Consider the following 72,089-nt stretch of genomic DNA (forward strand, 5'->3'; position numbering starts at 1 on the left):
GAAGAGAAAGAAAACAATTTTCTACAGACCTAACTCATCGGAATTTACCAGTCGCCCCATCAATACCGGAATTAAGGACAAAATCCGCACATCGAGGAAAAGTTAATCCACAGTTCCAAGTACGGGTTCATTTAATGTGACGAGTAGATTCCCATATATATCTCCCTGCTCAACCTATCCAAACGTCGTATTGTCAGGCTAAACGGATTTCACTAGGTCAAAATTTGTCAAGTCTATGAATTCCTTAAGTTCATTAATGCCTAGTCAAGTCCATTTATAATCTTTCGTGCCTACCAGCGCATCAAACCCAGAGCATAGACCCTTCAACTTTGGGTACGTTACGCAGACTCAGATTGCCTGTTATCACTAGATAATATCACTTCCCAAAACATCTCACTCAAACTCATTTCATCAACCAACATATTTTTGGATTTTTTTTTGATTTTCTAATGTTTTTGGATTTTGTTTAAAACTTTCTAATTTTTTGTTTTGTTTTTATTTCTCCCCCTAAATTTGTGCATAGGAGAGAAACGAAAGTAAATGCGCAAATTTAAACTATCCTAAAACAAAAATTAGTCTTTAAAGCGAATCAGCTTAAGAAAAAACTCAGGAGTATAGAGAGGAAAACTCAAACCGTAAGTCACCGATTGAATTTGCATCCAGAAGATCTGAGAACAGCACGCATAATCTCAGAACAGATCCGAAAATTCTTCATGTCATTAAGCACTAACCCCATGTGTGATCCCTTCTTTTCTTCCTTTCCCGCAAAGGACACATACTCCCAGACAATGTTCTGAGTGTTGTACAGTTGAGAGATGTCTCCTATCATGTGCCAGGAACAGCCACTACCAACAAACCGAAGTCTGATGATATGCCTCCATAGCTACTCCGACACAGAGCGGGATCAGTTGGTCTTTGGAACCCAGTCCATTTTGAAACTGGGTCGACCTTTGTCATCCTTGCACGGTACTCTCTCCCATGACATATCCTGTTTATCACAAACAGAAGATGAAGAAATATTATAGTCATTAGTTGATTTGGGAGAGTGAGCCTTTGGAACCCATTTGTAGTTGGGTTTAACCCATTTCTTTTTCGATCTGATGGGTGGCTCAGTACTTGCTTTTGATCTTGATGTCGGCCGTTGAGATGACTTTGATTTTGGCTTCACGGGAGCATCTCTTGGATTTGGCTTCTTGGCCGGCATTCCCTTCTTGTCCTTGTGGGTTTGATTCTTGACCTTCTGCGCGTTCCAGTCATCATGGTCTGAACGTGACCTTGAGGGGTTTCTTTTGAAGTATCTCCCTCTTGGCGCGTTCTGCCAGCCTTGTGCATAGTAGGGAACGTATGCGCGATTTGGACAATGTCTGGCAATGTGTCCAGGTGTTCCACAGTGAAAGCAAGTCCTTTTCTTCACTGGGAAATTGTTTCTTCCTGCCCCTGGTGGCGTATCCTTGCCTTGTCTCTTGTTTTTCGCACAGTTACAACAGGCACTCTGTTTCACTGGAATTGGTGGCCTGTATTTCTGAACAGCAAGTTGATCAGAAGCAACTGAGTTTGAAGCAACCGATTCAGAGTTCAAGGAGATGTTGGTTTGTTCAATGGTGTTCTCCTTGTTCTCATCCTCTACTACTTTACCTGCACATGTAACAGAAACATCAGGAGCATCAGGATTATCAACATTAATAATGCCTCCTGATACAAAACCAGCTGGTTTGCCATATTGAAGATGTGCCTCATTGTCAATTTCTTCCTGTGTCGAAGGGATGGATGTGTAGTTATGATTGAAAGGTGGATGAACACTATCATACCCTAGACCCTTGTTTTGATTATCTTTGAATTTTAATTGGGTTTCAAATAAGGAGTCGACTGTCTTACTTGACGCAGTATAATTTTTGAAACTAACATCAGTTTTTCCACACTTAATTTTCAAGGCGTCAAGTTCTTCGGTTACAGCATCAAGTTGTCTCTTAATATAGTCATAATTTTCACACTTGTTGCTGAATTCTTCCTGAAGCTTCCTAAAGTCCTTTATTTTTGTTTCTAACTGGGCCTTTAGGGGTTTCTGTCCTTTCCTGAGTTGATAACCTTCATATCTCAGGTCCTCAACTTCTCTTTTTAATAAATCATTATGTTCACGAAGAAGTTTAATCGTGGCTTCACATGATTGAGAACATGAAACTTCACATGATTGAGAACAAGAAACTTCATTGACCGGAAGGTTTGTGGAACTCATTGTTTTTCGACAATTCAAAGCGTCAAGTTCTTCAATTACAGCAGCAAGACTAAGACGATTGAGATCTTCTGTCTTCTTGATGTCAGCCACGTTCATATCCCATGATTTCGGAAGTGCATTCAATAGCTTTTTGTTTATCTCAGATTTGGTCAAGAAGATCCCAGCTGTATTCATCTCAAAAGTGAGTGTGGTAAAACGCTGCAACTGAGCTTCCAGGGTTTCTCCAGGGATATAATCGAACATGTTGAAATTTTGTCTTAACATCTCCTGACTACTCTTTTTCATGTCTTCAATTCCCTCGAAAACTTCAAAAACTATTAAAAGCACAACTAGAACTTAAAAGTCAAACTTAAATTTAAAAAAAAAAAGCCCTTTGACTATAAACTTCAAAAGTCAACCTTAAAAGTCAAATTTAAAAAGTCAAACTCAAAAGTCAAACTTGAAAAGTCAAACTTAAAAGTCAAACCGAAAAGCTAAATTTGAAAATTTAAAAGTCAAACAAGAAGGTCAAAGTTTAAAGTCAAAGGTTAAACTTTAAAGTCAAAGTCAAAACTTTAAGTAAAAAGTCAAAAATAAAAGTCAAAATTTAAAAACTAAAATTTTTGGTTGAAAATGGATTTTAAAAATAAAATTTTTGAATTTTTGGGTTAAAAATGACAAAATGCGAAATCTGGAAGCGACAGGGAGAGGTTAAGATTAAAATTTCGATGGATTGAAACAAATGATCGGTTGGTCGAGTTGGCTAAGAACGCTGTGGTAATCACCTGGACGTCCCGGGTTCGATCCCCGGCACCCCAAACCTCGCGTCCCTTTTTATTGAAGCCGTATTCCGAGTTGGCTAAGCCTGAATCCCACTGATGCTGCCGAGCCGAGCCGAGCCGATCAGTCCTCCAAGCCGCGATCCACCAAGCCGTATTCCGAGCCGAGCCGCAGACGATTCGAGCCGTAAACCGCCGAGCCGAGCCGCAACCGCCGACCCTAAACTCCGAGCCGCAAGCCGCCGACCGTAAACTCCGGCGACCGTAAACTCTTCAAGAACCGTAAACTCTCCAGAAATCGTTGTTCTTGACGAAAAACAGCGTTTTTTCACCCTTTTTGCTCCAAAACTCGATCAAAAACTCGTTTTTACGAAAAACGCGAAGAACAAACCCCCCTTATTTTTCCACGATCTATCCAAAAACGCAAGAATCCTTCAAAAATAAGATCAAATAAGCTCCAGATCTGACAAAAATGAGTGATACAAACCAGGCTCTAATACCAATTGTAAGTCCCAAAATGCTTGAGTATCAATCAGATCCGTTTGATGGTGCGGAATCCCAATCAAACGGATGATGTCAGATCAAATAGAAGAGAAATAGAAGAAGAATATGATGAATCTTGTATGTATTGATATGAATGAAGATCCGGATACAAGATTCACACACACTAACACATACTCTCTTTTCTCTCTCTCTAGAACACCTTCAAATACACACACTTAAGCTCCTCTAGTGTTCATCCATCATCAATCTATTCCTCACACCCCTCACCCCTATATAAACTCGACTGGGCCGCAAAATGGGTTTACGGCCGTAAACGTGTTTACGGCCGTAAACTCAGTTTACGGTCGTAAACTCACAACACATTACAGAAAAATACAATTTCTTAGAAAAGCAAAGTATAAACCATATTTTTGACCCAACAATTTTTTTTTTTTTTTTTTAAGGTCGAATGATCACTCAATTTATTGAATTATGAGGAATAAATTACACTTTAAGGAATAAGAATCTAACTCTACCGAAACCTCACAACGTGGCGGCTACATTTTGTCTCACTCTTAACCCTAATAATGAATAATACATGACTATTTATACGGAAAAGACAAGTCTTGTGCTTTTAACCTACACTTCATCAAGGGGCCCATTGCCATCATCCATGGAGTGCTTTGAAACCCTACAATCTCCCCCTCAAAGTATGGAATGGATGACAATGCTTTAACTTCCAAAAGAAGCATCTAGCAAATAAAAAGATCTTGCAACGAGGAATAGATGAAGCAATCCACGAATCTTGATTCTTCAATAGTCTTCAAACACTGGCTCTAGGATATATAAATCAAGCACTGAAGTAATGTCATTAAACTTCATTTTCGAATGTAATCCCAAAAAATCTTCATGAAAACCAAACCCGCCATAAAAACCCATTTCAGAACAAAGAAATCAAATCACTTCTTGTCATTGAAGAGCTCCCCTCCAAGTCACAATGATCTTCAAATAAGCTATTGATATAAGCCACCAAAAATTATCATGTAACAACCCAAATTTTAAGATTCGTAACGACACTTGATCGAGAAAATACTAGAAGTCGGAGATATAACAAGTCCTTAGATGAGCTCGATGAAGAACTTCTACTGTAAAGGATACTTCTCTGTAAAAGCTTTAGCAGAGCTCGATAAAGAACTTCTACTGTAAAAGCTACCTTCATAATTCTACCACAAGCTTTATCAAAAATCTTCAACTTTGAAAAGTCACAAATCCAATTTCGAATGGCCATACCAAATTCTCCCCCGATTTATAATCAAAAACATGATTATAAAGCCTTCAAATGGTCATGAGAATGATCTTGAATTGATAAAAATTTACTAAGCTCCCCCGCGACAAAATGATATACACAATGAAGTATAAAATCTGAAAAAGTCGTGAAAAATTTGTCGTTATCACGAAAAACGACTTTCCGAACCGCCAAGACTTGATGGAATCTTTATTTTTCTATTCAAGGAAAAAAATATGTGCGTTAAAAAATCCAAAACTGTTCACCGGCAGTAAACTTTTCTGAATATTGGGCAGAAACTGTCACTTGCTGAAAGACAGGGGCTGGAATGGTAATTCAGCATCAATATACCCCTTTATTTGTAACAAAATCTGGAAATGGTCCTAAACTGCCAAGGCATGAAAACAATATGGACTAAAAGTGTCAATTCGCTGAAGTTGCAGGGATCAAAAATAAAACTTTACTATCTTCTTCCCAATATAGCGTCTGTTTAAAAGAACGAACGGCGAATCGGCAAATTAAAACACGTGAACTGCGAATCCAATCAACACAATAACTCCGATCAAAGCACAAATACTAGTTGGTCGTTCGTCCCGTGTTCACCCCGAATCTTAGTCAATTTTGACTTTACATACTTTGACCAACAGTTCGTCCATCCCGATTAAGTTTCAATTTCAAATTCATTCATTCCGATCATTACACTTCTGATTGCGAATCCAATTTTATTGGTTCCGATTGATTTAAGCCCCTATTGCAAAACCCATTACACTGCGAACCAAGAGTATGTGAAGCACCAAATTGCGAGACTATTCAATTGAAACTCCTAGAAGCCAATTTAAGCCTCAACGTCGTTTGTCATTTATTTGAACAAACCTGATAGCCTTTCGATAACATTCATAGATGAGAGCATCATTCTCAGATTCCAATTTTGACTTTTTTGTTTGACCAATGTTCATCCGTTCGTTAACAATTTATCACATGACTTCAAAGATTTTCATTCAACAAACATACAATCGCAACTTCCAAAGATTGATCACAACAATATCATCGAAAATTTCATGTTCAATACGAATTATTCAAATCGACTTTAAGAATATGAAAAAGAAATTTGATGAAAAATATAGTCTTGGATTAAAACAAACTCAAATCGATTCATCAATATTGATGAAGACATATCAATATCCTTAGCCGATAGTGATATAAGCAGCGATTATAAATTTTGATTGGCATTGAGAGAACGTAATCGATACGCGAAGCAATTGACGCCCACAATAACTCGAGTATAATATTAGGGCAAAAAAATGAACAGTGACGGAATAATTGGGCCAAAACAAACGTGAATTCGAGACAGATCCAATTGGCTTAAAACAAAGAAATAAAATCAATTGATTCGGGATTAAGCAAACGATGAACACAAAAACGAATTCATATTAAAAAGAATACCAGATGAACAGTGGAAGAACACCGTAAATCTCCATGAACAGTAGGAAAAAAAACTTTGATTCCAAACCGCCAAAACACCAATAATCTTCAATAACTTGTGCAGAAAATCACCAAATCAAGAACCGATACTTCAAAAATCAATAGATCTTCAAAGACCCGCTCTGATACCACTTGTTAGGATTAAAACCCTAATTGAGATTTGATGAACAAGATGCGGAAAATAAGAACAAACACAAATATGAAGATTAGGTCGACTCCTTATTTGAAACCCAATTAAAATTCAAAGATAATCAAAACAAGGGTCTAGGGTATGATAGTGTTCCTCCACCTTTCAATCATAACTACACATCCATCCCTTCGACACAGGAAGAAATTGACAGTGAGACACATCTTCAATATGGCAAACCAGCTGGTTTTGTATCAGGAGGCATTATTAATGTTGATAATCCTGATGCTCCTGATGTTTCTGTTACATGTGCAGGTAAAGTAGTAGAGGATGAGAACAAGGAGAACACCATTGAACAAACCAACATCTCCTTGAACTCTGAATCGGTTGCTTCAAACTCAGTTGCTTCTGATCAACTTGCTGTTCAGAAATACAGGCCACCAATTCCAGTGAAACAGAGTGCCTGTTGTAACTGTGCGAAAAACAAGAGACAAGGCAAGGATACGCCACCAGGGGCAGGAAGAAACAATTTCCCAGTGAAGAAAAGGACTTGCTTTCACTGTGGAACACCTGGACACATTGCCAGACATTGTCCAAATCGCGCATACGTTCCCTACTATGCACAAGGCTGGCAGAACGCGCCAAGAGGGAGATACTTCAAAAGAAACCCCTCAAGGTCACGTTCAGACCATGATGACTGGAACGCGCAGAAGGTCAAGAATCAAACCCACAAGGACAAGAAGGGAATGCCGGCCAAGAAGCCAAATCCAAGAGATGCTCCCGTGAAGCCAAAATCAAAGTCATCTCAACGGCCGACATCAAGATCAAAAGCAAGTACTGAGCCACCCATCAGATCGAAAAAGAAATGGGTTAAACCCAACTACAAATGGGTTCCAAAGGCTCACTCTCCCAAATCAACTAATGACTATAATATTTCTTCATCTTCTGTTTGTGATAAACAGGATATGTCATGGGAGAGAGTACCGTGCAAGGATGACAAAGGTCGACCCGGTTTCAAAATTGACTGGGTTCCAAAGACCAACTGATCCCGCTCTGTGTCGGAGTAGCTATGGAGGCATATCATCAGACTTCGGTTTGTTGGTAGTGGCTGTTCCTGGCACATGATAGGAGACATCTCTCAACTGTACAACACTCAGAACATTGTCTGGGAGTATGTGTCCTTTGCGGGAAAGGAAGAAAAGAAGGGATCACACATGGGGTTAGTGCTTAATGACATGAAGAATTTTCGGATCTGTTCTGAGATTATGCGTGCTGTTCTCAGATCTTCTGGATGCAAATTCAATCGGTGACTTACGGTTTGAGTTTTCCTCTCTATACTCCTGAGTTTTTTCTTAAGCTGATTCGCTTTAAAGACTAATTTTTGTTTTAGGATAGTTTAAATTTGCGCATTTACTTTCGTTTCTCTCCCATGCACAAATTTAGGGGGAGAAATAAAAACAAAACAAAAAATTAGAAAGTTTTAAACAAAATCCAAAAACATTAGAAAATCAAAAAAAAATCCAAAAATATGTTGGTTGATGAAATGAGTTTGAGTGAGATGTTTTGGGAAGTGATATTATCTAGTGATAACAGGCAATCTGAGTCTGCGTAACGTACCCAAAGTTGAAGGGTCTATGCTCTGGGTTTGATGCGCTGGTAGGCACGAAAGATTATAAATGGACTTGACTAGGCATTAATGAACTTAAGGAATTCATAGACTTGACAAATTTTGACCTAGTGAAATCCGTTTAGCCTGACAATACGACGCTTGGATAGGTTGAGCAGGGAGATATATATGGGAATCTACTCGTCACATTAAATGAACCTGTACTTGGAACCGTGGATTAACTTTTCCTCGATGTGCGGATTTTGTCCTTAATTCCGGTATTGATGGGGCGACTGGTAAATTCCGATGAGTTAGGTCTGTAGAAAATTGTTTTCTTTCTCTTCTTATCTGTCAGTCATATGTTGCCTCCTTTACGTGATTGGAAGAGATCCGACCTGGACTGCAACATATGCAAATCTATTTCTCTGCAAATTATATCTATGAAATTCCTCCTATCTGTTAGCCATATGCTGTCTCCTTTGCGTGACTCACAATCCGACCTGGTACACAGCATATGCAACCTTCTACTTCTCAATCCCTCTAAAATTATAATTAACAATAATCTGAATCTATCTTCTCTCTTAATGATTGTCTGCTCACCCGATGTAAGGAGTACTCTGGAAGTCCTTGATTACTGGGGCATATCAGGAAGCGGGAACCATGTTCTAGTACAATTAAAATTGAACACTCAAAGATTGTCTATAGATCTCGCTGCTCAATTTAGGTGGACAACAATATCCCTGGTCGTCGTCAGCTGAATGGTCCTTAAGATGTAATATCTAGGAACTTAGGATCAGATATAGTATTTTGGAACTTAGGTTCACCTTGTCTTATAACAAATAGTATGTCCTAAAATTGTCACAATTTTTCGTGTTTAAGTGGACCACAATACCGGCGATCGACCAGACAAAGACGTGAAGATAAAAGGTACCGAAAAGTGGATAAAGGCTGTCTAAAAACTTTGATCCCAAATCATTCTTAAAGTTAGATATCATTTTATTTTTGTTAAATTTGTTCAAAGTTTCTTCTAATTTAAATATTAGGGGAGAATTAAGAATTTTGAAAACCAAACAAAAATCAAAAAAAATTAAAAAGCCAAAAATAGTGTTATTTCTGTTTTATTTCTTTTTCAGAAAATATGAAAAATCCAAAAATATTGTGTGCTAAATTTTTCTTTTAGTTTTGTTTTGTCTTGAAAAGTAATTTCAGGTATAGATAAGACTCATGGAGTTTGTGTTGAAAATTTCTGAGCCAAAGCCTCGTCCGTTAGCATCGAAGAATTTTCATTCGAAGGAGAAAGAAATGAAGATTATTCTTTCGACATTCCTTCTTTCAACCCCAGAAGCAAGGTGAAGCTGCAATTGAAGATTATGTGTCGGATTGCATTGAAGCCTCCTCAATCAGTCTGCTACTATCTATGAACCTGCTGAAGTGATCCAGAAGATTAGTTCTCTCTGATATTCTCTCTGAAGATTCTCAAGCTGAAAGCGCTATCTTTCAAGAATCTTATCAAGAAGCCTCCTCACCCAACGTGCGTTCAATGCCAAATTCTGAAGAAAAGCCCAACTGCTCAAGATGAAGTCATTCATGGAAGATTCATATGCTCATCTTGATGCTGTGAAGAATTCGAAGATTAAAGCTGAAGCCAAGCTCCCAATGAAGATTATGAAGAATAGCCAGCTAAGTTTTAGGGGGAGCTTGTTGGGTCAATTAAGAAAAGAAAAGAAAGCTATAAACCAAGGGGGAGATTGTTGGGTCAAAAATATGGTTTATACTTTGCTTTTCTAAGAAATTGTATTTTTCTGTAATGTGTTGTGAGTTTACGACCGTAAACTGAGTTTACGGCCGTAAACCCATTTTGTGGCCCAGTCGAGTTTATATAGGGGTGAGGGGTGTGAGGAATAGATTGATGATGGATGAACACTAGAGGAGCTTAAGTGTGTGTATTTGAAGGTGTTCTAGAGAGAGAGAAAAGAGAGTGTGTGTTAGTGTGTGTGAATCTTGTATCCGGATCTTCATTCATATCAATACATACAAGATTCATCATATTCTTCTTCTCTTTCTCTTCTATTTGATCTGACATCATCCGTTTGATTGGGATTCCGCACCATCAAACGGATCTGATTGATACTCAAGCATTTTGGGACTTACAGTTGGTGCACCGGTTGTCCTCGTTCACCTCTCCCTCTCACATTCCTTCGCCTTGTCCGTGGTTGTGGCTGCTGCTCGGGTTATTCACCCGACTGGTCACCACCTTCATCATCTGATGCAAAAATACCCCAGTGAGATCCAAAGTTTTGAACAACCCGAATTGTCTCCAAATAACCCATGCTAAACTCATTCCTATCCATGCAAGTCATGGAACGAGTGATATCAGGAACAAGAAAACCATACGATCGGGCCAAACGTGTAATGAATTGCCCTCCACAGATAGGGCTCCCGGGGCGAGAACTAGCAGCAGAATCAGCCAGAAAGCGTGCCAAAAAGTAAGGAATGTTGCAACACACTCCCGGCTGTAAGATACACCATAAGAAAAACAGATTCTGCTTCGTTACTTTATCCCCATGCCTCCTGTGGTTGATGGAAAACGTGATAAATCGGTGGAGTAATCGGTGGATAGGGGATCGAATGCTGTTCTCCGGTGATACCCCGGAGTTAAACACTCCGGAAGCAATGTTGTGCCAAAAATTAAACCCCGTAACACCATCTGTATAACTTCTGACCGCCTCCCTCAAGAACATGCCAAACTCAGGAGTCATTGCCTCTTGGGGGTTATATATCCCCACCCTCCAAGAAAACTCCACAAGGTTACATTCATGGTACTCTCCCCCGAGACGGAATATCAAAGCTCGCTGATAATGAGGGTCTTGGACATTCTCGTGGAATGCCACTGTCGAGAAGAACTCCACACAGAACTCCTTATAAACCTTCTCTTGAATGAGGAAAAGATTAAGCCACCCCGAACAAGTAAACGAAAAACCATCCCCCAAAAATATTTTTGTGAGATACTGGGACATTCGATCAACAAGCCCAGCCTCCCTTAACCTTGCCCAATTAATTGTAGGGGCAACAACAATCTCACGGTTGTAAAGCCACCCCAGACGGTTGTTCCAGCGGGTCAAAATGTCTTGGGACATTGTTGTTGGGAAATTGTAGAACGGATGTAAACTCGACACCCCTGTCGGAATTTCTCTCCTGGGAGCCATTGCTGCAAAAATAATCATAAAACACAGCCAACAAAAACATCCCAAAATATTATAATTAAACAGAACAGGAAATGTCAAGTCCCAGGATTCACGTCGTGAATCCCCAAGAATTCACGTCGTGAGTTCGTAATCGAAGTCAGAATCGGTCAAGGTAGAAATAAAATCGGGCCAACAATGTCAATGGGGTTTACTCCTACGACGATTTCAAACTCATTACAAACACATGCATCAAGAAATTCACAGATTTAGGGTATCGATTTTTAAGATTCAAGAGAAATACAAACCCTAACCCCTAAATCTAGTAAATAAGTCAACAATAAACAATGTGAAGAAGATTAATTTACCTAGATTGGTGAATTACATAAGCACAAGAAGAATATGAGGATTGTCGGCCCCAATTGCGAAGAGGGGGACCAGAGGGAACACGTTCACTTCGTGGGAGATAAAGAAATGAACTAGGTCAAATGGGTTCTGTCTTAAATCTGTGGTCCCGTGTGTTTCAGGATTCACGTCGTGAATTCTAACTGGTTCACGTCCTGAGTCCGGTCTGGGCTATACAAATGGGCCATTCAATTTAAAGATTAAGTGGGCTGGACTACTATCAGGCTAATGAATTGGGTAATATATCGGCCTAAAAAGGAATCTGTAAGTCATACTAGACTCACGTCGTGAACCATAATGATTCACGCCGTGAGTTCGTCTGTTTCTCAAAAATTAAATTGTAATTAATTATTACCACTTAATTAAACTGACCCCAATCTAAGTGCTATATTATGTATAAAGTGATTTGGATGATATGATCGATTTCCCTAAAACTAAAAATGCAAAAACTAAAAAGAAAAATAAAGAAATCTCAAACCAAACTCGGGCTGCCTCCCGAGAAGCGCTTCTTTTTGAGGAGTCTTGAGCTGGACTACGTGCCTCCTACGTTGAATCTTCAGATGAGTCCACCACCTGGATCTTTTGCTCCTTCCATCGCCTCTTGTATGCTTGGAATCGTCTAATGTACACCTTCTTTGAGTTTTCCTTTTTAGCCTTGACTTCGTCTCCATCGAGCTTGCGTTTTATCCCTTTAGTCTCTAATTTGTCTTCACACTTAAGCTCCATAGTATCCTTCTCTTCCCTCACCACTGGACTAGTGCGTTTGACTTGATTAATTGTCTTGATTTCTTCCTCCATAAGCTTTTATAATTCTTCAAGTTCATTCTCTTCATCAATATTGAACACTTAACCTTTAACATCATATCCTTGAAATCCATCTTGTATTCCAAAATCTTCCTTATCATCACCAACCCTTAGTGTAAGCTTAGATTCACGAACATCAACCAGAGCGCCAACAATATTTAGCAAAGGGCGACCAAGAATGATTGGGATATTTGCATCCTCTTTCATATCCATAATTACAAAATCAACTGGGAAAACAAACTTCCCAATTTTAACAAGGATGTCTTCTATAATTCCTCTTGGATGCGTCACCGAACGATTGGCCATGTGGATGTTCATTTTTGTTGCCTTCATTTTCTGAATATTTAACTTTTGGTAGAACGAAAAAGGCATCAAATTTATGCTAGCCCCGGAATCGGCTAAAGCATAAGTCTTCAAATTGTTACCAAACTCATATGGAAGAGTGAGGCGTCCGGGATCTCCCATCTTCTTAGGTAACTCTCCCAATACAGCCCTTGAACTTTGCTCACTAAGAATCACTTGAGAATTCTTCTTTAATTCATGTCGAGTGTCTATTAGATCTTGTAGGAACTTCGCGTATTCTGGAATTTTTGATAATGAATTAATAAAAGGAGTATTAATAGGAATACCCTTTATTTGTTGAATAAACTCCAGATGTTCCCTTTCCAGTGGACTAAGATTAGCTCGGGACGGGAATGGCAAAGGCGGTTTATAAGCTGGAACAGATACAAAATTTTTTTGTTCAGACCGGGTCCACGACGTGAGCATAGCGGGCTCACGACGTGAACTGGGTATTCCAGCAGATTCTTCAATTTCGAGTTTTGGCTTCTTCGGCTTTGGATCGGGCTACTTTGGTTCCACTTCTAGTGCCTCCAAAAATTCAGAGATTGCCTCTTCTTCAGTATCAATAGCCATAACATGAGGTTGAGCTTTCTTTTCGGGAAGTTGTGGAGATAATTTGTTATTCACCAAAGTAGTGAGTTGACCAACTTGGACTTCTAAACCATGAATCGATGCTTGATGATTTCTTAATGAAGCTTGCTGGTCAATCATCATTTTGTGCTGTTCTTTCATCATATTCATGTGTTCCTTTAGCACTGCATCGATATCATCATGTCTTCTCTCGGATGCTTCCATAAACCGGGTCAACATGTTTTCCAAGTCTACTTTCTTTTCGGCTGGTGGTTGCTCTTTTTGATAGAAGCCTCAGCTTGTCTGCTTAAATTTCTCTTCCTTTTGCTTCTTGTATTCATCATATGGCAGCCACTCTTTCTTTGGTTTTCTCCAATCCTCATCATACTTATCCCCACTCGAGTAGCAAACTTGAGCCCTTTTGTTCCCATACTCATCCAAGTTACAATCTTTAGTCAAGTGTGGTCCATTATATCGTTCACACCCAACTTTAATTGCATGAATTGATTGGTCCATTTGTGTCAATCTCCGATCCATAGTATTGAGCATCGCCATCATAGCAGCCATTTCTTCAGAATGCGTACCCCCACTACCTTTTGCTCCATCTTGTCTTGGGTTCTGGTACTCACGAGAGTGTCTAGCGAATTCTTCAACTAACTCCTTGACCTCACTTGGATTCTTCTTTGTCAATGGCCCTTGAGAGTCAAGGAGTTGTCTTTTCATAATATTGACCCCATCGTAGAAAATAGACATCTCTTGTTGAACATTTAGATCATGTTGAAGACAATTCCTTAACAATCCCTTGTAGCGCTCCCAAGCTTCGTATAGTGACTCCCCCGGCTGTTGCTCAAAGTTGGCTATTGCCTTCTTGAGTTTAGCTATTTTGGAAGGTGGGAAAAACCGATCTAGAAATTTCTCACGCATTTGAGCCCAAGTAGTGATTGTACCAGGAGGAAGTGCTTTCAACCAGTCTTTTGCAGCTCCTTTGAAAGTGACTGGCAGCATCCTTAGTAATATGGTGTCTCTGTTAACATTCAGGACATTGAAATAGTCAGCAATGTCGTTAACTTCATCTAGATGCTTAAATGCATCTTCATGATCCCTATAAAATGGGATATCCTTTAGTGCAGTGAGGATATGTCCCTTCAGCTCGAATGTGGCAGTGGAAAGTATTGCTGGTTGTACTAAACCTGGACCAACATCTTCACGAATTCGCTTCTTGTAAGCTCCCATTGACATTTCTTCAATGTTTGCCATCTCGTTTCTTGGCTCGTTCTCGGGTTCACTCGTATAAAGTCCAAACTCAGTCTCGAAGTCGTACTTGGATTCGGTTGGGAAAGGTATTTGATCTAAGCTTTCAACTTTGCTCTTATCCTTTGAAGATGAACTTGACTCTCCTGTTTTCTTCCCCGACTTCTTTGAGAACACTAACTTGAGTTCTTGTAAGGGTGTCTTCTTTGGTGTTTGATCTTCCTTTACGTTCTTATCTTTCTTTTTGTGAAGGGTTGACTCTGGATCTTCAAGTGGTGGCACCAAAGGTGTATTGGACCCTCTGGTCATGTACTCCTGAAAAAATAAACAAAATAAAAACGTAAAACTGAACTAAAATAGAAAGGCAAACTAAAAACAAAGAAAACTGGGTTCACAGGATTCACGTTGTAAGCCCGTAAAGCTCACGTCGTGAGTTCTGTAATGCAGAAAAAAATTTGAAACTAAAAAAAAATAACTCTTTGCAGGTTTTACCCCACAAAAAGGATCGATTAATTTAATGAAAATAAATTAGCAATTACTAAGTCGTTCCCCGGCAACGGCGCCAAAAACTTGATGTGCACAAAAGTACCCACTAATTTTATAATTTATAACCTAACTAACTTAACTAACTAAAATGCACCTAGGCAGTGTACCTAGTCGAATTATCGAATAGTTGGGTAAGTCGGGTGTCGATCACAGGGAACAGTGTTAACTAATTAATCTACTTACTACTAAATTAATCTAATTATTAACAGCTTAAAAGGGTTTTATCTGATTTTACAAGATCAGACGAACTTTACTCAAATTCAATCAATTACTAAAACACTTCTGTTAGTTCGAATCCACTTTCTATCAATGATTTATAATTTAGCTATGACAATTACTGTTGGTACCAATTAAGATGGTATTAGCAATTTAGTTCTAAATCTACTAACTTTAATTGATTCATGTAAGTCTATGTATGGTCACACAATAGTTAACATAGAATCAATTATTGAATAATATTGGAGCCATGTAAGATTGATTAATCAAAACACAATTACAGTCATAATATGAGTTCTCTAGCACATCTTAATTCAATGATTCAATTACTTATCTAAGACTGGTTTGATCTTAGCTCTAATAAACTAGTGTTCACTGAATTATTAGGTATTCAAATTCATGCAGATTTGTATTCACTAACTACACAGAACAAGGATGTAAAGCAATCAAATATTAAATTAAACATGCTAGGTAAAATCAATCAACACAAGCATATTACCAACAAGTAAAGTCAAATCTAATGCATCAAAACCATGAGTTCCAGCTTCATCTAGCTAACAGAAGCAGCTAGATTTAGCTGGACATTGTAACATCCCAAATTTCGAGGCCAAAAATTTCATTTTTAAATAAGTAATTCATAAGATAGTTTACCAAACATTGCCAATGTCATATCATATTTTTTAAAACCATAGCAGCGTGTCTGAAAACCATAACATCGAAAGTAATAAAAATCAGAGTACAATCCCAAAAAACTCCGTGCGGAAATCATGTGTGTGATGCGCTGCTACACAGCCGGCTCCTTCCCCTTTGACGAAGAGGTACCTGAAACGACAACCAGAAACTGTAAGCACAAAACTTAGTGAGTTCCCCCATCATACCACATACCATATAATATCGTCGGTATCTTTCAACCGGTAACTGTCATCGGTATCTTTCAACCGGTATCAGTCATCGGTATCATTCAACCGGTAATTGTCATCGGTATCTTTCAACCGGTATCTGTCATCGGTATCTTTCATCCGGTATCTGGGGACTATTTCAACCGGTATCTGGGCTATACAAATGGGCCATTCAATTTAAAGATTAAGTGGGCCGGACTACTATCAGGTAATGAATTGGGTAATATATCGGCCTAAAAAGGAATCTGTAAGTCATACTAGACTCACGTCGTGAACCATAATGATTCACGCCGTGAGTTCGTCTGTTTCTCAAAAATTAAATTGTAATTAATTATTACCACTTAATTAAACTGACCCCAATCTAAGTGCTATATTATGTATAAAGTGATTTGGATGATATGATCGATTTCCCTAAAACTAAAAATGCAAAAACTAAAAAGAAAAATAAAGAAAACGCAAACCAAACTCGGGTTGCCTCCCGAGAAGCGCTTCTTTTTGAGGAGTCTTGAGCTGGACTACGTGCCTCCTACGTTGAATCTTCAGATGAGTCCACCACCTGGATCTTTTGCTCCTTCCATCGCCTCTTGTATGCTTGGAATCGTCTAATGTACGCCTTCTTTGAGTTTTCCTTTTTAGCCTTGACTTCGTCTCCATCGAGCTTGCGTTTTATCCCTTTAGTCTCTAATTTGTCTTCACACTTAAGCTCCATAGTATCCTTCTCTTCCTTCACCACTGGAGTAGTGCGTTTGACTTGATTAATTGTCTTGATTTCTTCCTCCATAAGCTTTTGTAATTCTTCATGTTCATTCTCTTCTTCAATATTGAACACTTCACCTTTAACATCATATCCTTGAAATCCATCTTGTATTCCAAAATCTTCCTTATCATCACCAACCCTTAGTGTAAGCTTAGATTCACGAACATCAACTAGAGCGCCAACAGTATTTAGCAAAGGGCGACCAAGAATGATTGGGATATTTGCATCCTCTTTCATATCCATAATTACAAAATCAACTGGGAAAACAAACTTCCCAATTTTAACAAGGATGTCTTCCATAATTCCTCTTGGATGCGTCACCGAACGATTGGCCATGTGGATGTTCATTTTGTTGCCTTCATTTTCTGAATATTTAACTTTTGGTAGAACGAAAAAGGCATCAAATTTATGCTAGCCCCGGAATCGGCTAAAGCATAAGTCTTCAAATTGTTACCAAATTCACATGGAAGAGTGAGGCGTCCGGGATCTCCCATCTTCTTAGGTAACTCTCCCAATACAGCCCTTGAACTTTGCTCACTAAGAATCACTTGAGAATTCTTCTTTAATTCATGTCGAGTGTCTATTAGATCTTGTAGGAACTTCGCGTATTCTGGAATTTTTGATAATTAATTAATAAAAGGAGTATTAATAGGAATACCCTTTATTTGTTGAATAAACTCCAGATGTTCCCTTTCCAGTGGACTAAGATTAGTTCGGGACGGGAATGGCAAAGGCGGTTTATAAGCTGGAACAGATACGAAATTTTTTTGTTCAGACCGGGTCCACGACGTGAGCATAGCGGGCTCACGACGTGAACTGGGTATTCCAGCAGATTCTTCATTTTCGAGTTTCGGCTTCTTCGGCTTTGGATCGGGCTGCTTTGGTTCCACTTCTAGTGCCTCCAAAAATTCAGAGATTGCCTCTTCTTCAGTATCAATAGCCATAACATGAGGTTGAGCTTTCTTTTCGGGAAGTTGTGGAGATAATTTGTTATTCACCAAAGTAGTGAGTTGACCAACTTGGACTTCTAAACCATGAATCGATGCTTGATGATTTCTTAATGAAGCTTGCTGGTCAATCATCATTTTGTTCTGTTTTTTCATCATATTCATGTGTTCTTTTAGCACTGCATCGATATCATCATGTCTTCTCTCGGATGCTTCCATAAATCGGGTCAACATGTTTTCCAAGTCTACTTTCTTTTCGGCTGGTGGTTGCTCTTTTTGATAGAAGCCTCGGCCTGTCTGCTTAAATTTCTCTTCCTTTTGCTTCTTGTATTCATCATATGGCAACCACTCTTTCTTTGGTTTTCTCCAATCCTCATGATACTTATCCCCACTCGAGTAGCAAACTTGAGCCCTTTTGTTCCCATACTCATCCAAGTTCAAATCTTTAGTCAAGTGTGGTCCATTACATCGTTCACACCCAACTTTAATTGCATGAATTGATTGGTCCATTTGTGTCAATCTCCGATCCATAGTATTGAGCATCACCATCATAGCAGCCATTTCTTCAGAATGCGTACCCCTACTACCTTTTGCTCCATCTTGTCTTGGGTTCTGGTACTCACGAGAGTGTCTTGCGAATTCTTCAACTAACTCCTTGACCTCACTTGGATTCTTCTTTGTCAATGGCCCTTGAGAGTCAAGGAGTTGTCTTTTCATAACATTGACCCCATCGTAGAAAATAGACATCTCTTGTTGAACATTTAGATCATGTTGAGGACAATTCCTTAACAATCCCTTGTAGCGCTCCCAAGCTTCATATAGTGACTCCCCCGGCTGTTGCTCAAAGTTGGCTATTGCCTTCTTGAGTTTAGCTATTTTGGAAGGTGGGAAAAACCGATCTAGAAATTTCTCACGCATTTGAGCCCAAGTAGTGATTGTACCAGGAGGAAGTGCTTTCAACCAGTCTTTTGCAGCTCCTTTGAAAGTGACTGGCAGCATCCTTAGTAATATGGTGTCTCTGTTAACATTCAGGACATTGAAATAGTCAGCAATGTCGTTGACCTCATCTAGATGCTTAAATGCATCTTCATGATCCTTCCCATAAAATGGGATATCCTTTAGTGCAGTGAGGATATGTCCCTTCAGCTCGAATGTGGCAGTGGCAGGTATCGCTGGTTATTATAAACCTGGACCAACATCTTCACGAATTCGCTTCTTGTAAGCTCCCATTGACATTTCTTCAATGTTTGCCATCTCGTTTCTTGGCTCGTTCTCGGGTTCACTCGTATAAAGTCCAAACTCAGTCTCGGAGTCGTACTCGGATTCGGTTGGGAAAGGTATTTGATCTAAGTTTTCAACTTTGCTCTTGTCCTTTGAAGATGAACTTGACTCTCCCGTTTCTTCCCCGACTTCTTTGAGAACACTAACTTGAGTTCTTGTAAGGGTGTCTTCTTTGGTGTTTGATCTTCCTTTACGTTCTTATCTTTCTTTTTGTGAAGGGCTGACTCTGGATCTTCAAGTGGTGGCACCAAAGGTGTATTGGACCCTCTGGTCATGTACTCCTGAAAAAATAAACAAAATAAAAACGTAAAACTGAACTAAAATAGAAAGGCAAACTAAAAACAAAGAAAACTGGGTTCATAGGATTCACGTTGTGAGCCTGTAAAGCTCACGTCGTGAGTTCTGTAATGCAGAAAAAAATTTGAAACTGAAAAAAATTAACTCTTTGCAGGTTTTACCCCACAAAAAGGATCGATTAATTTAATGAAAATAAATTAGCAATTACTAAGTCGTTCCCCGGCAACGGCGCCAAAAACTTGATGTGCACAAAAGTACCCACTAATTTTATAATTCATAACCTAACTAACTTAACTAACTAAAATGCACCTAGGCAGTGTACCTAGTCGAATTATAGAATAGTTGGGTAAGTCGGGTGTCGATCACAGGGAACGGTGTTAACTAATTAATCTACTTACTACTAAATTAATCTAATTATTAACAGCTTAAAAGGGTTTTATCTGATTTTACAAGATCAGACGAACTTTACTCAAATTCAATCAATTACTAAAAACACTTCTGTTAGTTCGAATCCACTTTCTCTCAATGGTTTATAATTTAGCTATGACAATTACTGTTGGTACCAATTAAGATGGTATTAGCAATTTAGTTCTAAATCTACTAACTTTAATTGATTCATGTAAGTCTATGTATGGTCACACAATAGTTAACATAGAATCAATTATTGAATAAGATTGGAGCCATGTAAGATTGATTAATCAAAACACAATTACAGTCATAATATGAGTTCTCTAGCACATCTTAATTCAATGAGTCAATTACTTATCAAAGACTGGTTTGATCTTAGCTCTAATAAACTAGTGTTCACTGAATTATTAGGTATTCAAATTCATGCAGATTTGTATTCACTAACTACACAGAACAAGGATGTAAAGCAATCAAATATTAAATTAAACATGCTAGGTAAAATCAATCAACACAAGCATATTACCAACAAGTAAAGTCAAATCTAATGCATCAAAACCATGAGTTCCAGCTTCATCTAGCTAACAGAAGCAGCTAGATTTAGCTGGACATTGTAACATCCTAAATTTCGAGGCCAAAAATTTCATTTTTAAATAAGTAATTCATAAGATAGTTTACCAAACATTGCCAATGTCATATCATATTTTTTAAAACCATAGCAGCGTGTCTGAAAACCATAACATCGAAAGTAATAAAAATCAGAGTACAATCCCAGAAAACTCCGTGCGGAAATCATGTGTGTGATGCGCTGCTACACCGCCGGCTCCTTCCCCTTTGACGAAGAGGTACCTGAAACGACAACCAGAAACTGTAAGCACAAAACTTAGTGAGTTCCCCCATCATACCACATACCATATAATATCGTCGGTATCTTTCAACCGGTAACTGTCATCGGTATCTTTCAACCGGTATCAGTCATCGGTATCTTTCAACCGGTAACTGTCATCGGTATCTTTCATCCGGTATCTGGGGACTATTTCAACCGGTATCTGGGCTATACAAATGGGCCATTCAATTTAAAGATTAAGTGGGCCGGACTACTATCAGGTAATGAATTGGGTAATATATCGGCCTAAAAAGGAATCTGTAAGTCATACTAGACTCACATCGTGAACCATAATGATTCACGCCGTGAGTTCGTCTGTTTCTCAAAAATTAAATTGTAATTAATTATTACCACTTAATTAAACTGACCCCAATCTAAGTGCTATATTATGTATAAAGTGATTTGGATGATATGATCGATTTCCCTAAAACTAAAAATGCAAAAACTAAAAAGAAAAATAAAGAAAACGCAAACCAAACTCGGGTTGCCTCCCGAGAAGCGCTTCTTTTTGAGGAGTCTTGAGCTGGACTACGTGCCTCCTACGTTGAATCTTCAGATGAGTCCACCACCTGGATCTTTTGCTCCTTCCATCGCCTCTTGTATGCTTGGAATCGTCTAATGTACGCCTTCTTTGAGTTTTCCTTTTTAGCCTTGACTTCGTCTCCATCGAGCTTGCGTTTTATCCCTTTAGTCTCTAATTTGTCTTCACACTTAAGCTCCATAGTATCCTTCTCTTCCTTCACCACTGGAGTAGTGCGTTTGACTTGATTAATTGTCTTGATTTCTTCCTCCATAAGCTTTTGTAATTCTTCAAGTTCATTCCCTTCTTCAATATTGAACACTTCACCTTTAACATCATATCCTTGAAATCCATCTTGTATTCCAAAATCTTCCTTATCATCACCAACCCTTAGTGTAAGCTTAGATTCACGAACATCAACTAGAGCGCCAACAATATTTAGCAAAGGGCGACCAAGAATGATTGGGATATTTGCATCCTCTTTCATATCCATAATTACAAAATCAACTGGGAAAACAAACTTCCCAATTTTAACAAGGATGTCTTCCATAATTCCTCTTGGATGCGTCACCGAACGATTGGCCATGTGGATGTTCATTTTGTTGCCTTCATTTTCTGAATATTTAACTTTTGGTAGAACGAAAAAGGCATCAAATTTATGCTAGCCCCGGAATCGGCTAAAGCATAAGTCTTCAAATTGTTACCAAATTCACATGGAAGAGTGAGGCGTCCGGGATCTCCCATCTTCTTAGGTAACTCTCCCAATACAGCCCTTGAACTTTGCTCACTAAGAATCACTTGAGAATTCTTCTTTAATTCATGTCGAGTGTCTATTAGATCTTGTAGGAACTTCGCGTATTCTGGAATTTTTGATAATTAATTAATAAAAGGAGTATTAATAGGAATACCCTTTATTTGTTGAATAAACTCCAGATGTTCCCTTTCCAGTAGACTAAGATTAGTTCGGGACGGGAATGGCAAAAGCGGTTTATAAGCTGGAACAGATACGGAATTTTTTTGTTCAGACCGGGTCCACGACGTGAGCATAGCGGGCTCACGACGTGAACTGGGTATTCCAGCAGATTCTTCATTTTCGAGTTTCGGCTTCTTCGGCTTTGGATCGGGCTGCTTTGGTTCCACTTCTAGTGCCTCCAAAAATTCAGAGATTGCCTCTTCTTCAGTATCAATAGCCATAACATGAGGTTGAGCTTTCTTTTCGGGAAGTTGTGGAGATAATTTGTTATTCACCAAAGTAGTGAGTTGACCAACTTGGACTTCTAAACCATGAATCGATGCTTGATGATTTCTTAATGAAGCTTGCTGGTCAATCATCATTTTGTTCTGTTTTTTCATCATATTCATGTGTTCTTTTAGCACTGCATCGATATCATCATGTCTTCTCTCGGATGCTTCCATAAATCGGGTCAACATGTTTTCCAAGTCTACTTTCTTTTCGGCTGGTGGTTGCTCTTTTTGATAGAAGCCTCGGCCTGTCTGCTTAAATTTCTCTTCCTTTTGCTTCTTGTATTCATCATATGGCAACCACTCTTTCTTTGGTTTTCTCCAATCCTCATGATACTTATCCCCACTCGAGTAGCAAACTTGAGCCCTTTTGTTCCCATACTCATCCAAGTTCAAATCTTTAGTCAAGTGTGGTCCATTACATCGTTCACACCCAACTTTAATTGCATGAATTGATTGGTCCATTTGTGTCAATCTCCGATCCATAGTATTGAGCATCGCCATCATAGCAGCCATTTCTTCAGAATGCGTACCCCTACTACCTTTTGCTCCATCTTGTCTTGGGTTCTGGTACTCACGAGAGTGTCTTGCGAATTCTTCAACTAACTCCTTGACCTCACTTGGATTCTTCTTTGTCAATGGCCCTTGAGAGTCAAGGAGTTGTCTTTTCATAACATTGACCCCATCGTAGAAAATAGACATCTCTTGTTGAACATTTAGATCATGTTGAGGACAATTCCTTAACAATCCCTTGTAGCGCTCCCAAGCTTCGTATAGTGACTCCCCCGGCTGTTGCTCAAAGTTGGCTATTGCCTTCTTGAGTTTAGCTATTTTGGAAGGTGGGAAAAACCGATCTAGAAATTTCTCACGCATTTGAGCCCAAGTAGTGATTGTACCAGGAGGAAGTGCTTTCAACCAGTCTTTTGCAGCTCCTTTGAAAGTGACTGGCAGCATCCTTAGTAATATGGTGTCTCTGTTAACATTCGGGACATTGAAATAGTCAGCAATGTCGTTGACCTCATCTAGATGCTTAAATGCATCTTCATGATCCTTCCCATAAAATTGGATATCCTTTAGTGCAGTGAGGATATGTCCCTTCAGCTCGAATGTGGCAGTGGCAGGTATCACTGGTTGTACTAAACCTGGACCAACATCTTCACGAATTCGCTTCTTGTAAGCTCCCATTGACATTTCTTCAATGTTTGCCATCTCGTTTCTTGGCTCGTTCTCGGGTTCACTCGTATAAAGTCCAAACTCAGTCTCGGAGTCGTACTCGGATTCGGTTGGGAAAGGTATTTGATCTAAGTTTTCAACTTTGCTCTTGTCCTTTGAAGATGAACTTGACTCTCCCGTTTCTTCCCCGACTTCTTTGAGAACACTAACTTGAGTTCTTGTAAGGGTGTCTTCTTTGGTGTTTGATCTTCCTTTACGTTCTTATCTTTCTTTTTGTGAAGGGCTGACTGGATCTTCAAGTGGTGGCACCAAAGGTGTATTGGACCCTCTGGTCATGTACTCCTGAAAAAATAAACAAAATAAAAACGTAAAACTGAACTAAAATAGAAAGGCAAACTAAAAACAAAGAAAACTGGGTTCATAGGATTCACGTTGTGAGCCTGTAAAGCTCACGTCGTGAGTTCTGTAATGCAGAAAAAAATTTGAAACTGAAAAAAATTAACTCTTTGCAGGTTTTACCCCACAAAAAGGATCGATTAATTTAATGAAAATAAATTAGCAATTACTAAGTCGTTCCCCGGCAACGGCGCCAAAAACTTGATGTGCACAAAAGTACCCACTAATTTTATAATTCATAACCTAACTAACTTAACTAACTAAAATGCACCTAGGCAGTGTACCTAGTCGAATTATAGAATAGTTGGGTAAGTCGGGTGTCGATCACAGGGAACGGTGTTAACTAATTAATCTACTTACTACTAAATTAATCTAATTATTAACAGCTTAAAAGGGTTTTATCTGATTTTACAAGATCAGACGAACTTTACTCAAATTCAATCAATTACTAAAAACACTTCTGTTAGTTCGAATCCACTTTCTCTCAATGGTTTATAATTTAGCTATGACAATTACTGTTGGTACCAATTAAGATGGTATTAGCAATTTAGTTCTAAATCTACTAACTTTAATTGATTCATGTAAGTCTATGTATGGTCACACAATAGTTAACATAGAATCAATTATTGAATAAGATTGGAGCCATGTAAGATTGATTAATCAAAACACAATTACAGTCATAATATGAGTTCTCTAGCACATCTTAATTCAATGAGTCAATTACTTATCAAAGACTGGTTTGATCTTAGCTCTAATAAACTAGTGTTCACTGAATTATTAGGTATTCAAATTCATGCAGATTTGTATTCACTAACTACACAGAACAAGGATGTAAAGCAATCAAATATTAAATTAAACATGCTAGGTAAAATCAATCAACACAAGCATATTACCAACAAGTAAAGTCAAATCTAATGCATCAAAACCATGAGTTCCAGCTTCATCTAGCTAACAGAAGCAGCTAGATTTAGCTGGACATTGTAACATCCTAAATTTCGAGGCCAAAAATTTCATTTTTAAATAAGTAATTCATAAGATAGTTTACCAAACATTGCCAATGTCATATCATATTTTTTAAAACCATAGCAGCGTGTCTGAAAACCATAACATCGAAAGTAATAAAAATCAGAGTACAATCCCAGAAAACTCCGTGCGGAAATCATGTGTGTGATGCGCTGCTACACCGCCGACTCCTTCCCCTTTGACGAAGAGGTACCTGAAACGACAACCAGAAACTGTAAGCACAAAACTTAGTGAGTTCCCCCATCATACCACATACCATATAATATCGTCGGTATCTTTCAACCGGTAACTGTCATCGGTATCTTTCAACCGGTATCTGTCATCGGTATCTTTCAACCGGTATCTGGGGACTATTTCACCCCTTGATCATACAATAACAAGGTATAATCATACAATCAGGCATAACTGGCAACTGACCTACCCCCTTGATCCTAAAGATTGATGCCAGGGAAAAACTAATCCCTACCACTACCATTATCACACATAACATATCATACAGGCATATCCCATGACCAAAGCACATAACCATACCAAGATAATTATCACAAAGACAATTATCTAACAACTACCATTATTGGTGGGCCGACATTGTGGCCTTAGACCCACCCCTACTGGAAGGTAACACACCTCGAACGAGTAGCTGCTGATAATCTGCGCGGGAAATCTCTGTCTGCTGCTGCTCCGGAAATCCTCCGGTTATAATCCGTACAAATAACTTAATTAGAGTCTGATATCTATTCCTAGGGTAAGATGACCATTTTACCCCTGACCAAGTCCAAGTCAAAATCAAAGTCAGAGTCAACTTCCAGTTGACCTGACTCGCCGAGTTGGGCCGCCAACTCGTCGAGTCCCTATCTCTTCAATTATCCTCATCCACGTCTCTACTCGTCGAGTTTAGCAACGACTCGATGAGTTCTCCTTCTAAAACAACCCCAAATGAACCTTCATTCGACTCGTCGAGTTGTATGAACAACTCGTCGAGTTCATCTTCATCCTATGAACAAGTCTTGTCCTCGACTCGCCGAGTTGTATGAACAACTCGTCGAGTTCATCTTCAAGAGTTGGGAGATTGCGTTGGACTCGCCGAGTCGGCTCATGCACTCGCCGAGTCCTATGAACTCCAGGACTATGGCTTATCCCAATACGTTTGGGTCACTCCCCAGGACCCTATAAAACCTTTCTAACACTCGACTGGGTCTATTGAACCATAACAGAAAAGGGGAGTCTAACCTCGGACTCGCCGAGTCCCAAGAACGACTCGCCGAGTCGTTATTGTCCAAGTCTTATTTCTTTGATTTCTGGTGTACAACTCTTGTCCAAATGATAGATCTAGGTCCCTAAACTCGATCTAGCACGTAAAGTTACGAACTTTACGTGCATGCATGGGACTTTGAGCCAAAAAGGCTCTAAAATAGGCTCTTAAGTTGCATGGGGGCTTCCATGGGTGCAAAAGCAGCCCTTTTCTGCCTTGTAACTCCTTCATGGACCTAGATCCGAATCCTCAACCCCCAACCATGCTTGCAATCATGGTTGGTTACCAATAATGGCTTATAAAAGCCCTAAATCTCCCCAAAAAGGGATCTAGCAAATGAACAAGCAAGGTATCGACTTTATACCTTCTCGGAACTGCAAATGGTGCACAAACTTGAACTCCCTTGGTCTTCTCTTGATTCCTCTATGCCCTTCCTTCTTCCTTGTGATCAAAACCACCAAAATCACCACAAATGCCTTTAGATCTTCCCACACACAGTTAGGGTTTGCTATGGGGGGCTTCTGGAAGCAATAGGGACGAAGGGTGGCTGAATGATATGCTTAAATAGGGTGCAAACCCTTAGATTAGGGTTTTGTCCAGTCAGAGTCTACTCGTCGAATCTGGAAGCCGACTCGACGAGTCCGTCATTTAAATCCCGTATCAAATCCGCTTCTACTCGACGAGTTGGGCCTTCAACTCGCCGAGTCCCAGTCCAAAAACGCAAAATACTTAAATAAAATACATACCAGGAACCAGGTGCTACAAATCTCCCCCACTTATTTTAGACTTCGTCCTCGAAGTCTGCTGCTCGTTCCTGGAAAAGATCTGGGTAATGCTCCATCATCTCATCCACCGGCTCCCAAGTCCATTCCGAGCCCTTCCGGTGCTGCCATTGCACCTTCACCAGCTCGACCCTCTTGTTCCTCAGATCCTTCGACTTCCAGTCGATGATCGCTACAGGCCGCTCGATGTAATTCAGGCTGTCATCGACCTGAATATCCTCTAAAGGTACCACTGCCGAATCGTCCACCAAACATTTCCGTAACTGGGAGACGTGAAAAGTGTTATGAATCTGACTGAGTTCGGCTGGCAGGTCCTGCTTATACGCCACTTTGCCCACCCGGGCTATAACCCTGAAGGGTCCAATATACCTGGGACCCAACTTGCCCCGCTTCATGAATCGGATGACGCCCTTCCATGGCGAGACCTTCAGGAGAACCATATCCCCGACCTGAAACTCCAGGTCTGATCGGCGCTTGTTGGCATAACTTTTCTGCCGACTCTGAGCAGTCTGAAGCCTGCTCTAAACCTGCTGAATCCTCTCTGTCGTCTTGAGCACCACTTCGGTGCTCCCCATGACCCTCTGGCCAACCTCATGCCAACATATCGGGGTCCTGCACTTCCTCCCGTATAACATCTCGAAGGGAGGATGGTCGATACTCGCGTGGTAGCTGTTGTTGTACGAGAACTCGGCCAATGGGAGGTAAGTATCCCAACTACCACCGAAATCTAACACACACGTCCGCAGCATATCCTCCAGAGTCTGGATGGTCCGCTCGCTCTGACCATCTGTCTGCGGGTGAAATGCAGTGCTAAAGTGCAGACGAATACCCAGCTCGTCATGAAACTTCTTCCAAAACCTGGAATTGAACCGCACATCCCTGTCTGAAATCACCGAAACTGGCACCCCGTGCCTCGCCACCACCTCCCTGATGTAGATATCGGCCAACCTTTCGGCCGAAATACTCTCCTGAATCGGAATAAAATGGGTGCTCTTGGTCAATCGATCGACGATGACCCATATCGAATCTACGCCTCGCGCGGTCCTGGGAAGCTTCGTGATAAAATCCATCGTAATTTCTTCCCATTTCCACATGGGAATATCTAACGGCTGCATCAAGCCGTGTGGTCTCTGATGCTCGGCCTTGACCTTCCTGCAGGTCAAGCACCGCTCCACGTACCATGCCACATCCCGCTTCATGCAGGGCCACCAATAGTCAAGACGAAGATCCCTATACATCTTCGTCGCCCCGGGATGGATAGAAAACCTGGATTTGTGCGCCTCCTCCATCAATGTCTGATGCGCACCTCCATGATAGGGGACCCACACCCTACGGTGGAGGGTCAACAGCCCTCGGCTATCATAGTCGAAGGAGGAAACCTGACCCACAATACGCTTGCTCTTCCGATGTTCCTCCTTCATAGCCTCCTGCTGGGACTCTTAGATCTGCTCCAGCAGCGGAGTCACCACGGTCATCTACATACAGACATCCCTGATCGGCGCTGCCTTGCGGCTAAGTGCGTCGGCCACCACATTGGCCTTCCCCGGGTGGTAAAGGATCTCGCAATCATAATCCTTCACCACATCCAACCACCGATGCTGCCTCATGTTCTGATTCGGCTGATCCATGAGGTACCTCAAACTCTTGTGGTCCGTGTAAATGGTACAACGGACCCCGTAGAGGTAATGACGCCAAATCTTGAGGGCAAAAACAACCGCCCCCAGCTCCAAATTATGCATCGGATAATTCGCCTCGTGAGGCTTCAGCTGCCTCGAAGCTTAAGCGATAACATGTCCTCTCTACATCAAAACTGCGCCCAAACCCGAGATGGACGCATCGCAGTATACGACAAAATCCTCCATGCCCTCTGGCAGAGCTAAGATTGGCGCCTCACACAATCTCTGTCTCAATGTCTCAAATGCAGCCTGCTGCTCAGGCCCCCAGCGAAAGACCACGACTTTCCTCGTCAACCGGGTTAGAGGCACGACTATCTTGGAGAAGTCCTGAATGAACCTCCGATAGTAGCCTGCCAATCCCAGGAAGCTCCGAATCTCGGATGGAGACCTCGGAACCTCTCACCTCATCACGGCCTCCAGCTTGGCCGGATCAACCGAAATCCCGTCCTGGTTGACAATGTGCCCAAGAAACTGCACCTCGTGCAACCAGAACTCACACGTGGACAACTTGGCATACAAGCTCTCCCTCCTCAAAGTATCCAACACCTCTCGCAAGTGCTCCTCATGTTGCTCTCGCGTCTTGGAATAAACCAAGATGTCATCGATGAAAACTATCACTGACCGATCCAACATCGGCCTGCACACGCGGTTCATGAGATCCATGAACACGGCAGGAGCATTGGTGAGCCCGAAAGGCATCACCACGAACTCATAGTGGCCATAGTGCGTCCGGAACGCAGTCTTCTGCACATCCTCCTCTCTGACCCTCATCTGATGATATCGTGAGCGCAAATCAATCTTGGAGAACCAAGATGCACCCTGTAGCTGGTCAAAGAGGTTATCAATCCTCGGAAGGGGGTAACGGTTCTTCACCGTTACCTTATTCAACTCCCGATAGTCTATACACATCCGATGCGACCCGTCCTTCTTCTTCACAAACATAATCGGGGCTCCCCAGGGTGAACTGCTCGGTCTAATGAACCCCTTGTCTAACAGCTCCTGTAGCTGTGTAGACAACTCCTGCATCTCAGGAGGAGCCAACCGATACGGTGCCTTGGCTGTCAGAGCCGCACCAGCGACTAGGTCGATCCTGAACTCTACCTGTCTCTCTGGAGGTATCCCTGGCAACTCCTCGGGGAATACGTCTGCAAACTCTCGCACCACTGGCACATCGCCCACCGTCGCCGTACCCGCCTCCCGGGTATGCATAACATAGGTGACAAATCCTGCGCAACCCTGATGGAGGTAGCGCCTAGCTCTAGCTTCCGAACATAAGGCTGGTCCTAGCTGTGGCCTCTCGCCCTGAACCACCAGCTCTCCCCCACTTGGGGTCCTGATCCTCACCAGCTGCTGCGCGCAGTTGATCCCTGCCCCATTGGGGCTCACCCAATCCATACCGATAATAACCTTGTTCCCCCGCAAAGGTATAGGAACCAAGTCTATCAGGTAACGCTCCTCGAACAATCTCAAAACACAGTCCCTGAAGACCTCTGATGCTCGCACTGACCGGTCGTTCTCAATCTCAACCTCTAGAGGGCAATCCAACATGCCCAAAGACTCAGGAAACTTCTTGCTAAGCGCAAGAGAGACAAACGATCGGGTAGCACCCGAATCAAACAACACCTGAACTAGGATACCGTTCACATGGAACGATCCTAACAACACTCATACATAATATATCAAAATCGCAACGACATAACATAAAAGAGTAAATAAGAAATCATACCCGTCACCACATCGGGTGCAGCGCGTGCCTCCTCGGTTGTCAACTGAAATGCTCGGCTCCGCACCACCGGAGCCTCTGTCTTGAACTTCCAGCCATCTGCAACCCGTGTAGTCGCCAGAGTCCGCGCCACTGCCGGCGCCGCTGCTGCTGTCGTCAATCTGGGGCAGTTGGCCTTTTTATGGCCCCTCTGATTGCAATGAAAGCAAATCAGGTCTGATGTCTGAACCGCAGGAGTAGGGGCTGTACAATCTCTGCCAAAATGCCCAGTCTTCCTGCACTTATAGCAGCCTGAACCCGGCCCAGTGCGACAAACTACCTCATGTGACCGACCGCACTTTCCACAGCGGTCCCGGCCCTGCTGGCCCTTCGACCTAGAGTCGAATCCCTTGGGTTTCTTCCCCGAAACCCCCGCAACCTGCGCAGCCTCTGACTTCCTCTTCCTGAGGTGCTCTAGATCAATCTCCCTCTCCCGCGCCCTAGCAATCATGGACTCCAGGGTCGGGAAGGCTGAATAGCTGACATGCTCCCGGATATCAGCCCTCAACATATCATGATAGCGGGTCTTCCGAATCTCCTCATCCCCCGCATACTGGGGTACCAACAATGCTCTCTCTCGGAACTTGGCGGTGATCTCCGCCACAGTCTCCGTAGTCTGTCTCATATCCAAAAACTCCCTGGCCAGCTGCTGAAGCTCCACAGCTGGTGCAAACTCAGCCCTGAATTTGGTCACGAAATCTGACCAAGTCATAGCCTCGACGGCTGGGGCTCCCAACGAATCACCAACCAACTCCCACCAATCTCTGGCTCGATCCCTCAAACAACCTGCAGCAAAACGGACCTTCGACCCTTCCGGGCAGAAGCTCGTCAACTGTGCAGACTCGATGTCTGTGATCCATCTCCTGGCATCAATGGGGTCCTTCACCCCATGAAAGTCTGGCGCGCCACTCCCTCTAAAGTCCTTGAAGGACAGCGTGCGCGTACCCGACTGACTGGACGCCGCATCCCTCCTGAATGCCTGGAGGCGATCCTCCATCAACTCAATAATCCCCTCCTTGATCGACCCAAAGATGATAGGGGTCGATTCAAGGATACCCCTAGTGATCTCAGACGCGATGAACTCGCGTAACCCGTCATCAACCTGCTCGGATCCCGCGCCCGAGCCTGACCCCGATCCTGACCCAGATCCTGCTCCATGTCGTGTAATCGCCATACTGAAAATAAACACATAAAGGTCAGGATCATACATACCCCCGAGAGGTCTCACGCACTCTCCAAGTTTCCTGGTTCCATCTCGGCCCTCCTTGACTCGAGTACGGATCCTCTGCTTTCAGTAGTACGGGCCCATACTACCTTCCACATCTATCCGTACTTTCCTCAAGGATTGCTTCAACTTCACCAAGTCCCTTTACCGATACCCTTTTCTACTAATCTCGTCCTAGGCTTTCCTAGGGCACTCCCCGACCTACTCTCCGCTATCAGCTGCACTAGGAGTCCCTACTTCCCTTCCCTAACTAGTTTGCGAGTACTGCTACATATCCGCTCACTAGTTAGTTAAAGTTAGCCAGGACCCCTTAAGCAGCATTCGTGCATCCAGTAACCACATCAGGCGTAACCTAATCAGGCTATCCTACTGCTGACTAAACAGTCCTAGCATACAGCTCATACAACAGGCATATAAGGCATCCTTCCTAGTTCCTTAACCCTAATCTAGCATGCAGTTCTCAGAATCATAAATCATATAACATAGCATATCAAGTATGGGTATCTTGGGGAAACTTACTTGAGCTCGGCCGGTAGCACGCATCACACACCTTGTTCTTTCTCGAAATCCCTTAATTTAGATTTTAGGAAACTATTTTCTTTGTAAAATCTTTTAATCCCTCGGTTTGAGTCCAGACACCCCGAGGGTGTGTCCGAATCCCTCAAACCAGGGCTCTGATACCAACTTGTAACATCCCAAATTTCGAGGCCAAAAATTTCATTTTTAAATGAGTAATTCATAACATAGTTTACCAAACATTGCCAATGTCATATCATTTTTTTTAAAAAAAAAACCATAGCAGCGTGTCTGAAAACCATAACATCGAAAGTAATAAAAATTAGAGTACAATCCCAGAAAACTCCGTGCGGAAATCGTGTGTGTGATGCGCTGCTACACCGCCGGCTCCTTCCCCTTCGACGAAGAGGTACCTGAAACCACAACCAGAAACTGTAAGCACAAAGCTTAGTGAGTTGCCCCATCATACCACATACCATATAATATCGTCGGTATCTTTCAACCGGTAACTGTCATCGGTATCTTTCAACCGGTATCTGTCATCGGTATCTTTCAACCGGTATCTGGGGACTATTTCACCCCTACCATTATCATACAATAACAAGGTATAATCATACAATCATGCACAACTGGGTACTGACCTACCCCCTTGATCCTAAAGACCGATGCCAGGGAAAAACTAATCCCTACCACTACCATTATCACACATAACATATCATACATGCATATCCCATGACCAAAGCACATAACCATACCAAGATATTATCACAAAGACAATTATCTAACAACTACCTTTGTTGGTGGGACGGCATTGTGGCCTTAGACCCACCCCTACTGGAAGGTAACTCACCTCGAACGAGTAGCTGCTGATAATGTGCGCGGGAAATCTCTATCTGCTGCTGCTCCGGAAATCCTCCGGCTATAATCCCCACAAAACACTTAATCAGAGTCTGATATCTATTCCTAGGGTAAGATGACCATTTTACCCCTGACCAAGTCCAAGTCAAAATCAAAGTCAAAGTCAACTTCCAGTTGACCTGACTCGCCGAGTTGGGCCGCCAACTCGTCGAGTCCCTATCTCTTCAACTGTCCTCATCCACGTCTCTACTCGTCGAGTTTAGCAACGACTCGACGAGTTCTCCTTCTAAAACAACCCCGGATGAACCTTCATCCGACTCGCCGAGTTGTTCATCTTCATCCTATGAACACGTCCTGTCCTCGACTCGCCGAGTTGTATGAACAACTTGTCGAGTTCATCTTCAAGAGTTGTGAGATTGCCTTGGACTCGCCGAGTCCTATGAACTCCAGGACTATGGCTTATCCCAATACGTTTGGGTCACTCCCCTGGACCCTCTAAAACCTTTCTAACACTCGACTGGGTCTCTTGAACCATAACAGAAAAGGGGAGTCTAACCTCGAACTCGCCGAGTCCCAAGAACGACTCGCCGAGTCGTTATTGTCCAAGTCTTATTTCTTCGATTTCTGGTGTACAACTCTTGTGCAAATGATAGATCTAGGTCCCTAAACTCGATCTAGCACGTAAAGTTACGAACTTTACGTGCATGCATGGGACTTTGAGCCAAAAAGGCTCTAAAAGAGGCTCTTAAGTTGTGTGGGGGCTTCCATGGGTGCAAAAGCAGCCCTTTTCTGCCTTGTAACTCCTCCATGGACCTAGATCCGAAGCCTCAACCTCGAACCATGCTTGCAATCATGGTTGGTTACCAAGAATGGCTTATAAAAGCCCTAAATCTCCCCAAAAAAGGTATCTAGCAAATGAACAAGCAAGGTATCGACTTTATACCTTCTGGGAACTGCAAATGGTGCACAAACTTGAACTCCCTTGGTCTTCTCTTGATTCCTCTAGGCCCTTCCTTCTTCCTTGTGATCAAAACCACCAAAATCACCACAAATGCCTTTAGATCTTCCCACACACAGTTAGGGTTTGCTATGGGGGGTTTCTGGAAGCAATAGGGACGAAGGGTGGCTGAATGAGATGCTTAAATAGGATACAAACCTTTAGATTAGGGTTTTGTCCAGTCAGAGTCTACTCGTCGAGTCTGGAAGCCGACTCGACGAGGCCGTCATTTAAATCCCGGATCAAATCCGCTTCTAGTCGACGAGTTGGGCTTTCAACTCGCCGAGTCCCAGGCCAAAAACGCAAAATACTTAAATAAAATGCATACCAGGAACCAGGTGCTACGGACATACTAGCAAATAAACAAGCATAAATCAAAGTATAAGACATGTTCAAGTATCAACAATTAAACTAATTATGAACCTCTACTCTTTTGGTGTTGAAAACCTTCTTCCAAGACTTTTCTTCTGCTGAAATTCGTCTTCTGAAACCCTTTTCTCCAGCCAAAAACTCCTCAAGTCGTAATGAGCAAGAGAATTTATAGTATCTGATTTTACCGAGTTCACGTCGTGAACCATAAGGATTCACGTCGTGAATGCGAGTTTTCCGTATTCGACAAGGACTCTTTCACCCAGATGTATATCTTCTGGAATACTCTGCTCACATTGTGAACATCTAATTACTCACGTCGTGAGTACGTTTTTTTTGCTGAGTTTTTCATCATTCTTCCCTTCAAGCCTCCAAAGTTCCAAGTATTGTCAGTTCTAGTCCCTCTCTTCGAGAATGCTTTACTTTGGCTGCAAATAACAATTTATCCTTATAAGTACCATTATTCTATGCAAATAACCAAAATATTAATAAAAATGTAAATAAATATTGCCTAAAAATATGTATAAATATGACAATATCACTCATGGTCTATATCACCTCTTATCTGAACATTCAATTCATATTTCATCTACCCATTTTTACCCAACATAATTTGTAGATATAAAATACATATACACTTTAAATCATTTAAAACATGTATAAAATCTTTCATTCGGCATAGACAGCAAGTATTCAGAGAATATGCACACATATCACGTATTTTATATTAAAATACTTCATATCTATGTGTAAGATGAAAGTAACTATGCACTCACTTGTTAAGGTGGTGATTCCGAACTCAGACAACGCTTCGCTTCTTAAAAATAATTTCCTTCGACGAAACCTAGTATTATTACCACTAGATTTTAGTCTAATATTTACCGTTACTAATTATTATTATTATTATTATTATTATTATTATTATTATTATTATTATTATTATTATTATTATTATTATTATTATTATATAAGCGTTTAAACAATACTTTCCAACCACTATGTACAGACAGGGGTCAAACATAAAACACCGGAGGGCATGAACATTTTGGCTTATAGCACTTCTGAAATCCAACAACCCTATGCGGCCCTTTAAACCAGATTCCCCGTAATGCGAGTAGTTAAAAAGATATTATAACGACACTTATATAATTCATAATAATAGCCCAAATATTTATTATAAGTTCATAATAACAATACTAATTTTAAATATAAGCTATATTAAAATAGGGTAAACATAACTTACTTACAATGAGGTTTTAGTTAGGAGTCGGGCTCTGCAGGGGCAGAACTTCGTCGCTGAATCTGTCTAGGAAAGATTCATGCAGCGCTTCAGCACTCACCTTACTATACTAAAACTATAGAAAGAGAAGTCGAATCACGAGGGACCGAAATGCTCGGTGGATAAGAAGAAAAAGACTCTTGAATCAAGAGAATGGTGCAACAAAATATGAGAGCCCAAGGCTCTTATTTGTAGTAATTGAATTTTCAAAAACTACCATCATAGTTACTTAATGACCTTATAGTTATATAAACAACTAAACACCCCTTTATAATACTATTTTAAATAGATTTAACGATATTTGTACTAAACTAATATCGAAAGTATTCAACACTAGTCTTATAATGACCGCATCGTCGATACCTTTCTAATGATATATACATATGTATATATATGTGTACGTATATATGATTTATACTTTATTTTAATACGTAAATATGCTATTATAATTTGTAATTTGTTCATACGAACTCCGTTTTTGATGCTCTTTATATCCACGCGTAGGTGGAGACGCACTCTACAACTTTCATTTAGACTCTGTCGGCTAATTTTGACTTTGTTTTTAAAGTTATATTTTTTAACAAGTCGGGACAGGAAAAGTCCGTTAAAAATTCATAACTTCTTCATCCGACGTCCGTTTTTGTCTGTCTTTTTACCTTTGCGCTAATATTAATGAGATCTTCAATTCTCATTTAGGTTGCGTTGGCCAAAAAATCGATCGATCTAAAATTCGAATTTCAGGCTGTGCACTGCTATGCCAAATCTTAGAAAAATTATAACTTCCTCATATGAAGTCAGATTTTGACGTTCTTTTTTTGTATGTTCTTAGTTTAACGTATACTACAACTTTTTTTAGATCACTAAGGCTAAAAAGTCATCTATCGTAAATTCACTATTTACGCCTCCCGGTGACGTGCCGGTTTTGCCTTAAAACTTCGACGGGCCATAACTTCTTCGTTTTAACTCGGATTTCAGCGTTCTTTATATGTACGAAACCCTTGTAACATATACTATGAATTGGTTAAGATTATTCATTCTAAATAATCTTTTATTAAAAAGTCATTTTTGATGCTTATCGTCTCTAAATTGACTAGCCCGAATCTACGGGCGTTACATAACCACAGTTTGTTGGGACCCAGGTCAATCAACACAGAGTCAAAAAACACACAGAACAAAACTAGCAAAATAATAATAATAATAATAACTGGTGTACTCAAGACAACCAGGGTCTCCCAAAACAATAAAGTAAAATATGAAAGAAGGGAACAAGAAACCCTCACAGAGGAGATATTAGAGGCGATGAGGAGTCGAATCTATAAATCCGTTCTCTACTAAGAGTTTATCGGTGATGAAATATGACCTCTCAAGAGTTATTTCATATATAGAGATTGGCCAACCAAGAACAGAACTACATGCAGTGAACCACCACCATAGATAGCAAGCCAGATGATCCACAAGATCAAACAAACACTCGCAGTACCACAATCTTAACAAAAAACAAAAAAACAACGTTTCAATTTAGGAGCGGAAACCCTAGATCGAAACGTAAACCCTAGATTTTCACTCAAAAAGAAAGAACGAACGATTTCGAAGAAATACCTTCCGATCTAAACAGATCGAGTGAAGATCTACAAGAGAATAAAGAAGTAAAGAAAAAAACGAATAATACCTATCAATAGTTGACGTAGAAGCACCATCAAACGTCAGATGAGACAGATTTTAAGCCGTGAAGCTCTGATACCATGTTAAGAAACTCAAGAACACAATATGCACAACATCAACAGTTCTTATATGAATTAAGGATAAAGAACTAGTTGGTTTTCACAATACTTACAACTCAAAACTCACTACAAATAACTCTCAGAAACTACACTCAACCTAAACTAAAATGATCATACAAGATCTAGTGATTTTCAGTAAAGAACAACAATGAGTATAAAACCCTAACCCTAAATCTGTTTACAAAACGAAAGAAAAGAGAGAGAGAGAGAGAGAGAGCTACAAATTTTGTGAGTTAAAATTATGAACCAACAGCTACAACTTAATCTTTTATACCTCCAACATCAAATACAGACCATCCATGGATTGACCCATAGATCTGCGTATTTCATCTTATCTTTGTTCAATTTTAAGCCGCAGTCCACCACTTCAATCACAAGTACAAGACTAACCCATTGACCAAATATTTGTTACACTTACATCATATATCAAGAATTAGAATTATACAAAACTTACCCTCAATACAAAAACTATTAACAACTTACTTAATTACAATAATTAATAAATAATGAAGTTGAATATGAAAATATATAATTTTCAACATTTCGCATTATACATATAGACATCAAATATTAATCACATATAACTAAACACATAACACATGCTAGAACACATAACCACAGTCAACTAGATTCCTCTGAGAGGTCTGTCTCTAATTGGCCTAATATTGACCACTTCCCATCAAGAGGTCTATCATAGTCTTGACTATTTCCCTCCGAGAGGTCTGTCATGGCCTTATATCTTTTAAGTTCCACTAGATTCCCTCTAAGAGGTCTGTCTCTAGTTGGGATACTCGTAAAACATATTCCATATAATAAGCAAGTTCATGAGAACTCACTTGAGCAACCAACAAGAGAAATCCACAAAACCAAGCTACGCCTTCCTCAAATCACTACACAATACATAACCCTAATTTTGCAATTAAGGTAAAACATATAACCATGCCTCCTTAACGAGTCTATATCCAAATGAAATTCATTTTATAAGAAAAAGACAATATTACCTCTCTAAGACCCAAACCCAACACAGTTGACCAAAAGTCAAAACTTAGTCAAAAAGTCAACTATCCACGTCATCACGCCGCTACCACCCCAAAGTCGTGGCGCTAACAGCTGTTACGTCCCAAATTTCAAACCAAAATTTTCATCTGAAAATAAAAGCATTTGTTCCAATTACAACTTCAAAGATCTAAATAAAATCATTTGATTCAAAACATTTATTAGAGAATAGGCGTAAGAGTTATTAAGTGTGGAAATCTCTAAGGGATGTGATGCAATCAAGTCGCGCCCTTCCTTTAATATAAGAAAACCTGCAACATTTAAACATAAAACCGTAAGCACAAAACTTAGTGAGTTCCCCCATCATACCACATACCATATAATATCGTCGGTATCTTTCAACCGGTAACTGTCATCGGTATCTTTCAACCGGTATCTGTCATCGGTATCTTTCAACCGGTATCTGGGGACTATTTCACCCCTTGATCATACAATAACAAGGTATAATCATACAATCAGGCATAACTGGCAACTGACCTACCCCCTTGATCCTAAAGATCGATGCCAGGGAAAAACTAATCCCTACCACTACCATTATCACACATAACATATCATACAGGCATATCCCATGACCAAAGCACATAACCATACCAAGATAATTATTACAAAGACAATTATCTAACAACTACCTTTGTTGGTGGGCCGGCATTGTGGCCTTAGACTCACCCCTACTGGAAGGTAACACACCTCGAACGAGTAGCTGCTGATAATCTGCGTGAGAAATCTCTGTCTGCTGCTGCTCCGGAAATCCTCCGGTTATAATCCCCACAAAACACTTAATTAGAGTCTGATATCTATTCCTAGGGTAAGATGACCATTTTACCCCTGACCAAGTCCAAGTCAAAATCAAAGTCAGAGTCAACTTCCAGTTGACCTGACTCGCCGAGTTGGGCCGCCAACTCGTCGAGTCCCTATCTCTTCAACTGTCCTCATCCACGTCTCTACTCGTCGAGTTTAGCAACGACTCGACGAGTTCTCCTTCTAAAATAACCCCAGATGAACCTTCATTCGACTCGCCGAGTTGTATGAACAACTCGTCGAGTTCATCTTCATCCTATGAACAAGTCCTGTCCTCGACTCGCCGAGTTGTATGAACAACTCGTCGAGTTCATCTTCAAGAGTTGGGAGATTGCGTTGGACTCGCCGAGTCGGCTCATGCACTCGCCGAGTCCTATGAACTCCAGGACTATGGCTTATCCCAATACGTTTGGGTCACTCCCCAGGACCCTATAAAACCTTTCTAACACTCGACTGGGTCTCTTGAACCATAACAGAAAAGGGGGGTCTAACCTCGGACTCGCCGAGTCCCAAGAACGACTCGCCGAGTCGTTATTGTCCAAGTCTTATTTCTTCGATTTCTGGTGTACAACTCTTGTCCAAATGATAGATCTAGGTCCCTAAACTCGATCTAGCACGCAAAGTTACGAACTTTACGTGCATGCATGGGACTTTGAGCCAAAAAGGGTCTAAAATAGGCTCTTAAGTTGCATGGGGGCTTCCATGGGTGCAAAAGCAGCCCTTTTATGCCTTGTAACTCCTCCATGGACCTAGATCCGAAGCCTCAACCCCCAACCATGCTTGCAATCATGGTTGGTTACCAATAATGGCTTATAAAAGCCCTAAATCTCCCCAAAATGGGATCTAGCAAATGAACAAGCAAGGTATCGACTTTATACCTTCTGGAAACTGCAAATGGTGCACAAACTTGAACTCCCTTGGTCTTCTCTTGATTCCTCTAGGCCCTTCCTTCTTCCTTGTGATCAAAACCACCAAAATCACCACAAATGCCTTTAGATCTTCCCACACACAGTTAGGGTTTGCTATGGGGGGGTTTCTGGAAGCAATAGGGACGAAGGGTGGCTGAATGAGATGCTTAAATAGGGTGCAAACCCTTAGATTAGGGTTTTGTCCAGTCAGAGTCTACTCGTCGAATCTGGAAGCCGACTCGACGAGTCCGTCATTTAAATCCCGTATCAAATCCGCTTCTACTCGACGAGTTGGGCCTTCAACTCGCCGAGTCCCAGTCCAAAAACGCAAAATACTTAAATAAAATACATACCAGGAACCAGGTGCTACAAATCTCCCCCACTTATTTTAGACTTCGTCCTCGAAGTCGGCTGCTCGTTCCTGGAAAAGATCTGGGTAATGCTCCATCATCTCATCCGACGGCTCCCAAGTCCATTCCGAGCCCTTCCGGTGCTGCCATTGCACCTTCACCAGCTCGACCCTCTTGTTCCTCAGATCCTTCGACTTCCAGTCGATGATCGCTACAGGCCGCTCGATGTAATTCAGGCTGTCATCGACCTGAATATCCTCTAAAGGTACCACTGCCGAATCGTCCACCAAACATTTCCGTAACTGGGAGACGTGAAAAGTGTTATGAATCTGACTGAGTTCGGCTGGCAGGTCCAGCTTATACGCCACTTTGCCCACCCGGGCTATAACCCTGAAGGGTCCAATATACCTGGGACCCAACTTGCCCCGCTTCATGAATCGGATGACGCCCTTCCATGGCGAGACCTTCAGGAGAACCATATCCCCGACCTGAAACTCCAGGTCTGATCGGCGCTTGTCGGCATAACTTTTCTGCCGACTCTGAGCAGTCTGAAGCCTGCTCCAAACCTGCTGAATCCTCTCTGTCGTCTTGAGCACCACTTCGGTGCTCCCCATGACCCTCTGGCCAACCTCATGCCAACATATCGGGGTCCTGCACTTCCTCCCATATAACATCTCGAAGGGAGGATGGTTGATAATCGCGTGGTAGCTGTTGTTGTACGAGAACTCGGCCAATGGGAGGTAAGTATCCCAACTACCACCGAAATCTAACACACACGTCCGCAGCATATCCTCTAGAGTCTGGATGGTCCGCTCGCTCTGACCATCTGTCTGCGGGTGAAATGCAGTGCTAAAGTGCAGACGAGTACCCAGCTCGTCATGAAACTTCTTCCAAAACCTGGAATTGAACCGCACATCCCTGTCTGAAATCACCGAAACTGGCACCCCGTGCCTCGCCACCACCTCCCTGATGTAGATATCGGCCAACCTTTCGGCCGAAATACTCTCCTGAATCGGAATAAAATGGGCGCTCTTGGTCAATCGATCGACGATAACCCATATCGAATCTACACCTCGCGCGGTCCTGGGAAGCTTCGTGATAAAATCCATCGTAATGTCTTCCCATTTCCACATGGGAATATCTAACGGCTGCATCAAGCCGTGTGGTCTCTGATGCTCGGCCTTGACCTTCCTGCAGGTCAAGCACCGCTCCACGTACCATGCCACATCCCGCTTCATGCAGGGCCACCAATAGTCAAGACGAAGATCCCTATACATCTTCGTCGCCCCGGGATGGATAGAAAACCTGGATTTGTGCGCCTCCTCCATCAATGTCTGATGCGCATCTCCATGATAGGGGACCCACACCCTACGGTGGAGGGTCAACAGCCCTCAGCTATCATAGTCGAAGGAGGAAACATGACCCACAATACGCTCGCTCTTCCGATGTTCCTCCTTCATAGCCTCCTGCTGGGACTCTTAGATCTGCTCCAGCAGCGGAGTCACCACGGTCATCTGCATACAAACATCCCTGATCGGTGCTGCCTTGCGGCTAAGTGCATCGGCCACCACATTGGCCTTCCCCGGGTGGTAAAGGATCTCGCAATCATAATCCTTCACCACATCCAACCACCGACGCTGCCTCATGTTCAGATTCGGCTGATCCATGAGGTACCTCAAACTCTTGTGGTCCGTGTAAATGGTACAACGGACCCCGTAGAGGTAATGACGCCAAATCTTGAGGGCAAAAACAACCGCCCCCAGCTCCAAATTATGCATCGGATAATTCGCCTCGTGAGGCTTCAGCTGCCTCGAAGCTTAAGCGATAACATGTCCTCTCTACATCAAAACTGCGCCCAAACCCGAGATGGACGCATCGCAGTATACGACAAAATCCTCCATGCCCTCTGGCAGAGCTAAGATTGGCGCCTCACACAATCTCTGTCTCAATGTCTCAAATGCAGCCTGCTGCTCAGGCCCCCAGCGAAAGACCACGACTTTCCTCGTCAACCGGGTCAGAGGCACGGCTATCTTGGAGAAGTCCTGAATGAACCTCCGAGAGTAGCCTGCCAATCCCAGGAAGCTCCGAATCTCGGATGGAGACCTCGGAACCTCTCACCTCATCACGGCCTCCACCTTGGCCGGATCAACCGAAATCCCGTCCTGGTTGACAAGGTGCCCAAGAAACTGCACCTCGTGCAACCAGAACTCACACTTGGACAACTTGGCATACAAGCTCTCCCTCCTCAAAGTATCCAACACCTCTCGCAAGTGCTCCTCATGTTGCTCTCGCGTCTTGGAATAAACCAAGATGTCATCGATGAAAACTATCACTGACCGATCCAACATCGGCCTGCACACGTGGTTCATGAGATCCATGAACGCGGCAGGAGCATTGGTGAGCCCGAAAGGCATCACCACGAACTCATAGTGGCCATAGTGCGTCCGGAACGCAGTCTTCTGCACATCCTCCTCTCTGACCCGCATCTGATGATATCCTGAGCGCAAATCAATCTTGGAGAACCAAGATGCACCCTGTAGCTGGTCAAAGAGGTTATCAATCCTCAGAAGGGGGTAACGGTTCTTCACCGTTACCTTATTCAACTCCCGATAGTCTATACACATCCGATGCGACCCGTCCTTCTTCTTCACAAATAGAATCGGGGCTCCCCAGGGTGAACTGCTCGGTCTAATGAACCCCTTGTCTAACAGCTCCTGCAGCTGTGTAGAAAACTCCTGCATCTCAGGAGGAGCCAACCGATACGGTGCCTTGGCTGTCGGAGCCGCACCAGGGACTAGGTCGATCCTGAACTCTACCTGCCTCTCTAGAGGTATCCTTGGCAACTCCTCGGGAAATACGTCTGCAAACTCTCGCACCACTGGCACATCGCCCACCGTCGCCTTACCCGCCTCCCGGGTATCCATAACATAGGCGACAAATCCTACGCAACCCTGATGGAGGTAGCGCCTAGCTCTAGCTTCCGAACATAAGGCTGGTCCTCGCTGTGGCCTCTCGCCCTGAACCACCAGCTCTCCCCCACTTGGGGTCCTGATCCTCACCAGCTACTGCGCGCAGTTGATCACTGCCCCATTGGGGCTCAGCCAATCCATACCGATAATAACCTTGTTCCCCCGCAAAGGTATAGGAACCAAGTCTACCAGGTAACGCTCCTCGAACAATCTCAAAACACAGTCCCTGAAGACCTCTGATGCTCGCAATGACCGGTCGTCCGCAATCTCAACCTCTAGAGGGCAATCCAACATGCCCGAAGACTCAGGAAACTTCTTGCTAAGTGCAAGAGAGACAAACGATCGGGTAGCTCCCGAATCAAACAACACCTGAACTGGGATACCGTTCACATGGAACGATCCTAACAACGCTCATACATAATATATCAAAATCGCAACGAGATAACATAAAAGAGTAAATAAGAAATCATACCCGTCACCACATCGGGTGCAGCGCGTGCCTCCTCGGCTGTCAACTGAAATGCTCGGCTCCGCACCATCGGAGCCTCTGTCTTGAACTTCCAGCCATCTGCAACCCGTGTAGTCGCCGGAGTCGGCGCCACTGCCGGCGCCGCTGCTGCTGTCGTCAATCTGGGGCAGTTGGCCTTTTTATGGCCCCTCTGATTGCAATGAAAGCAAATCAGGTCTGATGTCTAAACCGCAGGAGAAGGGGCTGTACAATCTCTGCCAAAATGCCCAGTCTTGCCGCACTTATAGCAGCCTGAACCCGGCCCAGTGCGGCAAACTACCTCATGTGACCGACCGCACTTTCCACAGTGGTCCCGGCCCTGCTGGCCCTTCGACCTAGAGTCGAATCCCTTGGGTTTCTTCCCCGAAACCCCCGCAACCTGCGCAGCCTCTGACTTCCTTTTCCTGAGGTGCTCTAGATCAATCTCCCTCTCCCGCGCCCTGGCAATCATGGACTCCAGGGTCGGGCAGGCTGAATAGCTGACATGCTCCCGGATATCAGCCCTCAACATATCATGATAGCGGGTCTTCCGCATCTCCTCATCCCCCGCATACTGGGGTACCAACAATGCTCTCTCTCGGAACTTGGCGGTGATCTCCGCCACAGTCTCCGTAGTCTGTCTCATATCCAAAAACTCCCTGGCCAGCTGCTGAAGCTCCACAGCTGGTGCAAACTCAGCCCTGAATTTGGTCACGAAATCTGACCAAGTCATAGCCTCGACGGCTGGGGCTCCCAACGAATCACCAACTAACTCCCACCAATCTCTGGCACGATCCCTCAAACAACCTGCAGCAAAACGGACCTTCGACCCTTCCGGGCAGAAGCTCGTTAACTGTGCAGACTCGATGTCTGTGATCCATCTCCTGGCATCAATGGGGTCCTTCACCCCATGAAAGTCCGGCGCGCCACTCCCTCTAAAGTCATTGAAGGACAGCGTGCGCGTACCCGACTGACTGGACGCCGCATCCCTCCTAAATGCATGGAGGCGATCCTCCATCAACTCAATAATCCCCTCCTTGATCGACCCGAAGATGATAGGGGTCGACTCAAGGATACCCCTAGTGATCTCAGACGCGATGAACTCGTGTAACCCGTCATCAACCTGCTCGGATCCCGCGCCCGAGCCTGACCCTGATCCTGACCCAGATCCTGCTCCATGTCGTGTAATCGCCATACTGAAAATAAACACATAAAGGTCAGGATCATACATAACCCCGAGAGGTCTCACGTACTCTCCAAGTTTCCTGGTTCCATCTCGGCCCTCCTTGACTCGAGTACGGATCCTCTGCTTTCAGTAGTACGGGCCCATACTACCTTCCACATCTATCCGTACTTTCCTCAAGGATTGCTTCAACTTCACCAAGTCCCTTTACCGATACCCTTTTCTACTAATCTCGTCCTAGGCTTTCCTAGGGCACTCCCCGACCTACTCTCCGCTATCAGCTGCACTAGGAGTCCCTACTTCCCTTCCCTAACTAGTTTGCGAGTACTGCTACATATCCGCTCACTAGTTAGTTAAAGTTAGCCAGGACCCCTTAAGCAGCATTCGTGCATCGAGTAACCACATCAGGCATAACCTAATCAGGCTATCCTACTGCTGACTAAACAGTCCTAGCATACAGCTCATACAACAGGCATATAAGGCATCCTTCCTAGTTCCTTAGCCCTAATCTAGCATGCAGTTCTCATAATCATAAATCATATAACATATCATATCAAGTATGGGTATCTTGGGGAAACTTACTTGAGCTCGGCCGGTAGCACGCATCACACACCTTGTTCTTTCTCGAAATCCCTTAATTTAGATTTTAGGAAACCATTTTCTTTGTAAAATCTTTTACTCCCTCGGTTTGAGTCCAGACACCCCGTGGGTGTGTCCGAATCCCTCAAACCAGGGCTCTGATACCAACTTGTAACATCCCAAATTTCGAGGCCAAAAATTTCATTTTTAAATAAGTAATTCATAACATAGTTTACCAAACATTGCCAATGTCATATCATTTAAAAAAAAAAAAACCATAGCAGCGTGTCTGAAAACCATAACATCGAAAGTAATAAAAATCAGAGTACAATCCCAGAAAACTCCGTGCGGAAATCATGTGTGTGATGCGCTGCTTCACCGCCGGCTCCTTACCCTTCGACGAAGAGGTACCTGAAACCACAACCAGAAACTGTAAGCACAAAGCTTAGTGAGTTGCCCCATCATACCACAAACCATATAATATCGTCGGTATCTTTCAACCGGTAACTGTCATCGGTATCTTTCAACCGGTATCTGTCATCGGTATCTTTCAACCGGTAACTGTCATCGGTATCTTTCAACCGGTATCTGTCATCGGTATCTTTCAACCGGTATCTGGGGACTATTTCACCCCTACCATTATCATACAATAACAAGGTATAATCATACAATCAGGCACAACTGGGTACTGACCTACCCCCTTGATCCTAAAGACCGATGCCAGGGAAAAACTAATCCCTACCACTACCATTATCACACATAACATATCATACAGGCATATCCCATGACCAAAGCACATAACCATACCAAGATATTATCACAAAGACAATTATCTAACAACTACCTTTGTTGGTGGGCCGGCATTGTGGCCTTAGACCCACCCCTACTGGAAGGTAAATCACCTCGAATGAGTAGCTGCTGATAATGTGCGCGGGAAATCTCTGTCTGCTGCTGCTCCGGAAATCCTCCGGCTATAATCCCCACAAAACACTTAATCAGAGTCTGATATCTATTCCTAGGGTAAGATGACCATTTTACCCCTGACCAAGTCCAAGTCAAAATCAAAGTCAAAGTCAACTTCCAGTTGACCTGACTCGTCGAGTTGGGCCGCCAACTCGTCGAGTCCCTATCTCTTCAACTGTCCTCATCCACGTCTCTACTCGTCGAGTTTAGAAACGACTCCACGAGTTCTCCTTCTAAAACAACCCCGGATGAACCTTCATCCGACTCGCCGAGTTGTTCATCTTCATCCTATGAACACGTCCTGTCCTCGACTCGCCGAGTTGTATGAACAACTTGTCGAGTTCATCTTAAAGAGTTGGGAGATTGCCTTGGACTCGCCGAGTCGGCTCATGCACTCGCCGAGTCCTATGAACTCCAGGACTATGGCTTATCCCAATACGTTTGGGTCACTCCCCTGGACCCTCTAAAACCTTTCTAACACTCGACTGGGTCTCTTGAACCATAACATAAAAGGGGAGTCTAACCTCGGACTCGCCGAGTCCCAAGAACGACTCGCCGAGTCGTTATTGTCCAAGTCTTATTTCTTCGATTTCTGGTGTACAACTCTTGTCCAAATGATAGATCTAGGTCCCTAAACTCGATCTAGCACGTAAAGTTACGAACTTTGCGTTTATGCATGGGACTTTGAGCCAAAAAGGCTCTAAAAGAGGCTCTTAAGTTGCATGGGGGCTTCCATGGGTGCAAAAGCAGCCCTTTTCTGCCTTGTAACTCCTCCATGGACCTAGATCCAAAGCCTCAACCCCCAACCATGCTTACAATCATCGTTGGTTACCAAGAATGGCTTATAAAAGCCCTAAATCTCCCCAAAAAGGGATCTAGCAAATGAACAAGCAAGGTATCGACTTTATACCTTCTGGGAACTGCAAATGGTGCACAAACTTGAACTCCCTTGGTCTTCTCTCCATTCCTCTAGGCCCTTCCTTCTTCCTTGTGATCAAAACCACCAAAATCACCACAAATGCATTTAGATCTTCCCACACACAGTTAGGGTTTGCTATGGGGGGTTTCTGGAAGCAATAGGGACGAAGGGTGGCTGAATGAGATGCTTAAATAGGATGCAAACCCTTAGATTAGGGTTTTGTCCAGTCAGAGTCTACTCGTCGAGTCTGGAAGCCGACTCAACGAGTCCGTCATTTAAATCCCGGATCAAATCCGCTTCTACTCGACGAGTTGGGCCTTCAACTCGCCGAGTCCCAGGCCAAAAACGCAAAATACTTAAATAAAATGCATACCAGGAACCAAGTGCTACAGACATACTAGCAAATAAACAAGCATAAATCAAAGTATAAGACATGTTCAAGTATCAACAATTAAACTAATTATAAACCTCTACTCTTTTGGTGTTGAAAACCTTCTTCCAAGACTTTTCTTCTGCTGAAATTCGTCTTCTGAAACCCTTTTCTCCAGCCAAAAACTCCTCAAGTCGTAATGAGCAAGAGAATTTATAGTATCTGATTTTACCGAGTTCACGTCGTGAATGCGAGTTTTCCGTATTCGACAAGGACTCTTTCACCCAGATGTATATCTTCTGCAATACTCTGCTCACATTGTGAACATCTAATTACTCACGTCGTGAGTACGTTTTTTTGCTGAGTTTTTCATCATTCTTCCCTTCAAGCCTCCAAAGTTCCAAGTATTGTCAGTTCTAGTCCCTCTCTTCGAGAATGCTTTACTTTGGCTGCAAATAACAATTTATCCTTATAAGTACCATTATTCTATGCAAATAACCAAAATATTAATAAAAATGTAAATAAATATTGCCTAAATATATGTATAAATATGGCAATATCACTCATGGTCTATATCACCTCTTATCTCAACATTCAATTCATATTTCATCTACCCATTTTTACCCAACATAATTTGTAGATATAAAATACATATACACTTTAAATCATTTAAAACATGTATAAAATCTTTCATTCGGCATAGACAGCAAGTATTCAGAGAATATGCACACATATCACGTATTTTATATTAAAATACTTCATATCTATGTGTAAGATGAAAGTAACTATGCACTCACTTGTTAAGGTGGTGATTCCGAACTCAGACAACGCTTCGCTTCTTAAAAATAATTTCCTTCGACGAAACCTACTATTATTACCACTAGATTTTAGTCTAATATTTACCGTTACTAATTATTACTCTTATTATTATTATTATTATTATTATTATTATTATTATTATTATTATTATTATTATTATTATTATTATTATTATTATTATTATTATTATATAAGCGTTTAAACAATACTTTCCAACCACTATGTACAGACAGGGGTCAAACATAAAACACCGGTGTAACATCCGGATTTCCAGGTACTATATTTATCTAATTATTTTTGAGTTTTGGAGAGGGACTCGGCGAGTAGGCGCTTAGACTCGCCGAGTAGAGCCGCGCATTGTTAGACTGGATTAATGACTGGACTCGGCGAGTCCATACGTGGACTCGGCGAGTCCATGTTGTTTAATGAAACCCTAATTTCTTGGGTTTGGGACCTATTTAAAGGCCCTTAGGGCCGTCACTTGCGGCTACCAAACCCCAGAGAGAAACCCTAAAAGAGCTAGAGCGTTTGTGAGAGGAAAGGAGCCATTTCTTGATCTTTGTGATTGATTCTTGCAAGAAGGAGGTGATTTCAGCTTGGAGGAGACCAAGGAGGTTGTGCATCTGGGGATTTCGAGCAAAAGACTTCATCTTTGAGGTATTATGTCGCCCCTTAATCTGTTTTGTTGAAGGAACCCATAGATGTAGAGTTTTTATGTCTTTTATTGGAAGGAGTTGTGAGAATATGGCCCCTATTCATTTTGAGACTTCAGATCTGGACCCATAGTGGTCTAAAGAGCTTATTCCAGCTTGCTTTATGTTGAACTATGGAGGCAATGAGCTTAGGTTGTTGTATTTGGGGCTAAATCACCAAGTAAAGCCTCCTAGACGTCACATGAGAGTCAAGATCCAAGCTTTACGTGATTATCAGGCTTGGGAAGGTCAGATCTATGGTTCTAAGGAACAGATCTGACCTCAGGAGGTCATTTGAGTTTGTGCATGACATGAACTCGCCGAGTCCAAGGGCAGACTCGGCGAGTAGGGTTAGGGTTTCCCGTGAATCACTCAGTGAGTGACTTGCCGAGTTGGGGGAATGACTCAGTGAGTTAGAGGGGGAATAGAGGACTCGAGTTCACGACTGAACTCGCCGAGTCACATTTGTGCACTCGGCGAGTCTGGTCAAGAGTTGACCGTTGACTTTTGTTGACTTTTAGGGTTTGGTCAACAATGGAACTTGTGGACTGTGTGAAGGGTAAAATAGCCTTTTAGCCTTCTTAGAGGACATGTGAGAGTCTAGTCTAGCCTAGAGAGCCGTGATTGATTGAGATGATTATGTTATGTGTATAGGCAGAGGCTAGATCAGTATATACACAGGCGGGATATTATCCGAGACATCCGAGGTGAGTCTTCTCACTATACATTACCTAGAGTGGTATTTATGTGTAGACCAGAGGGTCTTGTATGCTATGTGTATGTATGAGATTATGTGCATTGTATAGACCGGACCGAAGGGTCCAACGATATAGACCGGACCGAAGGGTCCAACGATACAGACCGGACCGAAGGGTCCAACGATACTGATCGGACCGAAGGGTCCAACGAGCTATGACCGGACCAGAGGGTCCAACGAGCTACGGGACTGGAGGGTCCCGCTGAGACACATCGGACCGGAGGGTCGTATTGTAGCCTCGAGTGGCGTATGTGTTGTATGTGGTATATTGGGGAACTCACTAAGCTTTTATGCTTACAGTTGTTGTGTGATGTGTTTCAGGTACTAGTGAGGATCGCGGGAAGGCGCCGGCATGATTCGTACACACGAGAGAGGATTTATTTATATGAGATCTTGGGATATGTTTTGTGATGATACAGAGATTTATTATGATTTTGTGATTTTTATGTGGTGGAAAGTATGTTTTGAAATGAAAAATTGTTTTGAAAAATTGGGTGTTACAAGTTGGTATCAGAGCCTTGGTTTGAGGGATTCGGGTGCACCTTCGGGCGTATCTGAACTCAAACTGAGGATTTGAGAGAATTTCAAAATAAAATCCACAAAATTTTATTAAAGAGTAGAATGTTTTGAAAGAGCAGAGCAGAGCAGAGCAGTGTGTACGATCAGCCAGCGCCCGAACGATGATTTCCCAAAATACCCTTACCTTATGTGTTATGAGATATTATGAGATATTATGCATGCTAGAGTAGGCTAGGTAATCATATTAGGACTAGAGTGTCCTGATTTGTGATGCCTTAGCCTAGAAATGATTTTGCTGCTATGTGATGCTTGAGAGCGAATAGGTAGCAGTGAGGAGCTGTTGAGAGGCCTACCGAAGGGTAGCCTATGCCAGTGAGATATTGTACACTTGTGATCTGGGATCCAAGGAGGAGGACTTAGAGTGAATGCTGATGCGGTGTGGATGGTAGTATAGGGCCGGTACTACTGAAGACACCGGAGCAGCGCACACCCTAAGTAAGAATCCATTGGGTACTAAGGAGCAAGTAGGGTTGAGTTATCGAGTGCGAGTATACTCGAGCGAGTCTCTGATATCTTGTGTTGTATTTCAGAGAGACATCATGGTTGGGACGCGCCACCGGCCAGGGACTAGCGAGGGGGTTATGAGCGATGAGGAGCTCCGCCAGATGATTCATGATGAGGTGGCTGCTGCCATCCGCGCTGAGATTCCAGAGATGTTCGGGTCTATCAAGACCACGATGATGGAGGCTTTTGATGAGCGGTACGCCGCTCTTACTGATGCAACTATTGCTGCTGCCACCGCAGCCGTTGCTGCTGCCAGGCCGCAGGGGGGTGGCTCGTTGCTGTACAGAGAGTTCAGCAACACAAAGCCACCAGAGTTTGATGGGACGCATGATCCGATTGCTGCTATGAGATGGATTACCGATGTTGAGGGTTGTTTCTATACCTGCTCGTGTCCAGAGCATCTGAGGGTTCGGTTTGCGCTGAACCAGCTTCACTTGGGAGCGAAGGACTGGTGGAAGTTTGTGACGGCAGACTTCACTAGTGCAGAGCTGACTGTGGTGACCTGGGAGAGGTTCACCACGATGTTTCGAGATGAGTATGTTCCTCCGGTGGAGAGGGAGCGATTGGCTCAGGAGTTCTTGACCCTCAAACAGGGTACTGATTCGGTTACTGTGGTTACCCGGAAGTTTCATGAGAGGGCGATGTTCTGCCCTGAGCAGGTGTCTGTTGGGTTTTCTACGCATCAAATACACTCTAAAACTAGGTAGCGGAAAAAATCGAAACAACGATATACCTAAGTGTACATGCAACCTATGGATCTATGGATTCATGCTAATTACATCAACCCTAGAAAACTAAAACATAAGTAAGAAAACATACCTCTTATGTAGCCCTTGATCTCCATGCTTAAGATCTTGAACCTCCATGAAGTTGCTTGGATGAAAGGATCCAAACCAGAATCCCTCTAATGGTATCACACCCAATGACACCAAAGAGTGGAATAAAAATAACTAGGAGAAGGGTCAATTTCACAAACCCAAAGGGGTTAGAAATCGTCCCTAAGAGGGGGAGGAAGAAGGGATGGCGAAACTTCAAGCCAAGGTGCAAGGTGGAATGAAATCCCTAAGGCCCTATTTATAGCCTTGGATGCCTCCTAGGGTTTAGTACTCCTTCCCATGTGGGATGGAGGCCTAACCACGAAATTTCACTCCTTTCCCATGTGGGATGGAGTGATTTTCATCCAACCCTAATTCCATAAGGTTCTGGAACATTCCTGATTAACCAACTATCGATTAATGAACATTCAACCCTTTAATTAATTAAACTGTTAATTAATTCCCACAATATATTTCCAAAATATATTTCCAATTAGTTTCTAATTAATTATTAACTATAATAATTAATAAACCAATTTCTCCTTTATTTATTCTACTCAATTTGGGTCTTGAGGGCAACCCAAAAGGACCCTGCTATTATTAGAAATATGACCAATAGTTAATGACCTTGGACACTATTCCAACAGTCTCCCACTTGGACAAGTCATCAACTATACGAGGACCAATATTTCTCAATAATTAACAGAGAGTTAGCCATCCAATGCAACTACCGAACTCTTGATCTAATCAAGATTCAGCCCTTAGATAAGTGATCAAGTATCCCTTCGTTCTATGATATCTGTATGAATTCGAGACATGGATTATGGTCAATCTCAAGAATTCAAGATTATGCTTCCCGATATAGATTTGTGACGACTGCATCTGACTACTAAATTGAACACATCAATTCCAGTCAGGGCTCGGCCAAGCACTTTAGATGTCAGCACCAAATCATCGAGGGGCCCATAGATATCGATTCTCCTATTAAGGCAGAAGGAATGAATAAACTTCGACTACATAGTTTCTGTCTATTTCATCATATCACACATGGACATACCCTTTATAACTACCAGTTACGGTTAGCGTTGGAGTAGACCAATGCATAACAGAATCATAGAGCAAAACCCCACATGTATCTAGGTTTAGAGAATAGAAGATATTATCGTCTTAGAATTACTTGTGACTGAATCCATGAAGTAATCTCTAAGCGTGGGTTGGTCCAATACTTAAATCTCTATTAAGCACTCATGAGTGTTAGCGCAATCACTATGCTATGTCTAATCAATATGGACAAACCACCAATACTCATGACAGTCTTGAATCACTACTTACTTCCAAGAGTATGACCGACTGTGGACATTTGAGTAAATTAATACTCGGGAAGTGGGTTCCAAACATGCAAAAGTGAGAACGCAGTGATAAGCTAATTGAAATGACCAAACTCCATCATATATTAAGATCACCACTTAATAATCGCCAAATCAAATTAAACTTATACCGCTTAAAGTTCTCGGGTTTTTAAAACAAACCAAACTAAGAGTGCTTAAGACAATTCATTTACAAATCTAATGCCTCTCGACTTTGTCTGACTGTCAGACATGGTCAATGACATCGGCTTATGGAATGGATCGACAAGATTATCTTTCGATATGAATCATTGACTATGATGTCTTTACATTTGACTCACTATCAAATGTGTTGGTACTTACTGAGTATGTTTCATGTGAGCTCGTGTGACTTGGGATCCATACTCGAGGTAAGTTCACCCAAAGTCACAAGAAACTTCATAAGGACCATCAATGATTGAATTTCAACAAAGATGTCACTAATGAATCTCTTTCAGTCACATTGTCCACTTTGCAATTTAACCAACTGCAATATACTCTAAGTATGTTAAATCCACTACGGTGTATTACCTGGTACACTTTCAAGCTAATACATCACCATTCAGTAAAAGCACGAATTCCGACTACGAACGGAATTGCCTTTATTAGTGCGGAACTTAGCATCAATGTAACTATTACAATGATCTCTTCTATACTATCAAGATCATCTCTTCTGTCCTCCAAGGACACTTAAGAATGTTCTTGATCTTGATTCGTTGATTCTTGCCTAATTGATCTAATCTAGCTTGTCATGCTCAAGGCATACGAGTCATTAGATCAGGTACATATCATGGAATATATGATCGATCCTATAGCAGAAGCATGTGGGACACGACTCATTTGCTTTAGCTCAAAAGTAGAACTAGGACATTAGCATTGCTCAATGTCATGCCAGCCTAAACTCCTTTTTGAGTTCTACATGTCGACTTTCCTCAACATTCAATGTACTTTGGCTTAATCCAATGAATCACTCTGATCTATCTCCATAGAACCTTATTATGCACGTGTTTTGTATCTCCCATGTATATCATAGTGAAACAATTCTCATACCAAGCCAAGCTTTTACACTTGCTAAGTTAGAATATAATTTCCTATGAATCGTACATTATCTATGTACAATACAAGGATGACTACAGTGCTCCCACTAGCACTGACATATATATGGCTTATCTATGTTTCTCGAAATTCAAACTCCTTAAACATTCTCATTGAAACAAAGAATCCAATTACTCCCACTAGCTTTGACATATATAAGGCTTATCTTTATTTCTCGAAATTCAAACTCTTTGAACTTTCTCATTGAAATAATGATCCATCTTGCGAGATGCTTATTTTGGTCCATAAATGAACTTGTTAAGCTTACACATCCTTCAAAACCTATCTTGGTTTAATTATGTGTTTGTTCCTATCCATGATTGTCTCTACTTGAAGATCCACTTGCACCTAAGGGTTAAGGTTAAGTGTTAGATCTACCAAATAACATCATACATGGATTGAATCTCGCTTTCCAATTCCTCTTTCTATGTTGTTGCCTTTAGGGCCTACCATAGCTTCCGATAGCTGGTACACTCTAATTACTATCTACCAGTGACTCAAATACCTTAGCAATATAAACTCTTATATAACTAGGTCCATGACGTCTTCTATCAGATCTATAAGGAAAAATGGAAATATTTCAGTTTCCTTAATAGCTCTTTCAATTCAAAATTGAATGCTATGTCCAACTTTAGGCTCTTCGTTGGTTGACTCTTGAATCTTATCGAGATCAATGTGGCTCCCACTAGCCCTTTTGGAAATTAGCTCCCTGTCTTGGAAGACTGCTCTTTGAGCAGCATACACTTTGTTCTCAGAAGGTTGTTAAACAATTATCCAAAATGCTTGATGGGTTCTCCAACGAGGATAACACATCTCTATTCAAAGTCCTAGATTATCGAGCGCTTCACGACGAGCATAAGCCTCATAATCGTAGACTTCCATATATGGCAGTAAGGATAGAATCCCACTTCACATGACATAGAGTGTTTTATGAACCTTACTAGTTGGTACAAGACCAAAGGACTTCTTGTAACACTATTCATGGTACAATCCACGAATTGTTAGCAGACATAGCGTGACTCACCTGGCACAAAATCAATTAATGATTTGTTTCTCTATCCAACTAACACTTCCTAGCGGTAGTGTTATGGGTAGAGATGGATCGTGAAACTCTTTCACAATTCCTTAGATGATCGATAAAGTTTGGACTGAGATTCTCACTATGAGTCTCTCATCCTATTGCCCAGTTGATTCTTAACCTCGCTTTATGAGAGCTCTGAACACCTAAAAGGTTCCAGACTCACATTCATACGAAGCTGGTCTCACCATGTATCGTGGTTAATCTGAACGGTCTATTAGAGTGAACTAATTCCAACAGTGTAATACTCACATCACCTAGTGATGTATTCATCATCTATCTTGATAAACAAGATTTGCATTTATCATAGGACTCGAGGCCAAATGATATCCAAAATCCGATCCAACTGGATACTTGGTAATGCATTTCTCGTTTATGTATCCAAGACTATGATTCCATAAATACATTTCACCCAAAACTTTGGATGTATTTGAATCAGTACATATTGTGGTCATTCTGAACGATCCATTAGTTGAACTAACATCAACAGATATTCACAATAATACACCTTATTTAAATGTTCGAATCAATTTTGAACGATTGCTACTATACTAGCTTCATAGATTTCATGACTTTCTTTTAACATGTTAGAATGCTCTACTTTTAAATAAGTCAGAACTATCTCATGAATTATAGTATAAAAAATTTTAGTTATATTACCATAGACTAAACTCTTGAGGAGAATTGTCATTTGATCCCATGAATGTAGCAAGGGCTTGGCATTCATGATCAAATTATCTTCTCCATGTTCTAGTCTTCTTACTTCATTTTAGTAACTGCACATTCTTGCAAATGTCAGTACTAATCCTCAGTAAAATACTCAAGGTTTAGAAGTAATGTTTTGATGGCATTATAAATTCATATATTTTTTTGAATAACAAACATGAAAGAACTAGTTATCTTTTGATCCAATGGAAAGTAGCACGGGCTCGTGATCCATGATCAAATTTAACTTCTTCATGTTCCAGTCCTTTCACCTCAAATATACATTTGGGCAAGTTTGATTTCTTAGTCCTTTTCTTGTTATGGAAACGAGCAACTATCAGAACATGTCTTAGAATAAGCCTTCCTTTGTCCTAGGTATTAGGGCCTAGATTAGGTATACCCACACTAATCGCCTTTTAAACCGTGTGCAATTGGCTTTCTTCTTCTTGACACTTCTATTAATGATAGTAAAATATGGGAGTGTTTTGAAGTTTGAGTTTCTATGACTGCCATGTTAATTCCAAAAGGAAACTTTAACATGCTCCATAACTCCTTCATGGTCATTCCAAGTTGTTCATATCAAAATCAAAATGAATTGATTATATGTACATGTCAGCTAGTCGATTAATCCTAGTCAACTCCTAACTCAAGGAAATTCCATTTTACTTCAATATGTCATTTTACAACGTACATTTGACAATTGCTCTTTCTAACACTTTAGAATGCAATGTTTGAAGTAACCAAGGAATAGCTTTAACAAAGGCATGATCTTTCTTTTCGTTTATGAGAACTACTCCCAAACTACGAATTTGACAAGATTGATCATCCTCATAGCTAATCCTTTCAAAGGTTTTATAGCAGTAGATTTTAGTGGATAAGGTTATAAACATCATTCAATAACAAATTCCATTATAGTTTGTTTTACTTATCCTTAGAAAATAATCACCCTAAATAAAATTATTTTATAAGGCTAGGATCCATATTTGGCTCCATGATGTGTAAAGGGATGCCGTAAACACACCATAAAGTTATTTAGGTAGGCAAAGCCCTTTGCCAATTTCGATCACCACGAAATTCCTAGATCTTTGAGATTCATTGACTATCAATGGCATGTTAATCTCGAATTATGTTCATCTCAAATTCAATGACAGGGTCGCTGCGGATCATTGAACAGATGGTGAATCGACCATACAAAACCGCATGGTCCCCGGCTCAAGTTACGCTTGAGATTCGCGAGTTCCACATCATTCTCTACTTATACTCTCCAATTGACGTGCCGGTTAACCACGCGAGCTCCATCAACAAGTTATAAAGAGAATGTGCAACTTTTATGGATAACATAAAATTCACATTAAATAGATTGAGAATTAACCTTGCAAAATCGCATGGTCCCCGACTCTTGCGAGTTCCATATCATTCTCAACTATACCCTATATTGATGTGCCGGTTAACCACTCGAGCTCCATCAACATAATATAAAGAGAATGTGCAATTTTCATGGATAATATAAACTCACATTCTATTAATAAAACGGGATTTTGTTTTATACTTGTATTTAAAATACTTTTAGATTGACCATTATCACTATCAAACCCTTTCGGTAACTCCATTCACAAAATACAATTGGGCGGTGAGGGTGGTAAGCGCGAAGCATATTAAAAACCGACCTCATTAGGAATCAAAGAGACCTCCTTAAACCCCTACATTAGAATGGGTGAGCCTAGTCGATGTAAGACTGACAATGTCAATATTTAAACACGCGAGGGCGCATGTTGTAACTTTCTTATACATATAATAGACACAATTCTAATATATATAAATATAAGGGGTAAATTTAAAACTCTTTAAATTTAGTTGTCTATTATTAATTCTAATTAATTGCGAGGACGCAATGTAACAATTAATAAATCAGAAGGGGGTAATATTCAAATTTATAAATCTCTTTTATAAATAATATTAAATATTTAAATTCACTATTTAAATAATAGATAAATATTCAAATTCAAATAAACACATAAATATTCAAATTCAAATAAACATATTTAAACAATATTTATCTATTAATAAATATTCAAATTCAAATAAACACATAAATATTCAAATTCAAATAAACATATTTAAACAATATTTATCTATTAATAAATATTCAAATTCAAATAAAACATTTAAATAATTTTTATCAATTTCCAGATTTAAAACATTTTAAAATTTGGTAATTATCCATATTTGATAAAGCTTCATATTTGAAAAATGGAAAAAATCTGAAAACCCTAATTCTGCTGAGCTCACGTCGTGAGCTCTAAGCTCTCACGTCGTGAGCTGCGACTAAGGTATTATCAATTACGAATTTTTCAATAATCCTTCTACCATTCAATTTCAAACAAAGTTTTACAGAAAACATGGATCTAGGGTGAACATAACCATGAACCAATGGCTTTGATACCACTGTTGGGTTTTCTACGCATCAAATACACTCTAAAACTAGGTAGCGGAAAAATCGAAACAACGATATACCTAAGTGTACATGCAACCTATGGATCTATGGCTTCATGCTAATTACATCAACCCTAGACAACTAAAACATAAGTAAGAAAACATACCTCTTATGTAGCCCTTGATCTCCATGCTTGAGATCTTGAACCTCCATGAAGTTGCTTGGATGAAAGGATCCAAACCAGAATCCCTCTAATGGTATCACACCCAATGACACCAAAGAGTGGAATAAAAATAACTAGGAGAAGGGTCAATTTCACAAACCCAAAGGAGTTAGAAATCGTCCCTAAAAGGGGGAGGAAGAAGGGATGGCGAAACTTCAAGCCAAGGTGCAAGGTGGAATGAAATCCCTAAGGCCCTATTTATAGCCTTGGATGCCTCCTAGGGTTTAGTACTCCTTCCCATGTGGGATGGAGGCCTAACCACGGAATTTCACTCCTTTCCCATGTGGGATGGAGTGATTTTCATCCAACCCTAATTCCATAAGGTTCTGGAACATTCCTGATTAACCAACTATCGATTAATGAACATTCAACCCTTTAATTAATTAAACTGTTAATTAATTCCCAAAATATATTTCCAAAATATATTTCCAATTAGTTTCTAATTAATTATTAACTATAATAATTAATAAACCAATTTCTCCTTTATTTATTCTACTCAATTTGGGTCTTGAGGGCAACCCAAAAGGACCCTGCTATTATTAGAAATATGACCAATAGTTAATGACCTTGGACACTATTCCAACAGTGTCTAATGAGCAGGCACGTATGAGCCGGTACTTGGGTGTTTTGAGGAGGGATTGAGCTGGAAACGCAGGCCAGGGAGGAGGCCGAGTCTCAGAGGGTGGATCGGCGACCGGCACAGTCTCAGCCGGCAGCCAAGCGGGCAAAGCCCGCTGATTCGAGATCTGGGGGTCCGAAGGGCCGCATTTGTGGAAAGTGCGGCAGGAGCCACGAGGGGACATGCAGAGCTGGGGTGTGTTATAAGTGTGGGAAGGAGGGGCATTATGCGAGGGACTGCCCCAAGGGATTCACGGTTTGCTTTCATTGCAACCAGACCGGCCATCGGAAGGCCGAGTGCCCACAACTACTATAGAGATCAGCGCAGGGATCTGCGCCTGCTGTTCGAGCTACAGAGAGTCGGCCGGCGAAGGCCGAGGCGCCGAAGGCTCGCAGGAGAGCCTTCCAGTTGACAGCGGAGGAGGTCCGCGCAGCACCCGATGTGGTAGCTGGTATGTATTATTTTCTCTGTTTATATTGAGTTTGTGATATTATGCTTATTCTGAGGTATGTATAGGTACATTTCTTGTGTGTTCTGTACCTGCTTTGGTGTTGTTTGACTCGGGTGCGAGTCGGTCATTTGTGTCGATAGCGTTTATTCGACACATCAGTGTTCAGTGAGAGGCGTTGAGTCGACCTCTACGAGTTTCTATAGCCGACGAGCGAACAGTGTATGCTACTGATGTGATTCGAGGATGTGTACTCGAGATCTTCGGTGTCGACTTCCCGATAGATCTGGTCCCGATTGCTATGGGGGACGTATGTATCATAGTAGGCATGGATTGGTTGAGCCGATTTGGGGCTGTGATAGACTGCGAGCGACAGTTGGTGACGATACGAGATCCCAGTGGGGGAGTACTTACGGTGTACAGCGAGGGTACCCGTTCTGGCTCAGCATTTTGTTCGGCTGCTAGAGCGAGGCAGAGTCTACAGTAGGGCTGTAGTGGGTTTGTGGCTTATGTGGTGGATACGAGAGTAGATGAAGAGAGACCGAGGTCGGTCGATGAGGTCCCGATAGTGCGTGAGTTCCCAGATGTTTTCCCCGAGGAGTTGCCGGGAGTACCTCCCGAGAGGCAGGTAGAGTTCTGTATCGAATTGGTTATGGGGGCAGCGCCTATCGCCAAGGCGCCCTATCGCCTTGCGCCACCAGAGATGCAGGAGTTATCCTCGCAGCTTCAGGAGCTGCTGGGGAAGGGGTTTATACGGCCGAGTAGCTCGCCGTGGGGAGCGCCGATCCTTTTTGTCAAGAAAAAGGATGGTTCACACCGGATGTGCATTGATTACCGGGAGCTGAACAAACTGACGGTCAAGAACCGTTACCTCTTACCGAGGATCGACGATTTATTCGATCAGTTGCAGGGAGCGTCTTGGTTTTCCAAGATCGACTTGAGATCTGGATATCATCAGATGAGAGTACGAGATGAGGATATCCAGAAGACAGCATTCATGACTCGTTACGGGCATTACGAGTTCGTGGTGATGCCTTTCGGGCTCACCAATGCACCGACGGCATTCATGGATCTCATGAACAGAGTATGCAGACCGATGTTGGATCGTTCGGTGATCGTGTTCATCGATGACATATTGGTGTATTCGAGATCCAGAGAGCAGCATGAGGAGCATTTAAGAGAGTTACTTGGAGTTTTGAGATCGGAGAGGCTTTATGCCAAATTCTCCAAGTGTGATTTCTGGTTACGAGAGGTCCAGTTCCTAGGGCACCTCGTTAACCAGAATGGGATTTTGGTCGATCCGGCCAAGATTGAGGCAGTGATGAGTTGGGAGGTGCCGAGATCCCCCATCGAGATCAGGAGTTTCCTCGGGTTGGCCGGCTATTATAGGAGATTTATCAGGGATTCCTCCAAGATCGCCGTACCACTCACCAGATTGACCCGGAAGGGTGTTGCTTTTTCATGGGGCCCAGAGCAGCAGGCCTCCTTCGAGACACTTCGCCAGAGACTATGCGAAGCCCCGGTGTTAGCCCTTCCGGAGGGAATGGAGGACTTTGTGGTGTATTGTGACGCATCGATATCGGGGCTGGGAGCGGTGCTGATGCAGAGAGGGCATGTGATAGCATACGCATCAAGGCAACTGAAGCCTCACGAGACGAGGTATTCCACCCACGATCTGGAGCTGGGGGCAGTAGTGTTCGCCCTCAAGATCTGGCGTCACTACCTGTACGGGGTTCGGTGTACCATATATACGGACCATAAGAGCTTAAAGTATTTGATGGATCAGCCCAACCAGAACATGCGTCAGAGGAGATGGTTAGATGTGGTGAAGGACTATGATTGCGAGATCCTGTACCACCCGGGCAAAGCTAATGTTGTAGCTGATGCCCTGAGTCGCAGGGCAGAGAGTGCCCCGATACGAGATGTTTGTATGAGATTGACAGTGATGACTCCGGTGTTGGACACCATTCGAGGGGCGCAGGCTGAGGCCATTAGGTCGGAGAACCAGAAGAGAGAGCGGGTTATCGGACAGGTATCGGAGTTCGTTACCGATGGTCGAGGACTTATGACCTTTCAGGGTCGGATTTGGGTGCCGTTCGTGGGTGGAACGCGTACCATCTTGATGGAGGAGGCGCATAGATCGAGGTTCTCGATCCATCCTAGGGCTACTAAGACGTATTTGGACCTGAAGAGAGAGTATTGGTGGCCCTGTATGAAGAGGGATGTTGCATGGTTCGTAGAGAGGTGCTTGACCTGTCGTAGAGTTAAGGCCGAGCACCAGAGACCGCATGGTAAATTCCAGCCGTTGGAGGTTCCCGAATGGAAATGGGAACAGATTACCACGGATTTTATCACCAAATTGCCGAGGACTACTAGGGGCGTCGATGCAATTTGGGTGATTGTGGACAGGTTGACGAAGAGCGCTCACTTCCTTGCTATCAGTGAGAGCTCTTCCGCTGAGAGGTTGGCAGAGCTGTATGTGAGGGAGGTGGTATCACGGCATGGAGTACCGATCTCGATCGTCTCAGATCGAGATGTGCGTTTCACTTCCAGATTCTGGAAGAAGTTTCATGAGGAGTTGGGTACGAGGCTGCATTTTAGTACCGCATACCACCCCCAGACAGACGGGCAGAGCGAGCGAACGATTCAGACGCTCGAGGACATGCTCCGGGCATGCGTACTCGACTTCGGAGGAAGTTGGGACACGTACTTGCCCTTGGCTGAGTTTTCCTACAACAACAGCCATCATTCGAGCATTGGTATGCCACCTTTTGAGCTGTTGTATGGGAGGAGGTGTCGGACTCCCATTTGTTGGGGTGAGGTCGGGCAGCGTGTGATGGGTAGTACAGAGATAGTGCTTCAGACGACAGAGCAGATACAGTAGGTCAGACAGAGGTTGTTGACCGCTCAGAGTCGCCAGAAGAGTTATGCGGACAGACGCCGGTCCGAGCTCGAATTTCAGGTTGGTGACTTCGTCCTCCTAAAGGTATCTCCTTGGAAAGGAGTGATCCGATTCAGGAAGAGAGGCAAGTTGGGGCCTCGGTATATTGGTCCTTTCAGGGTGATCGCCAGGGTAGGCAGAGTAGCGTATGGTTTGGAACTACCTGCGGAGTTGAGTCAGATTCATGATACCTTCCATGTATCTCAGTTGAGGAAGTGTATCGCCGATGAGTCGGCAGTGGTTCCCCTTGAGGACATTCAGGTGGATGCGAGCCTGAACTATATTGAGAGGCCAATCGCGATTCGGGATAGGAGGATCAAGGTTTTGAGAAACAAGGAGGTGTCATTGGTTCAGGTCCAGTGGCAACATCGGAAGGGGTCCGAGTTGACTTGGGAGCCGGAGTTAGAGATGCGTGAACGGTACCCAGAGTTATTTGCTGAGAGAGACTTCGAGGGAGAAGTCTGATTCTAGTAGGGGAGAATTGTAACATCCGGATTTCCAGGTACTGTATTTATCTAATTATTTTTGAGTTTTGGAGAGGGACTCGGCGAGTAGGCGCTTACACTCGCCGAGTAGAGCCGCGCATTGTTAGACTGGATTAATGACTGGACTCGGCGAGTCCACGCTGTTTAATGAAACCCTAATTTCTTGGGTTTGGGAGCTATTTAAAGGCCCTTAGGGCCGTCACTTGCGGCTACCAAACCCCAGAGAGAAACCCTAAAAGAGCTAGAGCGTTTGTGAGAGGAAAGGAGCCATTTCTTGATCTTTGTGATTGATTCTTGCAAGAAGGAGGTGATTTCAGCTTGGAGGAGACCAAGGAGGTTGTGCATCTGGGGATTTCGAGCAAAAGACTTCATCTTTGAGGTATTATGTCGCCCCTTAATCTGTTTTGTTGAAGGAACCCATAGATGTAGAGTTTTTATGTCTTTTATTGGAAGGAGTTGTGAGAATATGGCCCCTATTCATTTTGAGACTTCGGATCTGGACCCATAGTGGTCTAAAGAGCTTATTCCAGCTTGCTTTATGTTGAACTATGGAGGCAATGAGCTTAGCTTGTTGTATTTGGGGCTAAATCACCAAGTAAAGCCTCCTAGACGTCACATGAGAGTCAAGATCCAAGCTTTACGTGATTATCAGGCTTGGGAAGGTCAGATCTATGGTTCTAAGGAACAGATCTGACCTCAGGAGGTCATTTGAGTTTGTGCATGACATGAACTCGCCGAGTCCAAGGGCAGACTCGGCGAGTAGGGTTAGGGTTTCCCGTGAATCACTCAGTGAGTGACTTGCCGAGTTGGGGGAATGACTCAGTGAGTCAGAGGGGGAATAGAGGACTCGAGTTCACGACTGAACTCGCCGAGTCACATTTGTGCACTCGGCGAGTCTGGTCAAGAGTTGACCGTTGACTTTTGTTGACTTTTAGGGTTTGGTCAACAATGGAACTTGTGGACTGTGTGAAGGGTAAAATAGCCTTTTAGCCTTCTTAGAGGACATGTGAGAGTCTAGTCTAGCCTAGAGAGCCGTGATTGATTGAGATGATTATGTTATGTGTATAGGCAGAGGCTAGATCAGTATATACACAGGCGGGATATTATCCGAGACATCCGAGGTGAGTCTTCTCACTATACATTACCTAGAGTGGTATTTATGTGTAGACCAGAGGGTCTTGTATGCTATGTGTATGTATGAGATTATGTGCATTGTATAGACCGGACCGAAGGGTCCAACGAACGGACCGAAGGGTCCAACGATACAGACCGGACTGAAGGGTCTAACGATACAGACCGGACCGAAGGGTCCAACGAGCTATGACCGGACCAGAGGGTCCAACGAGCTACGGGACTGGAGGGTCCCGCTGAGACACATCGGACCGGAGGGTCGTATTGTACCCTCGAGTGGCGTATGTGGTATATTGGGGAACTCACTAAGCTTTTATGCTTACAGTTGTTGTGTGATGTGTTTCAGGTACTAGTGAGGATCGCAGGAAGGCGCCGGCATGATTCGTACACACGAGAGAGGATTTATTTATATGAGATCTTGGGACATGTTTTGTGATGATACAAAGATTTATTATGATTTTGTGATTTTTATGTGGTGGAAAGTATGTTTTGAAATGAAAAATTGTTTTGAAAAATTGGGTGTTACAACCGGAGGGCATGAACATTTTGGCTTATAGCACTTTTGAAATCCAACAACCCTATGCGGCCCTTTAAACCAGATTCCCCGTAACGCGAGTAGTTAAAAAGATATTATAACGACACTTATATAATTCATAATAATAGCCCAAATATTTATTATAAGTTCATAATAACAATACTAATTTTAAATATAAGCTATATTAAAATAGGGTAAGCATAACTTACTTACAATGGGGTTTTAGTTAGGAGTCGGGCTCTGCAGGGGCAGAACTTCGTCGCTGAATCTTTCTAGGAAAGATTCGTGCAGCGCTTCAACACTCACCTTACTATACTAAAACTACAGAAAGAGAAGTCGAATCACGAGGGACCGAAATGCTCGGTGGATAAGAAGAAAAAGACTATTGAATCAAGAGAATGGTGCAACAAAATATGAGAGCCCAAGGCTCTTATTTATAGTAATTGAATTTTCAAAAACTACCATCATAGTTACTTAATGACCTTATAGTTATATAAACAACTAAACACCCCTTTATAATACTATTTTAAATAGATTTAACGATATTTGTACTAAACTAATATCGAAAGTATTCAACACTAGTCTTATAATGACCGCATCGTCGATACCTTTCTAATGATATATACATATGTATATATATGTGTACGTATATATGATTTATACTTTATTTTAATACGTAAATATGCTATTATAATTTGTAATTTGTTCATACGAACTCCGTTTTTGATGCTCTTTATATCCACGCGTAGGTGGAGACGCACTCTACAACTTTCATTTAGACTCTGTCGGCTAATTTTGACTTTGTTTTTAAAGTTATATTTTTTAACAGGTCGGGACAGGAAAAGTCCGTTAAAAATTCATAACTTCTTCATCCGACGTCCGTTTTTGTCGGTCTTTTTACCGTTGCGCTAATATTAATGAGATATTCAATTCTCATTTAGGTTGCGTTGGCCAAAAAATCGATCGATCTAAAATTCGAATTTCAGGTTGTGCACTGCTATGCCAAATCTTAGAAAAATTATAACTTCCTCATACGAAGTCAGATTTTGACGTTCTTTTTTTGTATGTTCTTAGTTTAACGTATACTGCAACTTTTTCTAGATCACTAAGGCTAAAAAGTCATCTATCGTAAATTCACTATTTACGTCTCCCGGTGACGTGCCGGTTTTGCCTTAAAACTTCGACGGGCCATAACTTCTTCGTTTTAACTCGGATTTCAGCGTTCTTTATATGTACGGAACCCTTGTAACATATACTATGAATTGGTTAAGATTATTCATTCTAAATAATCTTTTATTAAAAAGTCATTTTTGATGCTTATCGTCTCTAAATTGACTAGCCCGAATCTACGGGCGTTACATAACCACAGTTTGTTGGGACCCAGGTCAATCAACACAGAGTCAAAAAACACACAGAACAAAACTAGCAAAATAATAATAATAATAATAACTGGTGTACTCAAGACAACCAGGGTCTCCCAAAACAATAAAGTAAAATATGAAAGAAGGGAACAAGAAACCCTCACAGAGGAGATATTAGAGGCGATGAGGAGTCGAATCTATAAATCCGTTCTCTACTAAGAGTTTATCGGTGATGAAATATGACCTCTCAAGAGTTATTTCATATATAGAGATTGGCCAACCAAGAACAGAACTACATGCAGTGAACCACCACCATAGATAGCAAGCCAGATGATCCACAAGATCAAACAAACACTCGCAGTACCACAATCTTAACAAAAAACAAAAAAACAACGTTTCGATTTAGGAGCGGAAACCCTAGATCGAAACGTTAACCCTAGATTTTCACTCAAAAAGAAAGAACGAACGATTTCGAAGAAAAACCTTCCGATCTAAACAGATCGAGTGAAGATCTACAAGAGAATAAAGAAGTAAAGAAAAAAACGAATAATACCTATCAACAGTTGACGTAGAAGCACCATCAAACGTCAGATGAGACAGATTTTAAGCCGCGAAGCTCTGATACCATGTTAAGAAACTCAAGAACACAATATGGACAACATCAACAGTTCTTATATCAATTAAGGATAAAGAACTAGTTGGTTTTCACAATACTTACAACTCAAAACTCACTACAAATAACTCTCAGAAACTACGCTCAACCTAAACTAAAACGATCATACAAGATCTAGTGATTTTCAGTAAAGAACAACAATGAGTATAAAACCCTAACCCTAAATCTGTTTACAAAACGAAAGAAAAGAGAGAGAGAGAGCTACAAATTTTGTGAGTTAAAATTATGAACCAACAGCTACAACTTAAGCTTTTATACCTCCAACATCAAATACAGACCATCCATGGATTGACCCACAGATCTGCGTATTTCATCTTATCTTTGTTCAATTTTAAGCCGCAGTCCACCACTTCAATCACAAGTACAAGACTAACCCATTAACCAAATATTTGTTACACTTACAACATATATGAAGAATTAGAATTATACAAAACTTACCCTCAATACAAAAACTATTAACAACTTACTTAATTACAATAATTAATAAATAATGAAGTTGAATATGAAAATATATAATTTTCAACATTTCGCAGTATACATATAGACATCAAATATTAATCACATATAACTAAACACATAACACATGCTAGAACACATAACCACAGTCAACTAGATTCCTCTGAGAGGTCTGTCTCTAATTGGCCTAATATTGACCACTTCCCATCGAGAGGTCTATCATAGTCTTGACTATTTCCCTCCGAGAGGTCTGTCATGGCCTTATATATTTTAAGTTCCACTAGATTCCCTCTAAGAGGTCTGTCTCTAGTTGGGATACTCGTAAAACATATTCCATATAATAAGCAAGTTCATGAGAACTCACTTGAGCAACCAACAAGAGAAATCCACAAAACCAAGCTACGCCTTCCTCAAATCACTACACAATACATAACCCTAATTTTGCAATTAAGGTAAAACATATAACCATGCCTCCTTAACGAGTCTATATCCAAATGAAATTCATTTTATAGGAAAAAGACAATATTACCTCTCTAAGACCCAAACCCAACACAGTTGACCAAAAGTCAAAACTTAGTCAAAAAGTCAACTATCCACGTCATCACGCAGCTACCACCCCAAAGTCGCGGCGCTAACAGCTGTTACGTCCCAAATTTCAAACCAAAATTTTCATTTGAAAATAAAAGCATTTGTTCCAATTACAACTTCAAAGATCTAAATAAAATCATTTGATTCAAAACATTTATTAGAGAATAGGCGTAAGAGTTATTAAGTGCGGAAATCTCTAAGGGATGTGATACAATCAAGTCGTGCCCTTCCTTTAATATAAGAAAACCTGCAACATTTAAACATAAAACCATAAGCACAAAGCTTAGTGTCAGAGGGGGAAATTACGGGTAAAGGTAGTCAAACAACTTTCTCGTAATATAAGATTTCGGCTCGAAAAGGTGACAACCAATCCATATCGATTACTATGTTGAAGCTTCTGAGTGTCATGGACATGAGGTTTATGTGAAAGGCGTGGTTGTTAATAGTTAGGATGCAATTTGTTAAGACTTCATGGGTAGTTTCGGACTGTCCATTAACCATTTCTACTGTATAGGCTTTTTGTTTTAGGTTTACTAGATTTCTGACTTAGCATGGGCCTAAACTTAGTAGATATAAAGCTCTTATCGACACCCAAATCAAATGATATTGTTTCATACAAATTGTTAACAAGGAACGTACCAATCACCACTGATGGGTCCTAGAGTGTGTCCTTTGCGCTTATCATGAATGCTCTGCCCCGAGCATTTCCTTCCTGATCTTTGAGTTTCGGGCAATCCCTCTTGAAATGCCCTTGTTCGCCACATTCAAAACATCCCCTGTTTCTACCGGTACTTGCTCCAGGGTTTGTTATAGGTGCTTGGTTTCGGCAGTAATTGTATTCATGACCTCTCTTGTTGCAATGGTGATAGAAGAACTCTCTACATAGTTGCACTTGTCACACTTGGGGAGGTTTCCCGTGTACCGCTTATGTGGGATGGTTGTTATAACATAAACCTTTCTAGAGTCTTGTTCCTTCCACAAAGATTGTCATAAGTTTCCCTAGGAATCGGCATCAAACTTTCTCTTACTATCCCCAACCCTTGCAGTATCAACCTTTTTGACCAAGGTTCCTTGACGAACTGCTTGATTCATTAGGTTGCATGCCATTCTCTTGATACTATCATAAGTGTCTGGTTTGGAACAAATAACCATTCCCTTTATTTGTGGGACAAGACCCAAAATGTATCTCTTAATCTTTTAACCCGGACATAGAGTTGAGAGGTCATTGTGTAACATCCCAAAATTCAGGACCAAAAATTTCATTTTTAATTAAGTTGTTTATAAACCAATCAGTATAAAAACATTCATATTAATATCTCATGTCAAAACCAAAGTGTCAATAATCAAAACATACTATCATAAAACCATATCAGAGTGTAATCCCAAAGATCTCATGTGCGGAAAACATAGTGTGATGCGCCACGATCAAGCCGGCTCCTTTCTTTTGAAAACGAGTACCTGAAACCAAAACTGTAAACCATAAGCACGAAGCTTAGTGAGTTCCCCCATCATACCACATACCATACAATCACATATTGCCATGCATATCTGGGTGCCCGACCTACCCTGCTGAGCATACCGGGGTGCTCAACCTACCCCACTGTCAGGCATACCGGGGTGCCCGACCTACCCCATGTCAGGCATATCTGGGTGCCCGACCTACCCCTTCGGTATATTTCAACCGGTAACCGGGAGCTTGCCTCCCCTTAGGTATCTTTCAACCGGTAACCGGGGACTATTTCACCCCTACCACTACCACATAAAAGCATAGCATAAACACATAAATCACATACTGCCTAGCATATATGGGTGCTGGCCTACCCCTTTGGTCATGCCGACCGGTAATTGGGGACTATTTCATCCCCTACTACTACCACATAATATCATATCGCATATATCATAATCTGTCTAGCATAGCTGGGTACTAATCTACCCTTTCGGTCCTATCGACCGATAACCGGGGACTATTTCACCACCTACTATCATTATCACATAAAATCATATCATACTAGCACATAAACATAACAGGTAGTAGCAAACATAGACAATTATCACAAAGACAATCATCTAACAACTCCTACTGGTGGGTCGGCATTGTGGCCGTAGACCCACCCCTACTGGAAGGTAACTCACCTCACACTGCTGAAGTCCCGTAGACACAATCCTAGCTGCTGGATGACAGATTCTTGATCTGTCAATATCAAACATCACCCAATTAATAATTGGGTTCCAACACATGTCCATAAGTCTATGTTGGGGTAAAAGACTGCTTTACCCCTATCTTGGCTTGATTCAAGCCCAAGGCCCAATCCAAAGGCCCAAAAGTCAACTATGGGTCAAAGCCTAACACATGGCCCAATTTTCCAAATTGGGCCCAAACCTTTACATGGTCTCACTCTAAGGCCCAACCATTTATTCCAGTCCAACCTTTGACATTCTACTGGCCCAATATCATATAATCATTAAGGCCCAAACTATGGCCCATCTATGTCCTAATTTTCCAAACTGGGCCCAACCCCTTACATGGGCCTTACCCTAGGCCCATTAAATTATTTTAGCCCATTAGCTTATTCTTGGATGGCCCATTATTATCCCAATCATCAAAGCCCAATAGAAAGGCCCAACTAAAGGCCCAAGTGAAATTAGGGTTTCACATAAAATGATGATTAGGGTTAAGTTTCCTACTTAACCCATTAAGGACTTAATCCATTAAGTCCCACATGGCCTTAGGTTAATTTGCAATGATTATTAATTAATATTTAAATTCATTAAATAATTCTGATGCGGTCCCGGTAAGTCCCAAACCCAAAAATCCAATATTAGGGTTTTCTAAACCCTAATTAGGGTTTCCAATCCCATCTTAGCCCAATAGGCCCAAAACCAAATCCTTAAGCCCATTAGGGATTTCCTTAGGTTAAATAGGGTTTATTACACCCATTAGTCACATGTTTGGGCTTTTGGGTCCATTAGGGCTTCATTGGGCCCATTAGGGTTTAATAGGCCCATTAGGGTTTTAGTCCCTTTGTCAAAACATCCAAACGAATCACAATCCAAACAAGGTACATCGCCACCCGACACGGTGGCCGGTGGCGGCAGCCACTACCTCACGGTGGTGGTTAGGGTTTCTTTCTCATTATTCCATTTTTTTGTTACAATTTACAATGGAAAAAACAAAAGTAACACACACACACACACACACACACACTAACTAACACACACACACACATAACCACCTTGTGGTGGCCGGCGGTGGCGAGTGGCGGCAACCACCACCTTATGGTGGTAGTGGTGGTTGTGGTGGTGGCTTTTCCGTGAACTCCGGCCAAAAAACGCTCATGTAGCCCCTCTTACAAGTGAAACACACACACGCAAACATTAATTATCACACATAGCCACCACCACATGGCGGCGGGTGGTGGGAGAACGGTTGTACACTTGTGGCAGCCACCATGGTCGGCTCCCATGGTGGTTGTTCTTGGCTTTCAGGCCAAACAAACGCCCAAAAGAACAGCAGCACACCAGCACAACCTTCGCGTGGCGGCGTACGTCAGTCGGAGCAGGCGGCTGATTC

The 72,089-nt window shown here is 42.0% G+C and overlaps 2 protein-coding genes and 3 non-coding genes across 5 annotated transcripts; 3 read left to right on the forward strand and 2 right to left on the reverse strand.

The window, feature by feature from the left end:
- The first annotated feature begins 14,046 nt into the window (after positions 1-14,046).
- Positions 14,047-14,153, forward strand: LOC145151686 (small nucleolar RNA R71). Its single transcript, XR_013732247.1, has one exon. It is a non-coding gene; the product is annotated as a small nucleolar RNA R71 (small nucleolar RNA).
- Positions 14,154-16,715: 2,562 nt separating this feature from the next.
- LOC145129854 (uncharacterized) lies at positions 16,716-19,147 on the reverse strand. The gene is made up of 4 exons (XM_079064673.1): positions 19,081-19,147; positions 18,299-18,960; positions 17,605-18,217; positions 16,716-17,311 (listed from the first exon to the last, which is right to left on the reverse strand). The coding sequence occupies exons 1-4, from the start codon at positions 19,145-19,147 to the stop codon at positions 16,716-16,718; spliced, it is 1,938 nt and encodes a 645-aa protein (XP_078920799.1).
- On the forward strand, positions 18,657-18,763 carry LOC145151607 (small nucleolar RNA R71). Its single transcript, XR_013732172.1, has one exon. It is a non-coding gene; the product is annotated as a small nucleolar RNA R71 (small nucleolar RNA).
- A 2,154-nt stretch (positions 19,148-21,301) lies between the features above and the next one.
- On the reverse strand, positions 21,302-23,733 carry LOC145129863 (uncharacterized). Its single transcript, XM_079064682.1, has 3 exons — positions 22,885-23,733; positions 22,191-22,803; positions 21,302-21,897 (listed from the first exon to the last, which is right to left on the reverse strand). Exons 1-3 carry the CDS (start codon positions 23,731-23,733, stop codon positions 21,302-21,304), a joined length of 2,058 nt encoding a protein of 685 aa, XP_078920808.1.
- Positions 23,243-23,349, forward strand: LOC145151635 (small nucleolar RNA R71). Its single transcript, XR_013732199.1, has one exon. It is a non-coding gene; the product is annotated as a small nucleolar RNA R71 (small nucleolar RNA).
- Positions 23,734-72,089: the final 48,356 nt, after the last annotated feature.

Source organism: Lactuca virosa, chromosome 1 (assembly GCF_052849685.1).
Source record: "Lactuca virosa cultivar CGN04683 chromosome 1, Lactuca_virosa_CGN04683_v6, whole genome shotgun sequence".
In the NCBI taxonomy this organism is placed as follows: domain Eukaryota; kingdom Viridiplantae; phylum Streptophyta; class Magnoliopsida; order Asterales; family Asteraceae; genus Lactuca; species Lactuca virosa.

Coding starts and splice junctions, on each gene's coding strand:
- LOC145129854 (XM_079064673.1), bottom strand. CDS start 19,147: ATGGCAAACATTGAAGAAATGTCAATGGGAGCTTACAAGAAGCGAATT. Junction 18,961..19,080: donor TCGTGAAGATGTTGGTCCAG/GTTTATAATAAC, acceptor TTAAGCATCTAG/ATGAGGTCAACGACATTGCT. Junction 17,312..17,604: donor GTTTATTCAACAAATAAAGG/GTATTCCTATTA, acceptor TTAAATATTCAG/AAAATGAAGGCAACAAAATG.
- LOC145129863 (XM_079064682.1), bottom strand. CDS start 23,733: ATGGCAAACATTGAAGAAATGTCAATGGGAGCTTACAAGAAGCGAATT. Junction 22,804..22,884: donor ATGGGAACAAAAGGGCTCAA/GTTTGCTACTCG, acceptor GATGAATACAAG/AAGCAAAAGGAAGAGAAATT. Junction 21,898..22,190: donor GTTTATTCAACAAATAAAGG/GTATTCCTATTA, acceptor TTAAATATTCAG/AAAATGAAGGCAACAAAATG.